The sequence below is a fragment of the Blennius ocellaris genome (genome assembly GCF_963422515.1).
Source record: "Blennius ocellaris genome assembly, chromosome: 17".
NCBI lineage: Eukaryota > Metazoa > Chordata > Actinopteri > Blenniiformes > Blenniidae > Blennius > Blennius ocellaris.
Genome location: NC_137666.1, coordinates 13,519,505 through 13,591,593, shown reverse-complemented (window position 1 = coordinate 13,591,593; position 72,089 = coordinate 13,519,505). Strand labels below are relative to the sequence as shown.

The 72,089-nt window shown below is 42.1% G+C and overlaps 3 protein-coding genes across 6 annotated transcripts in view; 2 read left to right on the top strand and 1 right to left on the bottom strand.

The window, feature by feature from the left end:
- Positions 1-163, top strand: part of ldlrap1b (low density lipoprotein receptor adaptor protein 1b) — a 35,737-nt gene extending 35,574 nt beyond the window's left edge. For all 4 annotated transcript variants that reach the window (XM_080512873.1, XM_080512872.1, XM_080512871.1 and 1 more), the window contains one exon: positions 1-163. This exon is cut by the window's left edge and continues 1,227 nt beyond it. The gene's annotated coding sequence lies outside the window, so the exon portion shown is untranslated.
- A 1,529-nt stretch (positions 164-1,692) lies between these two features.
- Positions 1,693-5,776, top strand: LOC308142298 (uncharacterized protein; the record flags this gene model as incomplete). The annotated part of the gene is made up of 7 exons (XM_080512646.1): positions 1,693-1,729; positions 2,622-2,767; positions 2,918-3,037; positions 3,170-3,197; positions 4,135-4,173; positions 4,518-4,644; positions 4,740-5,776. The coding sequence occupies 7 exons, from the start codon at positions 1,693-1,695 to the stop codon at positions 4,813-4,815; spliced, it is 573 nt and encodes a 190-aa protein (XP_080368772.1). The 3' UTR covers positions 4,816-5,776.
- A 14,309-nt stretch (positions 5,777-20,085) lies between these two features.
- fndc5a (fibronectin type III domain containing 5a) lies at positions 20,086-49,998 on the bottom strand (the record flags this gene model as incomplete). Its single annotated transcript, XM_080512300.1, has 6 exons — positions 49,884-49,998; positions 30,479-30,594; positions 27,997-28,195; positions 20,999-21,088; positions 20,625-20,758; positions 20,086-20,145 (listed from the first exon to the last, which is right to left on the bottom strand). Exons 1-6 carry the CDS (start codon positions 49,939-49,941, stop codon positions 20,086-20,088), a joined length of 657 nt encoding a protein of 218 aa, XP_080368426.1. The 5' UTR covers positions 49,942-49,998.
- Positions 49,999-72,089: the final 22,091 nt, after the last annotated feature.

Sequence of the window (72,089 nt, the reverse complement as noted above, 5' to 3'; positions counted from 1 at the left end):
TATGTTAAATTATGTACCATTGACTCCTATTTCACCTTTTCTTTTTTCCAGGGATGGATCCCAGTGTTATTTTTGGCATTTGTTTATACATATATATATATATATATATGAGTAATTTAAAGCATTAATTTACATAAATTTCAATTAAAAAAAATCTAATTTGCGTTTGTGATTTATTTAATTTTTCCTCAATCTCAAAAGTCAAAGACTCAACACATTTTGCAAACTTGACTTCAAGGAGTAAAAGATTCTTTTAGCAACCACCTGGACTCTGCTGCCCCCTGCTGCTGAAACACTGACGCACTGGCTCGCTCCTGTGACGTCATTGGACGGTTTCACTGCTTCTCACTCAACTCACTTTTCAATTCAGGCTTCACTTTTGACTCGGTTCTGTTCAAATCTCGTTTTATAAAAGAAAGCACAAAAAACCTTTTGAAAACATTTGTAAAAGAGGTCTTGCTTTTATAGAACTGTCTCTCCTTGCAATATGAGCATTAATGTTTTAATGTATATCAACTTAAGTATCACACTTCCCACATTTTTTCAGAACTTCTTTTTCAGAAATCCTCTTAAATACTGGAGACTTTAAACAAATCTGGTGAGTAAAACCATCTACTTGTGTGTAGAACGCTAAAGCATCTATACGTTACTTGTTTTCCCCAAAATATCTTTTGTTCCTAAAGATTTATATTAAAATATAAATTAAACAACCTTTAGTACAACAGGTACGACAATTGAACCAATAGTTTGGTTCAGGAAGACAATAATTGTCCCAACACAAAATACAATGGTTGCATAAAACAAGACTTACAAAAGGTGTTTTATATTAGATACCTGAACCTGATTTTGTACATTTATAACGGTAGATCTTACAGGGTTAAGGATTTGTGCGAATTCTTTAAAGTTCAGACTTTAATGATGCCCTTATTGTCACACTTTTGTAACCTTAAGAGCTGTAAGTGGCACTTTATCCTTCCTGTCTCTGTATAAACTTGTTCCCTATATAAACACGTTATACTACTGTGATGCAATAGTGTTATGAGTTGACATGGAGCCACCGGAGGGCAGCATCTACTGTATACTCCACCTTCCATTGTTCTCTACTAGTCACTGTGAACTCAGTTTTACAAATTCCCCCTCAAGCATTGGTGTTGCAAAATGTCCTGCCAGTGCACGTGTGTCTTGAAGGAGCTCTTCTAAATCTCACTGAGCCTTTCAGGACGTGTTTTCATCAAGTATTGAATGAATGACATACAATAAGAATAAGCTTGAATAAAATTAAATACACCCTTGTTTGTTCCACATGGAGAAATTCAGTCAGGACTGTAGCTCTACATTGCACAAAGCATTAAACTTTTTGTTTATTATTGTCAATATTTAATATAAGTAGACAATGAGGATTCGCAATAAAACAAAACCACGTATATAAATACATGGTTAATCAAAAACAAACAAACAAGTAAGTAAAACAAAACTACTTATTAAATACTCGTGTCTATTCAGTGAAAATGCTCCAGATTAAACTTGTTGCCCGGGAACTCTTGCATGCAGGTCGTCTCTTTTCGTCACCATCGTACGATGTTCAAGCAATTTCTTGCACCTTGCGTCAGCTCCGAGAGAATGGCCGTAATGCGCATGCGCAGCCCTCTCATTTCCAGGCGTCCTGTCCCTCTTCCTTCAGTCTCTGTCAGAATGGCGTATCTCCGGACGTGCCGGGTTCTCCTCCTTGGTGAGTGCGTTTTTCCCCCTCCTCTTTTCTTTTTATTCGCTGTGATTGAACTGCAAACTTGCTCGGCTTCGTGGGGAAATCGAGAGGAGCGCACGGTGGTGGTCGTTTCTCACCGCACAAGTTGTGAATCAAAGTTTGTCTCGTGCGTGTGAAGAGAGTGTGTTGAAGCAGCATCAACTGTGATGATCTCGTCGCAAAAGACTAATCATTTTATTTTACGTTCATAGCATTTATACATCTTTTATAATTACTATGGTTTCACTAATGTGGGACTCGAATGTCAGCCAATTGAAAGAAAAAGAATCCATTAACTTTTTTTAATTATTAAAAAAAACAAAAAACATTTGATAATCGAGTAATTCGTGCAGCCCTTAAGGTAACTACTGTTGAAAGTGTTCCTTTAAAAGTGAATGGCAATGTTTTCCACTTTTAAGGAAAGCATTAAACGGGAAAACTCGCTTGTTAACTGTAACACCAGCAGTGAGTCACAGTAATGGGAAGTTGTACAGGAAGTCCTCTGCCAAGTTTGACCATATTAGGGTTGGATAAAGCAACATAACACCTGTAGATGATCTATCAGATCCATGTAAGTGACCAGAAATAAAGACATTGCAAAAAAATTCACAATAATGAAAAAAAAAAAAAAATAAAATAAATCTTAATACCATTGCAACAACTGTGGACCTTCTCGTAAACATTACATGTGAATGTGGGTACATTTGGGGCTTCCCGCAGGGAATGTGGGGGAATTCCATGCAACATTGGCAGCCATGTTGGTTCAAAATTGAGAAATAGATAAAAGTTTTTTTTTTCCTTCCTACCGGTACTTTGTGCTGACTTGAGCATGATGGAAACGGCGGCGTTTAACAAGAGTTTCTTTGTCCACTCACAGTTGGAATCCTGAAGCTCTGCTGTGCCGACAAACCGAAATGCACCGCTATTTTCAATGGAACGACAACAAATTACGTAATCCACAAGGACCACGCATATGTAAACAACAGTGATGACTATTGCGACTTTTCCTGGTGTAACATCAGAGTAAGTTTGACCCCCCCTCCCCCTCAATAATAATAATAATAATAAAAAAAATCAATACTTTACTGGTGTGATGAAATGTGAGGCTCTTTTTTCCCCCCAAAAATCCCTTTCATGTGACTGATCTTTGACGTTTGCACGTGTCGATTTTAGAACATCGTATTTGCTAACCAGCAAGCCAAATTGTCCCTGGTGGAGAACTGGAGCATCAACAACCTGACCACCAAGGGCTGCTATTCTGTCCTTGTCTTGAAACGTTACTGCATCTCTGAGGTATTACACATTTCACACATTCACACCTTTTGATACTTCATGTGAAACCAGGAGGCGTCTGTCATTAAGAAAATCAAAAACCAGGTTAGTAGAACCTTCAACATAACTTTTGTGTTCGTTTCTGTGTCACAGGGGAAGGCGTTCACCGCCAGCTGTAACGGTGAGTGTCCTTTCCTCTCAGACTCTATTGACTCGTATCTGATGATCTTTTTCCTCATTTCCTTCACTCTGAAGTGAAAGACGACTAAAATATTTGTATTCAAGCACTTGAATTGTACTCGGTTCTTAATTTTCTCAAAAACTACTTGTTACTTGTTTGTTTGTTTTTATTATTTGCATTGTCAGTGGAGGCATTTGGTTTAATTTCCTGTTACAATATCTACTTCTCAGGCACTTTTCTCACAAAAAAAACATACAATATTTAGAAAATCACACTCTGATAAATAACTATCACCTTAAGTTTTTAAACGTTTCATTACCTTACTAATACTTACAGTACTTGGGTACTTTTAGTTTTCTTTCAGGTGTGGAACTTTACTCTTCAGTCCATTTTTCACCCTGTAACATGAATCTCCGTTCAAAATCACCAGCGCATCTACAGTTTCAATTAATATTCAAACCCTTTAAATATACAAATGCCATGATTACAGCATTTATCTACTAAACTGCAAGTGTATAACACAGTAAATGACAAAACTTAAACTCCAGGTCAAACAACCACTTAGAAAAGAGAAAACATTCATCAGTTTCATGTGGTTTTATGTCACCAGATAAAGAAAAGACCTGTGGTATTCACTATCTCTCCTCCACAGGTTTTCTATATTGTTGAAAATGTTACTTGACTCGTAATTAAATGCAACTCTACACATCTCATCTACTTAAAAATTGAGTACTGAAGTGAGTAATAAGCCAGAAACGTATTATTTTTACTGAGAAAATTTCTGTTTTGAATCTACATTTATAAAATACAGAGTAATGTTTACATAAAGTCTAAGAACTTTAACGGAGTTGTATTTTAACACAGTTGAAGAGGTGTAACTCTTCACAGCTCTGCTGAAAGGTACGTTGCTGAATTCATATCTTTCTTTTCTCCACAGCCTCCTGTGATGATTTTCCTAAAGCCACCACAGACAACGGTAAGAATGAGATACAAGTGAGCCACACACTGCTACTGCTGCTGCTACTGCTACTGCTGCTGCTGCTGCTACTGCTACTGCTACTGCTACTGCTACTGCATGTTTTCCCCAAGAACTCTTTAGACACACAGTGGCTCCAAACTTGGAAATGAGTATTTGACTGATGCAGAACTCGGCACAACCGTGTGAAATACTGCTTTTTAATAAGAAATATATTCACACTGAGCAGAAGATTATCTGAACAGTGACGAGAGCGACCACGTATATTGCGAACAGATCCAAATGAAAACCAAAGAGAAGTGCAGTCTGTTGGTAGTGTGACTCTCCCGAAACTCTTCTTTCAGACAATCCCAGGAACTCCACTTCTTCATTTGATCCAAACCACGCCGTTGTCCCCGTCGTTGTCGTCTTCCTCATCCTGTCCATTTTCATCGGTGTGATTTTATACAGGAAAAGAAAGACCATTTTCAGGTATTTTCTTCTTTATGTTTCATGAAATTGTAAAATCGTCACGCACACAATTCCTAACCGTCCCACTCTAATTCATACTCTCTCTCTCTTAATAGAAATCAATCTTGTAGCCAAATTGGAGGGATGTACTCTGCAGGGAAGCCTATCACCACCAACTCCAACATGGTCTAGAGTCACGGATTTCGTTATCTTACACATTCCGTTGACCGAGTATTTTTATCTCTATCTACAGTGTAACGTGCTTCCATTTTTATCCGGACCATTCGGAGCATTACTGTCACAGTTTATTTTATGTTTGCTAAAGAAAGCACGTTGAAATAACTGTTGCCATATCACCGGCCACTTTATAAATATTAGTACAACCCGCAGTCGACTGCACCCTCCACTAAATCACTCCCGTTGGCATGTTTCTACTACGAGGAACGAGTCACTTCTTAAGCGTATTCTGCTCCATGAATCACAGTGATTTGTGCGCTATATAGTTTATTACCCTCCTTTGTGGATGTATGCAAGTGTGAATGTATTGTATTTCGGAATAAAATATATGTATTTATATCTAATAGAATATACCAGGAGCACTTTTAAGGACCATTTAAGCAAATCAGAGCTGTGGAAGCTGTGCTCAGTATGCTTAACTGTACCTTTCAGTGACCTGCTGCCTTTATAGCCTCATGTAATGTATAGAATGATATATATATTATATAGAACTTGATGTGAAATCTTGTTTAAAAAAAAAAAAGAAGAAGAGAGAGACGAACTCAAGCCAATACAACCAAACAGGTTTGGTTTATTGGTTTGATTCAACTGGTTGGGCTTATCTTTAAATGTAAAGATGTATAAAATGGCCTCGGTGTTCAGTTAAACTGATCAAAATGACGAACTTACTGGCAACGTGCCTCTTTATGCATTTTTTGTTATGCTAATGCTAACTAAACTTTTTTACTGGTGAAGGGGCTTTTATGTACCATATATACATATATTTTATTTTCATAAATATGTGCTATTGTCTGTTACTTTGATATATATATTTGGGATGTGGGGTTTGAATGTTTTTATATGACTTGTCTGCCTTATGAAATTACAACTTTATAGCAATCATGCAAATCATGTCTGTATTACTGCTCCTTTACTAATCAGCATTAAAATGATTCAACACTTGAGAACAAGAGTTGTTTATTTTGTAGAATGGCCAGGGAGGGCTTCTTTTTCTGGCGACTCTTGTGAACCAGTAAAAGGAGGGGGAGATCAGGTGATGGCAGCACAACAGGAAGTGACTCACACACTTTTACAGTGGTGCAGAAGCATGTGGCAAAACGAAAACATAATCTGCAACGTTAACAAGACCCAGACTCTGCAGCACGTTACAATCATTCCCATTGCTGTTTCAGGGGGAAAAGTTCCAATGAGGCCTTCAGGCTGCACAGTGCAGTCGCGGGAGAAATATCTATATTGAGTCGGTTGGAAGTCTTGAGTGGAGTTTGTTCTTTGCATGTATGTTTGTTCTTCGGGGGGGGGGGGGGGGGGTTTCCAGGTCCAGCTGTAATCTGAGCTATTTATAAGTTTATATCTTGTAAGTATAGAATACGAATGGAAATGAGGTTTTATTGCTCAACATGGTTGTGGAAACATGGACTGCATTTATATTTGTATCTAGTTCTGAAAAAAAAAGTTCTGAGATATGTCTGACGTAAAAACACACTCAAACAACATGGAGTTTGGCATCGAAACAATAACTGAGTCAGATTATGTCCTCACAATATCTGCAGTCAGTGCCAAAAGGTATTTGGTTCAAAGAGTTCAACAAGTGGATGTTAATGTGAATTTCTGCACGTGTTCTACTTGTTCTTCAAGAACAGGATGATGTCACTCCATAATGAGTGACCTGCATCATTACATATTTAAGTAGGTGGGTCGATTCGCTTCAGCCAATAATAAACACATCTACATCGTGCCATGCTATGACAACCTGACTGCAGATCTGTGACGATTGATTACGCAATATGGGATTTCCCCTGGACGCCTGACTTCTGTGCCTCAAGGTTTACTTGAGTTCACCGGGGAACCACGCATTGTTATTATAATTATCTCATGTGAGTTCTATTTGACTGTTACAAACACGCACACACACACGCACACACACTTTCACTGAAACATTTTCCAGTGTGCTTTGACTTAATCTGGTTTGTCTTTGCTCTGGAATGATTCAGGTTCCTGCAGGTCAGAGCTCGAGGCAAAGAAAAGACTGAAATCCAAAAGCAATTTGTCATCCAGTGATTTAGTTTATCTTATTTGAAACGGCTTCTGTTGTGATTGTTTGAGCAGGAATTGAAAATCATCCTAATTCAACACAAGAGGCAAGCAAATTGTTAACACTTGAAGTTGTTTGAGGATATTCATTGTTTAGAAGCTTGTGTTTTGTAGGAGCATCCTGCTACACGCTGTGATAAAAGTACGTGAAATGAAACTCTACACACACTACACACACTGTAGGCTCAGATTACACACTTCATCGTAGATCAAGACATTAAGACGTGGTTGTTGGGTTTTTGCTGTTTAAACAAATTGTTACAACCTGTGTAGTCTGACGCCTTTGTAGTAGAACCAGTTTAAATGTCGGTCACAGACTGACCTGCAATAACCTGTCCTGAAGTCAAATCAGGGAAACCACAGAGAGGAATGCCGGCTTTAACATCCAAGAACAATTCAGGGAGCAGCAGGCAGCAGGACAGAGGACGAGAGGGTTTAAATAATCACCTGAGCAGAGTCAGAGTGTCAAAGGAGGTCAGGCCAGTACAACATGAATGAACTTCACTTGGAGTCATAGAGGCTGATGTGTGTTTTAATCACAGATGCATTAATACCTTTGCCTCTCGAATAACATAATCAAACCCCTCAAACCAGTTCTGAAAGGAAGGATGAACTCAAACTTTAAACGTGGATCTCTTTTCGTTAACTGAGACTATGCTTCCATCTGCTGGTGGTGATGAGAGTCAACATGATGCACACGTTTTATTATCTATAATTTGGAAAAGTATCACTATCCGTTAACTACTTTTAACAGACAAGATTTTACTCTTTTTGAAGCAAAACTGGATTACCCATCTACCCACCTTCTATTCAAAGCAAGCTCAGATCTAGTTTCATTGTTAGTGCAATGATTTTTCAAGTTGATCATCACTTCGTCTTCTGTCTTGATACCCCCCCCCCCCCCATCCACCCCTCCTTCACAGAGATAATTTTTGACATGTCCAAGGCTGAATAATATAAATAAATGTTTTATCTCCTTATCAATATATTCATATTGAAAACATTTGAAGAGTTACAACGGCGTCTTTGGTGACTTAAGAGGGTAGTAAATCATAAATCTGATGTTATACATAAACTCGTTTTTGTTCAATATTATGGCAAATCTCAGACCTTTCCCTGATTCATTGTTAACCCCTGGACCTAACGTGACTGATTTGTCCCCTTTGCTTACACAGATTGGTGGGAAATAAAGAAAGATCCTTCTCCTTAAAATAACGGCATGAAAGAACACGCCATTTTTTTTAACCTACGGATTTATGCAAATGTATTTGCAGCTTGACTCGGTTGCAGTGATCAACAGCAGCTTTAAATTACCATCATAACTCCTCCCATGTAGCTAATCTATTTAAAATTCTTTTGAGCTTATTTTCTCTGACCACTGTATTGCTCAATTTAACATTTATTTATATATCTTTTTTTTTTTTTTTAGCACAGATTACGATTACCTGGATATTACTTACTTCTTGCTGGAAGACAAACTTCATAAGATTATGTTTATTGACATTTATAAGACAAGTAGAGCAGTTTTATCTTTATGTTTGGACTCTAATCTGACTTTTTCAGACCTGTGGAAAATAAAAAAACAACTAACAAACAACCAAAAACTTCGGACCAATAATGAATTTATAATTAAAAAAAGTTACATTTAATTTGAAAACTGAAAGTTCAAAACAGAGCAATAATACTTTTGAAGTAATAAACGACGCATTTTGTTAATTTACATTAACGTCCCTGATAAAAGTGGGGCTGTTGATTGGCTCGCGTACGTAACTGACGTCACTCCAAGTTTGACTGCCACGCGCCACGGCGCTCCTTTTCATCCCTACGTGCGCGTTCATGTCTCAATCACTGGAACGGCTACGAGCAACGGTTAGCTCGCTCTCAAAAACCGGTAAGTTAAGTTCGACACTTATTCCTCATAAATCAAAGTCATTTGATTTGACGCACGTTCCTGGGATTACAGGTTCTAGTTTTAAAACGCACCAAATGATCAATGGCGTCGAATTTGTTCAACACAAAGAAAGTGATGCTAACATGCTAACATGAGGTTCCCGCTAAAGTTTCGAATTGGTGAAAGTTTTCCAGATTAAACTTGCATCACCGACCCTTAACTTGGATTTAAGTCGTGGTTTCACAAACTTTATTGCCATGTGAGTGCAGGTTTTGGCGGGTTTGTGGTCGGTGTATGTTTTTTTTTCTAAATGCACCATGCAAATTAACTAAAATTGAGAAATTAATAAAAATGTGGCATGGAAGCAACTTATCATCAAATCTGCAGAAAACAAAGATGCTGTTTGGACCTAATGATGCACAATACACTGAACAAGACAAATACATTGGTGAGTCACAAAATATGCAGGATAACACTTTTAACGCTATTTTTTTTGAAAATCAAGATGCATACTATTCTCAAAATATGTGTTTTACAGCTTTGAGGTCTGGAGAATAACCCCTGCAGCCAATAAGTGAATAATAAGGAAAATGGAGTACTGTGAAATGTGTGGGATTAGTTAAATTGAGGCAAGGATAATTTATTTATAGAGCACCATTCAAACACGGGGCAATTCAGTGCTTTACAAAGAAATAAAATACATTAAGGAAATACAGAAAAGCTTTACAAATACATAAGAATTATGTTAATAAGAGAAATGCATCATAAAAGGTTTTAAAAGCTCTAAAGATGTTTCCCCCTCATAGGTTCTTCACCTTGAGAATTTTACAGATTTCATAATATTTTTTTATCACCTCGATGCAAAACAATCAAAATGTGCCGTTTCTTTGATGGTTTGTTTTCTGATTGTTGTTTATTAATGGGAACTTGTTGTCCCCCCCTCCAAACAGAGATGGATAAAACGACAGGCTCCAGAAAGATGCTGAATCGGCACCGATTCAGACCACATCTTGTAAACTCCAGAATAACTGATATCAGCCATCAGCCTGTCCATCTGGAGACAAACGCTTCCCGAGTTGGTTTGCAGATCAAGATTTTTAACAGTTCTGCATCGTCGCCTCAGACCGAACATGTCGGCGGTAAAACTAAGGAAAGTGTGGCGTCTCGGCTTGACTTGGCCGGCGGGGAGGCCAACCACCGGCCCAAAGACCCGCAGTTCTTCAGGTGCGTGGACGAGGGTTATTTCTCTCGGTCTATGGCAAACTTCAGCGCCGTCCCCAGGTCCGGCGAGGGCGAGGTGCTGGCGGACCCCAAGAGTCCGCCGGAGCCAGAGCTTCCCGGAGAAGCAAAATGTGTACCGCGGTTCTCCTTCGCGGACGACGACTCGTGCACAGCTCAGAGCGGGCTGCCGCCCGAGCCGGTGAGCATTCCCGACTGTTGGGAGGAAGAGGCGGAGGGAGTGTGGAACATCGGTCACCCCATATTTGAGTCGTCGGCGTGTCACAGCTTCGTGATCTTTGATGACACCGGCGAGCAGAAGGGAGGGGGGGAGTCCCGCGAGGCGCACAAAGGTGCTCTGGAGGCCACGTGCTCAAGCCCGTCCCCGGACAGCGGCGTCGGCACGAGCTGGGAATCGACAATACTGCCACATGTACAGGTAGGTTGTTGTTCATGGAGTTCTCCTCCTCCTCCTCCCCCTCCCTTCTTTATTTCCTTCTTCTTTTGTTGTCAGGTCCGGTCCAAAGTCGTCGTCCCTGATCCGGTCACCTCGCAGGCCAAACCAGTAGCACCTGTCGACACAAGTCCGAGGTACTGTAATGCCCAAGCTCACCTGTAGGTGGAGCACTGTGACCATGCCTGAGTAGGTGTGTGTGTGTGTGTGTGTGTGTGTGTGTGTGTGTGTGTGTGTGTGTGTGTGTGTGTGTGTGTGTGTGTGTGTGTGTGTGTGTGTGTGTGTGTGTGTGTGTGTGTGTGTGTGTGTGTGTGTGTGTGTGTGTGTGTGTGTGTGTGTGTGTGTGTGTGTGTGTGTGTGTGTGTGTGTGCACCCTTCATAGTGTTTTCCTCATAAATCACCGACTGAACGCCGGAGCCCCAGTGTGGCTAAATATTGTAAAAGTGTGTTTAGATATTGTCTTATTGTTTTCACAGGTCCATCAATTTCAACGAGGCTCACTGGAAGCAGAAGAAAGACCAATACGTCAACTTAGTGAGACGACACGTCATGTTTGAGAACCCGAGGACACAACGAGGTAGGAGGCCTGTCGTTCTCACTTGTGGTGAGTGATTTTTCACGTCGCAATCGCTGACGTGGGGGAAAACGAGGCGAGGATGTCGACGTGGACCATGTCGACGTTTGTTTCACCATGTGCCGTGTGCCCATTTCCTCAGACGCCATGTCGGACCTGGTGGACCTGATGGACAAGCAGTCGGCGGGTCCCCGCAGAGACGACTGGCAGCATCCGTCAGACCTCACACACCGGTATGACGCTCTCCTGTGGAAACGTCTCTCCAGTCCCCCCCTAAACAATTTTCACAGACTCTTTAACGTCTCCCACCAGAAACTATCGGGCGCAGTTTGGAAACGCCAACGCCAACATGAGCCTCCAAGAATGGCAGGACAAGAACGGCAAAACGGGCAAATGCTTTGCCAACGTCCCCAAGATCTTTAAAAGGAGCCCGTGTCTCTGAATCAACTCTCATTGGTTGTGTGTCGTCACCGGGCAACGCTTTAAAGTCACCTTTATGCACCTTTTCAGTGTTTCAGGTCCTTTTTCCTACTTTTCTAGATGTGTTCTTTTTTTGTTTTTTTCATGTTGTTTGTGATTTTGTTTTAACTATGCATGCCGCTTTTATCAAAGCACTTTTGAAGTTGTTTGGAAAACATGCAACGAGCACTGAAAGGCTGATATTTATGCTGAAAGAAACCAGTCGGATGTTTCTGTCATGATGAGGAGTTTGCATTAAGTGTGATTCTTAATTTTTTTTTCCAGTCATGTTTGGCCTCGGAGAGCATCCCTCCTGCTGTGGCAGTAATGTGAGGGTAAACTAACAAGAAAAAAAAAAACAACCATAGAAGTTGAGATTTAATGTTCGTAATTGCAGGTTTTGTGACGAAGGTGTCGTCGTTTGGTCATCGTGTCGAGAGAATCGCAAACTGGAGGAGGCGTTGAGAGACAAAAATGTCAGTGACGTCTTTACTGCAGCGTCTCAGTGCTGCCGTCTCATCAAACATCGTTTTTTTAAATGGAAAAACAGATTATTTGCGAACCACAAAACTGTAATAAATTCACTAGTTTTACAGTCTTGTATGAACTATAACCCTTGACCCTCGGACCTCTGACCCTTTTTGTAAAGTTAAAAGCCCCAAAAACTGAGGACACAGAAACTTTTAAGACGGATGTCAGTCATTGCAGATGTTCTCAAACAGACTTTCAGTCCGCTCGTGTCCCACTTCTTCATGTCGGGTGTTTCATTTGCACTCTTGTTTGTTTTGCAAGTTGTACGTTTAAGAATTGTTGATCTTTCACCTTCCGCTGCTGCGTCTGCACGGCCGGCCGGAGCTGAGCGAACACTGTGGATGTGCCGGATGCTTGTTGATGCCGATTTCCCCCCCCGGCTGTCCTCCAGGTCGTCGATTCTCCATATTGAGTTCGTCCTTCAGCGTCTGTACTTCTTCTCAAGTTCCTTCGTCAGAACTCGTCCGCTCACGCTTCGTTCCGTCTCCAAAAGCGCAGAGCAGGAGAGTTTCTTCGTTGTGTGGAGCCTCCCCCATCGCCGTCGGCCGCCATGACAGTTCAGGCTGCTGACGGAAGTGCCCGCAGTAACGGTCACCTTATTGCAGTTCCGCCTCGGTCGTTAGCCTGTGTTCGGTTGAATAACGCCGTGCGCTTGTCCGCTTCGTTCCGCACAGGTACGGGCGAAACCGAGTTGAAGCAAGCGTCGCAACGGCGCCTGCTGTGCAGCAGATAACGAGATTCGCTGGGTTGTTTCCTTGCAAACTGTTAACCACTGGTTTTTATAAATTGATGCCTTACCTAACAACGTCTACTAGATTTTATTTCCATGATCACTGCACACAGTTTACCCGTTTGTGTAAAACCTGCTCATTAAAAATAAAATCCTGTCAGATTTACAGATTATTTCATATATATTGGCTTTCTATTGAAATTATTTGAGCACGGTTTGAGTTTACATTGTCTGCAGAGGTATACACTGCAAAAAAAATGAGCTTTATTTAGATATAAACACTCAATCTGAGAAGAAAATTGAAACTAGTTTCACTTTTGTCTGCAAAAGTCAGGTTTACTTCCAAGATTTCTTGAATTCCGTTTTTTAAAATCCAGATTGAAGGTCTACTATAAAATCATGGACTAAAAAATAAGTAAATACATTTAAAACTTGCCAAATGGTATAAAAAGTAAGATTTTAATCCTTGGAAGTGCCTAATAATTTGCAGTGTAAAATATGCAGAACATTGCTACTCAAACAAACTAGTGTTGAAATGTTGACATTTGAACTCAAACTAATTTTTGCTGCATTTAATCCATCTATATCTATATATAGTTACTGTTAGATGATATAAAGTCCTGTTCAAAAGGTTTGAATAGTCAAATTGTAGACGTGTCCACCATGTAGCTCATGCTATATGGTGAAAATGCACAATAAAAAGTTCCATACTTGGGGAAACGTACGCAAAAAACTACAAGAACACTGATTTTAGTCCAATTTATTTGGTTGTGTCCAACCCTGAGGGAAAAAAAAAAAATCATTTTTGAATCAGGGAAGCAAGACAGTGATTTTATACCTTTTCCCCTTTTCTGGTAAAATAAACCACATAAAACATTGATGTTCACTCCAGGTTTCACTGTCATCCGTATTTGAGGTCAGCAGACAAAAGGCCACAGGTGATTTTCACCTTCACAACAATAAGGCGAGCGAGGCGTGTGTTTGTGTTGCGAGGGGGTTTCACTTAAGAGTTTATTGATCTGAGAAGTCTGAGGCCTTCGCTCGGCGGCGCGTCGACTCTGCTGCGAACCGTCAAAACAGACGCGAAGACAGCTTGAAGCCATGCATAGAGAAACGACTGCTTTTATATTGATGCGAAGCCAAACAAGCACAACGTAAAGCCAGAATTGGAGTACGCTGCCTGTGATTTGTTGGGTTTGCTGGGTAAGTCTCATTGATCTCTTAGTCATTGCGAATTCATGCACGTTTTTTTGTTCCCCCCTCCCCCCCCCCCCCCCCCCCCCCCCCCCCACTGCATGGGCTGCTGACTCCACAGAAAAAAAAAAAAAAAAGCATTTGCCCTGAACCATGTTATGTGAATTTCCAGGAGATTCTCTCTCTCTCTCTCTCTCTCTCTCTCTCTCTCTCTCTCTCTCTCGCTCTCTCTCTCTCTCTCTCTCTCTCTCTCTCTCTCTCTCTCTCTCTCTCTCTCTCTCTCTCTTTCTCTCTCTCTCTCTCTCTCCAGCTCCTTGCTAACACTGAGTTGTGAGTCTCTTTTGTTATGAGGGAGGAAAAGTCTTGACAGTTGAAGCTTGGTGAAGTTTGAGCTTCACATGTATTATTCAGCAAAGAAAAAAAGCCTTTCTTCTTGGGTTTTGTAAAACCGCTTTTTCTTGAAAATATATCCTTCCACCACTCCCCCCCCCCACCACCACCACCACCACACCTCGTATACTTGAGACCATCTAATATCTGAAATTCATGATTTACGCTTGCTCATTGGTGGAAATCACAGGAGGGGTCGTGCCCCCCCCCCCCTCCACATTGTATAAATTCATTCTTCACGATAATATTAGAGTGTCTGGTGAGGACTGTTGAGGACTGCGGTGCTCTCGGTTGCGGTCTTGGCCTGGATCTTCCCTTGAGCCTGATCCGGGGGAGTTTGGCATCGACACCAGGCCCCCCCGGTGACAGGTTCCCATGCACGTCTGATGAATATTCACATCACTGCTTCAGCAGACTTAACGGCTTCAAGTGGGAGACATTGTGAAGAGCTGATAAATCCCACCAGAAGGAGCTGTGTCGTTCTTCTATCTCTCCTCAGAACTGACGACAGTTTTATGATCTTGATTACTTCCCACGGCAACAGACGCGTCAAACACACTTCGGTTCAGGTCCCACATACAGTTATGTAACCTCTACATTTAAACTTTTTCTTTGTTGTGGTGCAGAGAATACCTGGAGATGTCCACAATTCCTACAGGAAATAATGACAATCTTGATATAAAACCCAATACCAATGATAACTTTGAGTGCCAACTACAGTGAAATGTTCAAAACACTTTGCCTTATATACCAAACAATATATAAATACGCTGCTTAATATTGTCCTTTGAACAAATGGATACAAAGATGACCGAAATTGGAATATTTCAAAAGAAATGCCGACATACCCAGATTCCATATGATAACGACATGCAATTCTTTGCACTCGCCTCACTGAGCCAATAACATAAAAAAGGGACTATATTTTGGAAAATGTTAGACATTTTATTTCATTGAAGCATACACAAGAAAGCATACACCATGATCTTCAGAATCAAAGTTGTGTAACCTTGTGCATAATAGTTAAACCATGCTAGCCCTCATTAAGCAATGACTGCTGTACACTCCATACGATGAGTAGAAATGATAAATAGCACGAATAAAGCAGTACGTTTTTCTAAACCATGCTTTTGTTTGTGGAGCTCATTCGTATACATTTCTCGGACGCCATGATTAAATAAGTCAGACCTCTCTGTGTTAACATGATGTTGCAATTCCAGGCAAAACTGAATACAAAATACACATCGTGTACACTTGATCCGAAAACTCTTTACTGACCTGGTTATAAAACTGCATCACGGCAACCCAATATACTGTTCAGGCATCATATTGTACATACAATAACACAAGGAGGAAAGAAAAAGAAGTCACGCTGAAGCAGAGTTCTCGGCGTGATAAGAAGCGGTTTGACACCAAAAAGGCTCAAGTGGAATGTTGAGTTCTTACAGTCCTCACCATTTGTCGAGTGCGATTAAGGAAAAAGACTTTCTATGTGATCTCTGAGGAGCATGTAACCTCACCTCATCTAAACAGGAGCCTGAACCCAAAATATGTAGCTACTGTGGCAGCAGGAACAGTCAGCCTATGGCTGCCCTGAACCAGGTCTCCCACTCAGAGACTCTAATTAGACCCGCATGTGTTCTCATTGTGTTTAAAGATGGTGGTTTCTCTTTTTCCTCTTACACTCAGCTCACTCAAACACTTTGCTGGCGTATGGAGGCGCTCAGCCCTTCAACTGAATAGGTTGACATTTTTGAAAATCCACTAAATGGCTTCCTTTGCTAATAGAGTTGAATGACAAGACTGATATTGATCTTCACGGAACCGCGGATGAGGGTTGGGCGATGTGAATTTTTTGAAAATGTCAAAACCTGTACCTGCCACAAAGGTGAATGCGCACAGCAGCACTAGGTTTAAGTCACTAATAGGAACTAGAATATTTAGTGGTGGCGTACGGTATATATCGTAGTGTGTCTTCATCTAAAGGTGGTAGTTGTATTTGAGAGTTGGACTTTGAGAACTCTGAGGAACCTCTGGCTCGGCTTCGGTTTTACAAATAGTCGTTTGTCTTATACAACCATTTCCATTGAATAGGTTTCTCAATGTACCTTTCAGGGAACATTTTCTGCAACCCTGGCCCTTTGTTGGAAGCACCTCAGTTTAATCCTCAGATTTCCTTTAACAATCCAAATGTTTTTTTTTTGTTGTTGTTTTTTTTAAGTTGTAGCAAACAAGATGCAACAGGTTGGATCCGACTGCATGAGACTGTGTAGGTCCCCATTATGATAATGATAAAATAAGAAATAAAAATAAGAAAATAAATGTTGATTGATTGATATCCTTCAATGCACTATGCATAATGACACTTTTCTACGACAACCAGGATTAATCTCTGCAGAAATTTAAGCCATAGTAGCTTGTCTGTTGGCTCGTCAACCCACAGGCATCAGTGACCGTGTCGCCTGTTCACCACTTTTCCTTACCTGGCAAATATCAGTATGTAGCCCATCACAGTCGTCTCGCCATCAAAAAACTGATACAACTTTATTAAAACTCACTGAAATCCTAACAATTGCTCATATTTCTATTTCTAACACTTCAACTGTGAGGACAAAATGTTCACTTGCCTCGTAATATATTCCATTAAATAATGATGTGAGATGATAAAGAGACGACGAGTGTAAATTCATCTGTTGCACTTGGACCGTCATTGGTTTTGGACGTTTAAAATAACTCTACACCTTTAAAAGTCTCGGGGGTTTATTATTTGCTGGGTTTGGACAAGCTCAATCTGCTGTTTAACCCTTTCCAAAACCGGGATTAAGAAACTAAAAGTGGTCTGCTACCTCAAGCTACTGTTATAATAGTCATCAGGTTGTTTGTGTGAACGAAACGCCTTGAAATGACATCAAGCCTCGGAATAGTTCCGCTCCGTGTGTGTATACACACTAAATCTAGTGAAGGGAGGTAATAAACGGCTACAAGGGCGTGCCACCGACAGATATATTTGTGGCAAACTTAAGTCAGTTCAGAGAATTCGTCGGGAGACAATCATCATTATCCGTCACTCTGTGGATGAACGCCTATCGATCGTGGCGCTCGCTCCCGGGGCGGCGCTCCTTAAGGGGAAAAATGGATTCAACCTTCAGCCACAGAAGTTTTCTGTGAAGTGCCAGTCGCTCTGCAGCACAGGATTCATAGAGTTTGTGGACGGCAACAGCGGAATGCCGGGCGTTAATCAGTCAGAGGGGCCTCTGACGGGATTCGGCGCTTATTGGCGGAGTAGCAATCTTGAGCGTTTCGCTCTCTCTCGTGAGGAGAGGAAGCAGACAGAGGAAGAGGCGGCGAGCGGGGAGTGATGAAAGCCCGCCGATGTATCAGTCATCATTCTCTCCACTTTTCTCGACCGTAACCTTCAACGCTCAGTTTTACCTGCTTTTATTGCCTCTTCCTCTCCACCGCACTCGAGCCGAACGGAGCTCTGACCGCTCATCTTTGTTTGCACACAGATTCATCTGTACATCCGAGAATCAAGTCGGTGTCGCCAGCAGCTGAACGACCCCCCATTCATTACCATCTGATGGTTCTTTTAAAAACATCCAGGCCATTCTTTATTCTTCGAAACCAATCCCCCGGCTAAAGAAAGAGAGTATTTTCTTCGAGCACATAAACAGCACGATGGCATAATATAATAGTACATAACACAGAGGAGCGCTATGAAAAAGCTCTTCAAGAACAAGACTTTAACTGCATTGTATTAACAAAAACCAGAAGAAGTTCCCTCTTCAGTTAGGACGCTATACATTTTCCACATTAAAAGGTGCTCTAGTTTCACACCACCAAACAAAGGTGAACTATAAAATGTATATACACAATCAATAACAGCCACTTCTCACTCACCTCAGCTGGGACCACATGGCGTCAGTCAGTTTTTCCTTTTACATTGAAATACTCGGTGGAAGGTAAATAATATGACACAGACGTGAGATACAGGGTCTTCCGTCTTATGAATCGTAAGGTACAATTATTTTTAAGGCAGTACTACTGAGTTAGAATCAGCCCTCGAATGCATCGTTTGTCCCCGTGTGCCACGCAGCTACAGGTGATCCCTTTTATGTCGCCTCCTGAACGAGGAATCGCAACACAAACTTTGACGTTTGAAAAAAAAAAAAGAAGTCTTAGAAGCCCTTCTGTCTTGGCGACATCTGCTCAGGATGTCATGAAGAAGTCTCAAGGTTGCAAGGTGGGCTGATTTAAAAAAAAAAAAAAAAGTTCATTTTTTTCCCATGCTAGCCATTTGAAAGTTTGTTTTATTTATTTATTCATTAATTTTTTACAACAGCGCTTGGAGACATTTCCAGATCACCTCGGGGGTCGACTCCCCCGTCATACTGGATGTGCAGTTTGTTCATGGCGACATGCTGAGAGATAAGATTCTTCGAAAAAGAGGCTACAGAGTTCCAGTTCCTTGCTTCCTCGACCGAGGGCCGTTATTGCTGATAGAAAAGATCTCTTCAGTGTGTCTTCAGAAGTCCACTTCTCCACTGACAACAGTCGACTCCGGCCCCTCGCAAAAAACGTCACCCTCCAGTCAAACACTCTCCAATATGGCAGTTCTGCTTCCCTCCCAAAACTCTCCTCATTTCACCCCCCCCTCCGGAAGAAAGACACGAGGAAATACTAAAGGGCTCATACTGTATGTGGAATGTAAAATTTCAGAAATCTATGAAAGAAGACTCAAGAAAAGTGCGGACCAGCCCAAAACCTGGCCCGGTATTAACTCTGCTGTTGTCAGATCAGAGACGTGAGTTAATGTGTTTCTGATGAGTTTAGGTGATTCGGCTCTGACGGTGAGCCTGACTGATCCCTCCAAAGCTGCTCTGGCGTCATCGCAGCACATCTTGGAAATTGGCTAAGACTTGCCAGGTGGAGTCTGGATTCCCTGAGGGGTGGGAAAAAAAGGAGTGGGGGGGGGGGGACAAGCTGGCCAGAATGAAAACACCTCCCGCAGGAGTGTAAAGAGTTTCTGCCCGAGGGAGGACAAAAAAAAAAAAACAAGAACAAGAAGCTCAAAAAAACCAAACCCAGAACAACAAAATTGTACTGGTGGCACCTTGTTAAAAGTAAAAAAAAAAAGAAAAAAAGACACCAACCAAGAGCAAAAAGATGTGTTGTAGATGAGATTAAAGCAGAACGGAGGATCGTGACATGCGTCTCAGAGCCACCCGGAAGAAGAGTCCAGATGTTGTGGTCGCTGATAACGCACCGAGAAGAAAGACGGCATGAGGTGGGAGGGAGAGAATGAAAAAGGTTTCTGGCTCTGTTTATCTGCGTTGGTCCCTGGGGTTGTTTTTTTTAAATTTTTTATCTGCAGTCTCTCCACCGCCTGAGCCATTTGGCACCAGTCCCTGCTGCCGCCCCCACGGTACAGTGGTCATTGAACAACGGAGCCTCCGCCGCAGTCCCTCCACCTCCGACTCTGCTCTGTCAGGCCGGGCGGCGTTTGACCGCCGGGGTCCCGCAGCGGCACTTTATCGGCGCCCGGCCCAGCGCCAAAGGAGAAGAGGCTTTTGCCTTCGGGAGGAGCGGCCAGAGTCCCAGCATCACCCTGGCAAGCAGATGGGCTTCAAAGGGGGCCTGCCTGTTTTGTGAGAACACAAAGTCTTTTGGAGAAAGACGAGACGTCCTGGCAGTCACACCTCGATGATGTTGACGGATGGCATCCTGTTGTTGTTGTTGTTGTTCTTGGGGAACTGTGGGAAAGAAAAGGAGAGGGTGTCAGGCACGAGACGGCCGAAGGACTCGCAGGAATTACACGGCAAACTTCTCCAATGAGCATGAGGATGCCTTCGTTCCACAATGTTTCATTGATATTTGTAACGGGAGTGAAAATAGCCATGGTTGCTTTTTTTTGGTTTATTTTTTTTAAAGTTTTGCTTTGTGCACGCAAGAAATGGACATGATATGGGGCTCTGTGCGCTGACCAAATACAGGACGTGCTGGAAGCCATGACTGAAGCGCCTTTGCAGTTGGATGCTCAATGCTGCATTGGTCATGCACGTGTTGAGCTTCAGCCTGAAGCTCGGATGACGCTATGGGAGCTCATGGAGTGTCGGTGGAAAAAAAAGTCCAGAAGTGGCCAGCACGATTCACCTGCCCAGCGCCGCTGAGGGGGGGAGAGGCACCCTGGGAGAAGAGGAGGAGGAGGAGGAAGGGGGGGAGTATGTTATACCTTACTGCGCAACAGCCCCCCCGTTGGGTGCTCAGGAGTGCTGCACTCTGAGGAGTTTTTGGCTTTGTCCTTGTTGTTGTTGGGCTCGTTGTCTTTGATTATGTCGTACTGACGACAGAAGAGAGCGATCACACCTGAAAGGTGGGAGAGAGAGAGAGAGAGAGAGAGAGAGAGAGAGAGAGAGAGAGAGAGAGAGAGAGAGAGAGACAGATGACACACAGAACACATTCGTGACTCGGCAGCTCCGGTTATCGTCTGAAGCCAAACAAACAAACAAACAGCCACGGCAGGGATTTCTGCTCCTCGCCGTGAGATCAGGACAGAAACAATGCATCTGAAGCGCTTGTGATCCCACTGAAACGGTTTGTCCTTACCTGCCCACATGATAAGTACCACCACGATGATGATGAGCTCCCCTGCCCTCAGCTGGGTGGCCTGGCCAAATTCCTCCATTGTCACCTCGTCTGAAGAAGGCAAGACGCAACAGTCAGTCGTTAAAAGTAGACGAGGAAAAACCTCAAAGTGATTTTGGATTTATATTTCTGGTTAAAATCACAAATTATTTGAAATCGTGATGGCATTTCATTTGCTCTCCCTCTCAAAATGTGTACATGTTTGTAGGATTTGCACCACTAAAAACCTCTTAATGTTATTTAGCCAAATGGGTCAATGAGTTAAATGGCTGGCGCCAAAATTTCACCAGACGTCTTGTTACACTCCTAACATGCTAAATACCAATTCCCTGTCGTTTCAATGGAAAATTGCTCCTCATTTCATATGCTTTGTAGAATTGTTGCTATTAATTCACGCATTCAGGAGTATAATGGTTTAAACGGTTAAGTGTGTCTGTGTGACATGTTGATATTCTGTCTGTATACTATTCATCAAAAAAACCTGGTACTATGTTAATCTAAGAGTTTAGATTATTATGTGCCTACATTCACAGGTAGTTCATAAATCACAGCTGCTCATGTTGCTGGATTCAAATGTTTTACCAGACCGTGATGACCGAATGCATGTTTACTGCTCACAGCTGCGTCAGACAACAGCAGGATTATATATCTGATTGTGTGTGTATGTATATTACCAGAGCCTGTTCTAAGTCCTGAGCTCCATTACTTATCACAATGTTTATGATTAATCGAGAAGGAAAACAAAAGCAAGGTCAAGGCTGCCCCACCAGCTCATATACCCCTTCCTGACCCAAGGTTTGAATTAATTGGCTTTTCAGTAGTGACCCGCTATAAAGTTTTGAAACTTAATATCTTAGCAGCCTGTCTTTGAGTGTTTGAGTCTTGCGGCAAAGACTTTGAACTGTAAAACTGTACAACATATCAGTGGAAAATTTTCACAGCAAAACACTTCACTGCAGCTAATGACTGATGTTCAAAAAAAAAAAAAAAAAAAAGATCGAGCTCGCAGCCAAATAAGAACGCACGCGTGTTTTGAAGCAGAGGAAGACTTGGCGAGGCGAGTCTGTAAAATTCCCGCGTTGTGGTACATTGACTTCACACTGAGTGTTATAGAGGATAAAAAGCTGACAGATGAAAGAAAACTAAAAAAACCCTCATTTTTGGTTTATGTTAATAAAGTAAATCACAGGCTCTGGCTCACGGCAAAAAAATGTTTGGACAGTCCCTGAAAGAGCCTAAAGTGCAGTATGTGTGCTGATTGCTCACATGTGGGACACATTACACAAGCTTGAATTCTAAACTCCCGGATTATTATTGTATAAATCACACAGAGGGCACAAATATTGTTAAGCATCTTGCTTTTGTCTAAAAAAAAAAGTTAGTACGCTTTTAACATTTAGAGTAATAAAGTGAAACATAAAATTTGATCCCCGATCCACTGCTAATACTTTGTGTCGGGTCCCTAAATGAGCCCGAAGTGCAGTTAGAGTGATCATTACACACAACGGGGACGTCACACAAACTTGAACGAGACCCTTCCCAGTTATTTGTCGCAGCACTTTTTCAACCCCCCGATGACCACACCGACAGAACTGCTGTCTTCGGTCTTGACCTACATACTGTGTAAATGAGCAGACATGGCGTTTTCCTCCCGCTTTTCCTTTTTTTTTTCTGCCTTTCTGCTTTCTTTGTCGTGGGCATCCTCTGAGGATTTCTTTAAAGCATTTTGAAGGTGTGCTTTTGTTTCTGGTTCAGTGGCACTTATCACCAGAGGAAGTTAAAGTGGTGGGAGGTTCACTACTGGGCATCATCTCATCTCCTCATAAACAACCTAGAATTTTACATATATTTTACACACACACACACACACACACACACACACACACACACACACACACACACACACACACACACACACACACACACACACACACACACACACATATATATATATATGTGTGTGTGTGTGTGTTTTTTTTGCCATATATATGCACTTGATTGAACTGCGCCACTCAGTCTTTTTTTTTTTTCCTCCTCCTACTCCCTGAATGTTTGCTATTCAGATCTCTTCCTCCGCTTTGTGCTTATCAGGTAGTCTTCTTGTGCCGTTATTATGTCTTAAATTACAGCTGCGGTTCACTAATGGCAGGAAGAAACCGCGGAACAGGTGCCGACGACAAGAGAGGTTGATTTTCAATCCACAGAAGTAAAAGGAGTTGCTGCTTTGCGCCATCAGTAATCGCCAGGTTTCCTGAACGAGCGCCGGCTGGAGTGAAGAGAACATGGAACGGGTGGTTTAAGTCTTCAGGTGGACTGATGGAGACCCTTCACACTGTCTGATGAGAGAAGAAAGTGCCTGATTTGATTCTGTGCTTGAGTGTGTGTAATTTGCATGCTCGCCTTTAGTCGTGTGGGTTTTTTTTTTCTCTGGGTACGTTTTGTTTCCTCAAACAATCCAAATCCATTTGGACCAGTGTCTCTAAAACTGACCCTCAAATGGAGGCCTGCCTTTCACCCAATGTTGGCTGGAACTGAAAACCATACAAGATGGATTTTGGGGTAAACAATACCAGCGTTGCCACAGTTACCTTGAAAAAGTTAGATTACTCATTACTGAAAAAAGTAATATGAGGGTAACACGTTACTAATCAACGCGTTACGGGCATCACTGAACAATACATATATGACACATTTCCCAGTTTGGGACATTTTTTTGCCAGTTTTTTGCCACGACAACTTGGACACAGGGAGACGAGGGATTGAAACATACAGCCTGCGGGGCCCAAAACCCTCATCGACCAAAGCGGCAGCAGAGGAACTTTTTCTCGCTGAGTGTTGGAGAAGCTGCAGGCTGGGTCTAAAGATCATCGTGGCATGGAGAGCATGCATCTGTCCTTTCATTAGATGCAGCGGGTGACATTTGGAGGGCCCCGGTGTGGCAGTAGCCCCACGCTCCAGTGGCTTTCAGCAGCGAGCAGTCCTGCTGATCGATTGGCCTCTGTTGCCTTGTATTAAGTAATCAAAGCACAACAGCCCCGGGCTCGCGGGGGCTAACTGGTCAGCTGTAACACCGCCGATGCTCAGTGAGCGAGCGCCACGCTACGCTAGTGGAATACTACTGAGAAGTTAACTTAAAGCCCCTGAGACCAAAAAAAGAAGAAGAAGAAAAAACTGAGAAGTTGACACAAGAGGAAACTACTCTGCTTGGCTGGGAGGATTTTATTTATTTATTTATTTATTTTTTTAAAGGCATTTGACATTTAGAGTTTGCACTAAAGCCTTTTAGAGATAGATCCAGGGAGATACAACAGATTGCCTCACATGAAACAGAGAATATCATCCACTTGGCCGGAGCAAGCTTTAAAAAACACAACATTTGACTCTTGTTTGAAGTCATTCGATTATAGACTTTTCGTCTTTTTTTTTGCGACATGGATCTGATAACACCAATGATGTTCTTGGAAAGTGATTGATCGCACGTTCACAGTGGAACCTGAAGCTCCTGCTTTAAGATTCTATAATACAAAAAGAAATACTTTAAACATTTCTGAGCATGTTTGAGAAACACCCGGCAGGGTTTTAATGGTGCTCTACTGTCGTACACATCAAACTCCCGTCGATCACAATCATACCAGTAGAACCAGAGAGATCAAGTTTCTGCCTTTATCACATCTCTACGAGATTCCTATGTTTGTGTGTGTGCTTCAAGTAATTTTCCCAGGGTGCATTTGCAGCTTTGGGGGTTCTATCTTTTTTGACAGCAGAATTTAATGATCAGGATTTGAAAATATTACCCTGCTCTGCTGCACCCGCTGTGACTTCTCCCGCTTCATCTTCCCTCTCTCTCTGTCAGTCTCTCTGAGTTCCCCCTCGCCTCTCCTCTCTCCTTCTCATTCATTATCTTTTTCCTCCTGTTTAGAGCACAGGTTGGACTGTGTGTTTTTGTTTCCTCCCTTTCATCTCCTGAAGCTTAAAACCTATCGTGAAAGAGGAAATGAGAAGGAACGTGGAATTATCCAGCATTTCAGGCTCATCCTTCAGCTCCTTCCTCTGAGATCAGATGAGGCGACAGAACAGAAGGGCTTGAACAGTTTGACGGCGAAAAACCTCGCCTCTTTTGTCGGGATGTTCGCCTGTCATATCGAGACAATGGAGTTACAGCCTGAACTCTGCACGCTCTGAACTCTCTGCAGTACACGTCGAGCTCGGTTCTCCAATTGGGATGGAGCAGACAGTAAATGCAGCCACACTGAGTCTTTGACAAAAAGATCCAGATTCAGAGAATTTTTCTTTCAGGAAGCGTCAATAGAGGCACACTGAAAAGTGGTTTAAAAAAAAAGAAAGAAGGCACACTGTGTGATTTCCTCTTATTTACATTCTTCAGTGCAGTATGTGAGCGACTCAACAAAAACCGAAGCACTTCAGGACAACAAGGACAATCCCAGTGTCGTCCAGTCATTCATTTCAGTTTTTTACACCAAGAAAGCCGACATCAAAATTCACATTTTACACCTATTTATTATTTGTACCTATATGCTGCAATCTTAAGTTAAATGTTAAGTCTCTGGAGTAATGTGTTCAAACTTATGCGTTGACTCTGGCAGCAGTTTTCTCCCAGTCGTCTCCTCTGCTACTTTTACAGCAAAACAACTCGGTTTTCGGTCTGTTGCCATAGTGACTCAGGGTATCAGGGCTCCATTGAGGATGGCCTTTTTATGTTCGTTGTTGCACGCGCTTAATTCAAGGTTCAAACACTGAGAACTGATTGAACTCAATGAGATCTGCTGTTGTGGAACCGGAAACTCTGAATGTCCCGTCTCAGAGTCAGTCGATTCAGACTTTAGGGAGAAACTCAGGGATTGTTGAACCTCCTTCCTGGAATAACCCCCCCACTTCTATGTTTCCATAAAAAAACTGAAGACATGCTCAGGTTAAACAAATTGACTTGCAAAGTGATGCAATGGTGAGAATATCCACGGTTCAAGTCCTGGTTCTGCAGTTTGGATGTTCTTCCTGTGCATTGTTTTCCTCTGTGTTTCCTCACACAGTCCAGAAACGTGTGTCTGAGGTTAACCGTGTGACATAAATGTGATTGCGAGTGTGACCTCGAGTTGAATGAAAGGGTATGGAAGATGGATGGAAGACACGCTACTTTTGACAGAATAGGGATGAAGTGAAATCCGAGATCCACTGATTTTCTCACCGAATTACAAACCGTTGAGTTGAGGAACACCTGTTCATATGCAATCAAAACGCTTCCATGTTTCCCGAAGCTAATTAAACAGACTTTTCTATCAGCAGGCTGCAGGAGGGAGACAGAGGAGGATGTGTGAATGTTCCGTGCACAACTGAAGGATGATGAATCGCAGACCTGCTCTCACTTTATTTGCACTGTTAGGATGGATGAGCGGGGAAATCTTCATTCTGCTGTGTTGGACTTGTGTGTGCAGGGTCGGCCAATGTATCTGTGTGAAGTGATGCTTCGACTAATAGCTTTTCATGCAAATCACGCAATTGTATGATGCATTGAAACAAAACACCCATTAAGTCTTCATATACAGTCTGCAACTGTTATCACTGATTCAACTGGTTTTGCACTAAAGTTTGTTTTAATTAAATCTCTATAACAGATAAAAGAAGGATGTTTTAAGAAAAAATTAAGAGCAAATAAAGCAAGAGAGTGCACAGAGAATTAAACCATTACCTGAAAACAAGACCATTACCACTCATTTCCACAAATTTCCAACGAAATCGCCTTAACCAGCGAAGGGCTGAGTCCTCATTCACCCTCCCAGCAAACTCTACCCTGAATGCATCAATAACATTTTATGTGTTGGATATTTAAAGGTGATTTTTGTTGTCTCCATGGACTGATGAGCAGTTTTAACCATCAAAACAGATGCAGGGTATACTTGTGTCCCTCATAAAAAGCAGAATTGCTGCGCTCAGTGAAACCGAGTGTGCGTTTGTTGTTATGAGGCACTTCTGTTTATTTCCGAGCACGTGAGTCGGATATGTCGTTGAGCTTTATACGGCTTTTGAAAACACCAGGAGAGACAATCCAACCAGAACCCTGAAAGAAGCGATCACGTGTGAGCACACAAAAGGATGAACGCCGCACAAAGCTTGTTTATCTGGCTCCCGTGAAACCATTGATTTCTCCAAATACAGAAACAGCCCCGCACACACACACACACACACACACACACACACACACACACACACACACACACACACACACACACACACACACACACACACACACACACACACACACACACACACACACACACACACACACACACACACACACACAACACATCCGGAGCTAATTAGGCCTCACTGGAGCATCCCTTTCGGCGTGAGCATCCCTCCTCTGCCCCGAGATCATTGTGTTTAAATTCCCCGCATCTCTGCCAGCCCTCTGGCCGCCGTAGCACAAGTTCAGACTCCTTCTGGCCGCACACTGCTGCAAAGTGCCCGAGCGTGTCACATGAGAGACGGGTGTGAATGAGAGGAGGAATAGATGGAGCGCCGCTTCCGCCAAAAGTGCATCGATTCGCCAGCCCGCGCTGCTCCGACTGCCTCCTCTCGGTGCCTGATAAATGCCTTCCCCTCATTTCGGTTTACCATGCAGATTGTGAAGGGCGCGGCGCAGTGCGCGGCTCGCAGAGGAACGTCGATACGCGGCGAAGTAAACGTTCCCCTCGGCACTTTTATTCCTGAGCTGCGGGTCGGCGGGGGCAAGCTTCGGGGCCAGTCTGTTGTGAAATTTCATTTCACGGTTTGTGTGTCTATTGATTTTCATTGGTCTTTAGACAAAATCGGTCAAGATATTGTCAAAAGGCCTCGTCCGTCCTCTGAACTCAACAGCTCAAAAACAGGACAGGAGCGGATTGGCTGTGAAGTGTGGATGCAGTGGGTGACCGAGAGCCAGCAGGGTGTGGGGCAGTGCTCACCTTTACTCTTAGAGGCCTGAGTCTCGGCCTCCTTGGGCGTTCGGAAGCGCAGCGGTTCGCTCAGCGGACTCGTCCCAGACATGCTGATGGACTGGACATGCACGATGTAGTCTGTCTCTTCCTCCAGGTCCCATAATGCACAGGAGCGGGTGGTCGTGTTGACTTCCTGGATGAACCGAAGCATGCGCACGTCCTTCTTCTGCAGGAGCAGGACACAGGAAACACGTTATGAACTGCATGTAGACACAAAAATGTTTATTCTTGGTCTCATGGTCATGGATTAATTAATTAATTTACATTGAAGGGATTACATAGGGAACCAACCATGTTTTTACAAATTTAGGCCTCAAAACCAAACTGAAGAGTATAGAAACCCTAACCCTAACCCTATCTATCTATCTATCTATCTATCTATCTATCTATCTATCTATCTATCTATCTATCTATCTATCTATCTATCTATCTATCTATCTATCTATCTATCTATCTATCTATCTATCTATCTATCTATCTATCTATCTATCTATTATTTTCCTGTAAGGTTACTATTGCTCATTTATTTATTGCTGCTTGTTTGTGAACGACCTTCTTAACATTGCAATTATGACAAATTCATGCAAATATTAGATGGTTATTAGGTCTTTCATATTTTACTGCAAAAATTCCTTTTTATTTTACATTATATTCAAAGTGATTTGACTCTTGTAGAGCTTCACTAATGTATTTACAGTAAAAAAGACTCCAAACAGAAGAATATTGTCTCAACATTATGAATTGTGACCAACCATTGTGTTGGAGGTGCAAACAAATATTTGAGCATGGGAATTGAAAAATAAATAGCTTTTAAGCAAAAAAACATTGGCGTGCATTTCAGTTTCATGATACTAATGTACATTTTTTGATGTGACAGTTGCTGATTTAACTGATATATTTTTGGCCATGTGCCTGAGGTGATTAAAGCACGTTCAGCTGTTCACAGCGGAACATTTTTCACTGCGGACTCGCTGAGCCTCGTCTGTTCGAGATAGCGCGCCGACCATCAATAAGCACCTCATACAAACCCACTTCAAACAATCTCAATAATCCCTTTAAGTGGGAATCCTACTTGTTAGCCTTCTTGCCAAGACGTAGATGTGAAGCCCGATGGCACTCGTGCGTCGGCATGAATCTCCCTCGGGATGTTTGAGGCTGGAACCGTGACATTAAGACTGAAGGCTGCTCAGTTTAGTCTGTACAACCGACAGATTATTGCCTGGAACATGCATCTTCTTGCCTGTACATTACTATTAGCTGGTGACATCTTCACAAATACAGTATGTTATATGTTTAGATTTAAAACCTTTGAAAATATAGTGATCAAATCAAATGTCATGATGTAATTCTTGGAACTTAGAAACACATTTGTTAGAGTAAAACTGAAGACAAACTTGCTACTGTGGTGAATCACTACTGCCTACTATTGCACAAAAAATGCATTAGTATAGTTTTGATCGCTGTCAGACAATAAATAAAATAATTGATAAAGATATCCCCTTATGTAAATCTTGAACTATAAGAACTATGTTGATAGTGTTGTACAGGTGTAAGAAAGCCAATTGACATGTTGTCAACTGTAGAGTTTCTATTTGTTGAGGTTACTGCAGTATTTTTGTTGTTGTAAAGCAAATGATGTTATTCGTGTTATTAAACATCTCAATTGTCCAGTGAGCACAACCAGCCGCCGGCTCACACAGGCCCTGCAGATGTCCTCCTCGCTCACGTCACTCGCAGCTCCTGAGACTTTGTGCACGTGGACATGTGTGGATGTGTATTTATTATTGCTGTCGGGGCCAATATCTCTTCAGTATGTAGATTTATTTACCCCATGGGGACACTAGGAGGTGCATTTGTGGGCAGAGACATGGTTTAAGCTTAGGTTTATCCAGCTTTAGGTTTAAAGGGTGACAGTGATTTACAATGTGGAAGTGGGAGTTGTGGAAATCTGCAGGAAGCAAATGTAAGTCAATGCAAATGATTATTGGAAGGTAATGAATACATATTTTGTGTGTCTTTGTGTCTCAGTTTTACTCTTTTTGTACGGCCCTGAACTTAAGATGCCACTATACCTGAGGTCTCACCTGAATTGCGGGGCCCATATATTGTTTTTAAGGCTTGTGTGTGTGTGTGTGTGTGTGTATGTGTGTGTGTGTGACATTCACCACCCTCCTTCCACAGAGCTGTCAGAGGGTGGACAGGCTGTCGGACAGGATGCAGTGTCCTGTCATAATTCCCATAATGCATTCTGACTCAGAGTAACAACACAATAAAGAGGAGCCGGCACGGCAGCAAACAACTTGTGGCAAAACACGACTTGATCCAATTTGCGTGTGTGTGTGTGTGTGTTTGAAGAGCTTATATTGGGACAAGTAAGCATGTCCACCTTACTGTACATTTGCATACACCCCTGGCCCGGCGTCATGTCTGCGCTGCACGTGACACTGACCTGCTGCGTGATGGCAAAGCCGATGACGGGGTCTCCCTCGGGAATGTCCCATGACACCACAGCAGAGTTCGCTTTTACCTCTCTGATCGTCACATTGACAGGAGGCGACAAGCTATCTGCAAACAAACAGGGAGGCAGAGAAAGCTGCTTTTACCTTCTGTGGTACAAAGCGAAGGAGAAGAAGCCCCGATTGTTCTGGCTGCCGACACGGCGACTCGCTTGGCAAAGCGCCAGGCGTCAGCGGCGTGTGGATAAATGGCTCAGCCGAATCCATTATGTAAGGAGGAGATAAGAAACAGGAAGGAGCTCCTCAGAGGTTCAGCACACTCTACAGTATTTACGCTGAGGAAAAGTCGTCCCCCAATTCACCGAATCCAACTGACAACATGTCAGTTTTAATGCTGAACCTGATTTTCAATTTGTTCTGAATTGATTTTTTTTTGAGTCAACTGTGAGTAAATAAATTAAAAACTACAAAAAAGATGCCTGCGATGAAAATGAAAGTTTCACCTGCTCACCCAGCAGCTGCATTTTTTTTTTTTTACATTAGGGGAAACAAATCAACATTGCAAAGGTGGAACACAACTTCTTTAAAACTTCAGTGAACCAAAGATTTTCCAAGAAAAATATCAAGTCATGTTTATTTGTAATTTTTGAGAAAAAAAAATACTGACAAAATCCATTTCAAAAATTAACACAAGGTGAAGAATTCCATTGCTAAATAGAACTTCAAGACTTAGCCCACCCGCCTGAAAAAACGTCTTAAATCTGTAAATTTCAATGCTGGAGTTTCCCTTTTTGATGTTTCTGCTTGCATTAGTTGTGAAGTAATCAACCAGAATTACATTGTATGGTGGAAAATATCGAAGATTAAACTCCAGCTCAGATCACATCAGATGTTCCTTTATTTGACCCATGTGAAATTTGCATCATTACCACCGCAAGTGGAGAGCAAAAGCACACCTACAGCTATATTCTGTGTTTGCAAAGATTAGATGATCAAAGAAAACATCAGTTTGCTTCGCGGTGTGAAACACGGTCGCCGTCTCTGCACATTTTCTCATGAAAACCATTTCAAGTGTAAACAAGGTCAACTCTTGTTAGATATCACAAAGGTGTAAAGACATTCTATGACTGTGTTTGTTTAAAAAAAAAACAACAACAACACACACACAACAATGTTGTGAATAGAGCAAAAGCCTTTCTGTCTGCAGTTTGCCTGCTCTCATTGTGCAGATGAGTTTCCTACTCTTCCTCCTGCATTTGACCATATCGAGATTGAAGTTAACTGGTGAATCGGAATAGTGTGAATGTGTTTGATCTGGGGTGTAATTCACCCCAGAACCACCTTAATTTAATGGGCCAGAAAATCAATCACATTTCAATGGGTCTGTTATCATATTTTTCTATTTTATCATAGATTTTCTATCTATGAAAACGTCACCCAGCAGTTGCAACGATTAGCTTAAAAACCTGCAGAATAGTTGAAGAAGATGGCAGACAAACACAACAATAAATGGATTTCTGTGGTATTTGTTACTATTGGTGAGAGTCAAGCAAGCGGTTCACCTGTTATTAAGTCAGTGTAACTACTTTCTAGGGGCTGCATAGTATTGACGGAGCAGCTCTGTGATGCTTCCCCGGAGCTTTCGACAAATTACATGAAAATGAACCGCTTATTATATTTTCATTTCAAACTTTGTCGCTCAGCAGAAAGACCCTCATCCTGCAGTTTAAGGTGACAAATGTGACAGGGGGAGAAAAAGAATTGTTTTAATATATCGTCGACTAAAATATGGTCACATCCCACTGTGTCACCTGGTCTATGATGTTCTCTGCAGGCTGACTTATCATGGATGAGGGGGAAACTGAATTCTGTTCAGCTTTTAATATATGTGCCCTATTTTCTTATTATTTGTAATTCATTATATTTAAAACAGCAAGTTTTGATGTGTATTTTAAAATAAAGATTACGTGCGTTATCTTTAGAGTTAAATACGTTTTGATGCCGCGCATGCAGTTTAGTTACTGGGAAGTGTGTGGGGGGGGTATATCAATCTTCTTCTTTGGGACGCGTCGATAAATGAAGCTGACGTCAGACGAATAAAGATGAAGAGCGGCCATCACTCTCAACAAAGCCCCACGCCCGCCTTCAATGGACCGCGAATCTCATTCAGCCAATGAAACAGAGTCAAGGACTTATTGAATCGGTTAACACTCACATGCCCTTCAACAGCCAGTGATTACAGGCTCAGCAGCCGCCACCTCTCTTGTATACTATAGGACATAATGTCCATTCAAACTGAACCCGCCGCAGACCTTGGCGTTACATGGCGCCACTCAACCCTGCTGCCGATGCTCTGATGGACGGCCTGTCTAATAGCAGGTGACAGTATAGAGACCTGCCGCGTCTCTTCATCAGGGACGGGTGGTGGTGGTGGTGGTGGTGGTGGGCGGGGCTGGAGTGTTTGAAGTGGATTCGCTTTTGTTTGCTGAGCCCTGTTTGCTTGTCGTCCCTCTGGACGGGCGTCTGGGGGGCCGACGGGGGCCGTTAGGACTGAAGAGGTCACAAATCAAACTCATTTTCTCTCCATTGATACTCTTACTCTCTCACTCACGAGCTCAAGTTTAGCCCTGCACGTCCCCCAGGCAAACGTGTTTATTTATATGACTCCGACACAGACTTTTGCTATATTTAACACAGCGACAAAGTTCTTGAGAATTGTGTCCTGATGACATCCCATATGGCCCATAAAGAAAGCAGCATCCATTAAATAGTCACACGTAGATATGTACAGGCTCGGATGTAATGGATTACAAATCCGCACATTACTGCAAAAAAGTATTTTTTTAATTTAACCATGTGCTTCTGCAGTGTGAAGCACATGGTTAGATTACAGTGATGATTAGATGTAATCAAATGTTAATTACAATAACATTATCTATCTCTGGATTAATGAAATATATTTAGCTCACTCTGACACTTGCCTGCCAATACCTTTTGAGAAGTAACTCGTTGGTGCAATACAATTTGAATTTTAAAATAACCTGCACAGCTCTTATAATAAGTGGACGGGTGAATCACAGTGAATACATATAAGTCTGATTTTGAAGGTTTCACGACTTGAACCTTTCAATTACTCTATTTATCCGTTTATTACATATGTGAAGATTTATGCTTATTCCAATCTTGGTTTTATTTTTCTATTTGTCTGCAAGGCTGCATGAAACCTGTTTTGAATTTAAAACTTCCTGCAGGCTCACAATGATAAATTAAGTCATTGTCACTGTACTGGCAAGTAAAATTCAGGCAGAGATTCACTAAGATGACCTCTCGTTTCAAATTTTTTTGAAACGTGTTGATGACTCCCTCAAATGTTGTGAAAAAATGGAGAAAGAAAGACAAAAAAAAAAAAAAAAAAGAGTGGAAAGAAAATTGAGAAGTGAAGCAGGTTGAATAGAATTCCTCTATTCCTGCAAATAAGATAACAGCTTCAGCCTCTCTCTCCTCTCAATAATCACCTGACGACAGTTTGATCCACGGTATAAAACTATTCTGTGAAGCTCTTTACTTCATGTCTCGTCTGTCTGAAATCCTATAATTTGGCACAAAGCTTGTTAGCTTTTAATAAAGCCTCTAAAAATTGCAATCTTGCTCCGACTACTTTCTCTCTGCTCCTTAAAATGGAGAAGTCTACTGCAAAGCCCTTTGAAATCTGAAATTCCTTTTTCTGCTGGATGAGCTTAAATAATGATATCTCACATTTTCACTGATGTCTCTGACTCACTGGGAGCGTGTGCTTCTTTTATTGTATATAGTACCGACGCCTGTTGCACGGCATAAATGAGTCACTGGGTCTTAAGTTGGCCCTGGAAAACAGACCTTGATCTCTCCGAGGCTTTTTGCATTAAATACGAGACAAAAGAAAAAAGTAAAGTATTACATATAGATTGCAGATGATTGCGTTAAGGTGGAGTTAAAAAAAAGAAAAAAAAAGAAGCCCCTTTTCTCCTTTGCATTCCGCAAAACAAAGTAGCAGCAGGTCCTCATGTTGCAAAACTTCTGTTCACTTTTTTTTTATTTTTAGCCTGTCTTTGTTCCCTTCCTCTTGTCTTTGTGACTGCGTTACGCTGTGGGATGGCAAAGGGTGGACGTGGGTTTGGGGGTGTGGGGGAGTCGGTCGTGACCGCAAGCCTTAAATATCCGCATGACATGAGAGTCAGCTCTAATGAAACACTGGACAGATGTCTTCATAAACTCTCTGTGGCACACAGCCTGAGAGATGGGGGTGACTTTGAGGGATGACGGATGTCCCCTGGTGTGTGTGGTTGTTTATGTGTGTGTGTGTGTGTGCGTGTGTGTGTCTTTGTCCGTCCTGCGATTATCTGAATGACAGCGAGATGTCTAACCCACACTGAGCGGTGTGAAGGGTGAAAAGTCCTGAACGTCCCCCTTCATTAGAGGACTCGCCGGAACTCTGTGTGTGTGTGTGTGTGTGTGTGTGTGTGTGTGTGCGTGTGTGTGTGTGTGTGTGTGTGTGTGTGTGTGTGTGTGTGTGTGTGTGTGTGTGTGTGTGTGTGTGTGAGAGAGAGAGAGAGCCAACACACACTTGTTTGAACGCACACGAACACACAGTGGACAGCTTCAGCTTACGAAGCCCATCACTGTTTAATGACTGCTCTCCTGATTTCTCTGTCAGTCTCACAAAGACCTTCCTGTCAGGCTGGCTGACACCTCCTCCTCTGCACCTCCGCTCCGTCTCCATGGGTACACTTCAAAATCTCCCAAAATCTGACATCTAACTTGAGCCCTTCTGCAGACCCACATCATCTAACTGGAAGGAAGAATTCAGGAAATGCTCAACAGCCCAGTGTTTAATGATATATCGTCTGCATAATGTACGAGGCTTCCACAACTATGGAATTCAAGTTAACAATACATTGTCAGACACAGTTGAAGAAGCGTTCACATTTGGCCCCAAACAAATATGAACCATCACTTGCAGAAAACGTCCAGATCCCACCGCCCCCCAGGTGCTCTTATAAAGTATATTGTATATTAATAAACAGAAACAAGCAGTTCTCTGACAGCCATGATAATATAAACGAGAACTTTTCACCACACTGACACTCAGTCTTTCAGGCGATTCAGACTCAAACAGGTTGTTGGACAGTGGGAGGAAACCAGAGTACCCAGTGAAAACCAATCCAGGATACACACCGAAAGGCTCCCAAGCTCAGACTCAAACCAGTGATTTTCTTACTGTGAGCCATGAGTGCTTACCACTGCACCACAGTGCAAAGAGATGCAATGTCTTTTATAAATATATAATCAACAAAAAGAGTATTAAAGCTTGTTTTGAAGCCGATATAAAATTTTTTTTGTTACTTAAAACAAGCAGGAGGTCATGTTGAGAACAACGTTCTCTAAAATTAAGAAGACAGTAAAAGCAACTTCCTGTTACCATGAATAACTTCTTTAGATGCTTTAGCATGAGGACATCAATGGCTTCGGCGAAAAAAAAAAGTTGAACCCAGTGTGGCGCAGCCATTAAACCCCAGTAAAAAGAGAAGAATCTCGCTAAACTACAAAGCCCTGCGGCGTCCCTCTGAAACCTCAGTGACTCGAGATGAAAAGATAAACAAGTGAATATCAAAGGTGGGGAAGAGGCATTTTAAGACAGACGCAGGATTGGATAATTGTCTGACAAAATGGAAAAAGTACTCAGATGTACCATCTGCACCTTAATGCCTCAAAGACTAAAGAGACAGTTGTGAACGTTAAAGAGGGAGAAAACCTGATCCTTTCACATCTGCAAGCCTCTTCTGTGCACGAGTTACCAGTCGGCTGTGGCCGCTGGGCTCTTTTTGGTCGGTTCTGCCACATATCATATCAATAAACAGGTGAAAATAAGCCAGCTCCATAATAAGTGTAGGAGCTGGCACACTGAAAGAGGATGCTTTCCAACCTAAATTCCATAATTACGAACCCATCACACCCTCTCCATGCACTGAGGGCACTTCAACACGGCATTTTCAGCCAAAAGAGTACGGTTCAGAATTGAGCGCGGCAATAAATCCTTTCCGCCTGCCACCATTACACTGTTTAATGCTTGTATTTGATTAGTGTTTTGGCATATTTTGCACCTTTTTGCACATAATGCAGTTCATCATGTTGCTGTTTGAGTTCGATATTCATGTCTTCGCTAAGGCGATATTCTGTGTAGGAATTTTAAGCCAGTGCCAAGTCAGCAAATGTGGAACCACAGATCGATCAACTAATGAATACAATGGCGGAAATAACAAAAAAGTCCCTGACTTGCAGTGTTGAAATTGTAAAGAAAAGCTCCAGTAGTGGCGTCCTTGGTGAAGCTTTCCATCTCCTACCTCCACTGTAGATCTAAATACAGGTTGCGAGTGTGAAGCGCAACCTGCTCAGCAGCGTTTGGCTCCTGAACCCCCGGTCATCTGAAACACTATGATTCAGTGTGACACCCGAGCAAACGGTGACATTTCGACACTGAGAGAGCTTGAAAGCAGGCAGGGTGGTGCTTCAGCTTCCAGCTCCCTCCTTTGTGTGTGTGTGTGTGTGTGTGTGGGGGGGGGGGGGGGGGGGGGGGGGATCCTACTGGTTTCTACCATCTTATTACTGTTCTGCAATCTTTAGTAATGCTGCTTTCAGAGGCGGACCCCTGGGCTGGTTGTGCTCCCCAGGATGCTAATGAGTCAGTCTGTAGGCTCGTGAGCCAACATGAAAACCGCCTGTTAGCTACATCGTACTCCGCTGTTTTCTGGCATTTCAGAGTCGAGCATGGGCCCCATGATAATTGTCATGCGGTCTTCTTTGTGCATTGCCGCGACGCATCAAAATCCCGTGCAGCAACTTAAACCACCCGATCGCCAATAAGTAAGCAAACAGACGCTTTGTGCGGAAGGTGCCATGAGCAGCAGATGGCAGATAATATCAAAGCAGTGTGCATTTGAAGAAACACTCTGGCAAGGGGTGGGAAATAAAACTTTTCCCCGCGGCCATTACGGCTCAAAAGTGCGATCCCGCGAGGGAAATCGCGGCTATAAATTAGCACATGTTGATTAACCTCGCGGCGTCTCACAGCGAAGCCGAGGGCATTATATGGGGGAATCGCATTTGCTCGTCGCCCTTTTCCCTCTCACTTAGCATGTTTCTGAAAGTAAGAGCTGCGGCGGCGCCGCTTTCTCCGGGGTCAGCCTGCGTACAGCTGGCAGGGACACCAGCTCCCCCTCATTCATAGTTAATGTGCCATGATAGAGCCATCAGGACTTTGTGCTGATTTAAAATTTGCCCTTGCATGTGTCGGAGGAGACCTTGGCGTGTGGTCTCGTCTCTGCACACGTGTGCGCAGCATCCACGTGCACTCACACAAGCAAAGTTGCAGCCATGGCAGCGGGGAAAGGATGGAAGGGGGGTGGGGGGGTGGGGGTGAACGCGAGGTCTGAATCAGTCGGATGCGTCTGATTTGGAAGCTGCCGCTGTTGCATCTGGTGAATACATTTACAAGGGGTTCGGGCTGGTATTGCAATGCTGTGTCATGTTTTATAATTGATCGCCCATGATGGGTTTTTCATGAGGCGCTGCCGACCGTTCCACAGCCGCGCCACCTCTTTTCCATACGACTGCTGCAAAACATTACGTAAACCACAAAAGGAAACTTCTCTATGGATTTATGCTGTTCTTTTCTTCTTTGTCATCTTTTCAGTACAGCTGCTGCTGAACCCCTCCCTGTCAGAGGAAATCCACCTCCTACATTTCCAGTATTTCTTACAATTTTTTTTTTTGTCGCTTTCAACACCTATTTTTCCTATTGTAATGGACACTGGGCAATAATCCTCCCCACTGTCTGTTTTTGTCTTCTTTTTCTTTCCCTCTGTCTGTCTCTCCAACGCTCCTTGCGATAAATCCTTGCACATCTACAGCACAGAGGAGGATTTTTTTAATTTTTTTGGCAGCTCCTCCATTGCCTGTTCTCTGAAGCTCTCTGGCTCTAAGTGACACTTCAATAGGAATCTGCATGCAGGGAGGAGATCGTGGGTGAAAAGGAGAGACAGTAGCCCAGCAGTGACTCACTAAGGTACTATTTTATTGATTAGACTCACACTACTCACACAGAGGATGCTGATCAGCTGGTGTACAGTGTGGGGGGGCAAGCTGCTTATAAATGAGACACAGTTTTCAGCGAGGAATTTAAGACAACGGATTTTATTGAATCGTCGAGGTACAGTATGTTAGATTGAAAACATTTGAATGGTAGTGATTGAATGCCACGTGAAGAAAATGTATAATTAAGGACCTTGACCAATCATAAAAATACTTATTCTCAAAATCAAGGAAAAATGAGCATTATGCTGCTCTGAAATAACCAGGTTATATAAGAATAATTACAACTGAATCAATGAAAATAAAAAACTGTATGTCTTTTTTTTTTTTTGTATATTTCTTTTCTAAATCAAACACTCGATGACCTTTTCAAAATGCTTTCAGTAAAACAATAAGAACAGATTTTAAAATGACCTTCTAACTCCTGTGAAACCAATACGTTATGACACTCATCCACTCAGGCGTTGTAGGACACACACTGACAGGATGATCCCACCCCCAAAAAAATGTCAAACGACTTTATTCACTGGCATTTTATGACTCCATAGGTATGATTTAATTTAATCTATTGTGAGTAGCTTTAATATGGAGTGTTCTCCTTTGAATCCAGTGTGTGTTGTAAAGTCATGCTACTGCAAGATTGCAAATTCTTTTGACGCATTAATACAATGTCTTGAATAAATCATTGTTTTTCCAACTGCTGGGGCCCAAAGAATGGGGACATTGGTCAGCAGTTGTTCATGTCTCAGCGAGACTGTCTGGACACAATAGATACTGGAGTGACTCTACACACCGTTTTGTGGTGCTGATTGGTGTCACCAGACTGAGCAGCCTGCAGCCCAATAATGAGGCACTGATGAGACATCATGACTGATGTGTCTGTATATTCTGTTGGTTATTTTAGTGTTTGGGATTTCTTTTAATGAGAAGATTTATTTTTTCCCCACTTCTGGATGTGTCCATGATGTGACACTTTTTGGACAGTTCTCTCTTAACACAAGAACGCCATGCGGGCGAGGGCGCCGTTCATGTTTAGTTTCATCTCTGTGGATAAATGGCGCTCATTTATGATGTTTTATTCTCACATAATCACATAGACTCACGTATACTGTACGCTGCAATTCAGTTTGCATTTTCGTCGTGCAATCTACATACAGCAGACGTCATGTTAATTAGATTCACGTCGTGTGGAGCGGCCATAACTTGGGAAATGAAACATTTCTTACTGGTAACTTCCCGGTTAGAAACTTGTTTGCTCGCCGACATGGCACGTTCTTATCTTCAACCAATTATCTTGATCAGATACTGTTAGAAATACATGAAGGAACTTGATGAAGGAATAAATAGAGGGAAATGATCACGATGTTTAATACAGTACCGACTGAGCCTGACAGTGATGTTGATGGAATCTTAGCCAGTGTCGCTCGGTTCAAGCACCTCTTCTCACGACTCTGCTTTGTGTGGAGACTTTGCTCGTTTGAATAAAGAAGGGATTACTTACTGTACCTTTAAAGTTCCTGTTTTTCCCTGCACGAGACCCCACTGTGTGTTTTCTGCACATGGTCCTGTGCTTCCATGCACGGTGCACTTGGCCATCATTCACAGCGGCTCAGCAAAGTCCAACAATCACACCTAAGGGTCTTTTTGTCCATTTTGTGGAGAAATGAGTTATTTACTCATAGGAAATGAAATTTCCAACGCCGCCGGCCACGGGCACACTAAGGTGGGGATGGGGGGGGGGGGGGGGGGGGGGGAGACTGCAAAACAGCGTCTTTCTCCTCCTCCCTTTCTAATTAAATGTCAAAAGGCAGGCTATGAAAATCAATGCCGTATTGTGTACGCAGGGAATGCTCGCCAGCTAATTCAAAAAAGGCATAGGAGTGCCGCGAGGCTGATTATTTGACAAGCCCACTGCTAATGAAATCTTCTCTCAAATCAAGAGAGGCCGCCTCCCCCACAGGCTGGGAAACAGCAGTAATATGGGACTGGGCTGATAAAGCTAATACAGCTCACAGCTTGATAAAAGGTTATGAATGCGATATTAGAGGCTTATAACGTGTCGTCCTCTCCTGTCCCTCTTACACTTCACACTTACTGTAGCTTCTGTCTGCCCGCCCCTCTCTCTGGATTTCCTTCGATGACTGGGACAGAGCGAGGAAAGTAACGCCAACACTATCTGCTCGGGAGGATTGGTGTCACACAGGTGGAGGCGGGTGGAGAACGTGAATAATACTCCCACTCTGATTCATCCATGTTTCACTCTCTCCTCTTGCCTCCAGCGTCCTGTCTCTGCCGGGTTTTTTTTTTTTTTTTTTTTCCTGCCTCTCTCGTGGCTCTACGGCTTCACCGTCTCCCTTTTTGCATGCATATATTTTTTTTCTCCCTCTATCCATTTTCCTCTCCAGCAGCTTATTCCCCTCAGACCAGCACATGCCGGTCCCGGAATGATGACTGAGGCCCCCCTACCTGAGCCAAGCCCACAGCTCCCGGCACAGTGGTCGATCATGGGAATCTGATTGACGTACTCGGTCGAACAAACACACGCAGATGTTTACCCCCCAACATATGTTGGCGTCTGACTGTGTGACTTCATTCAACCCAAGCCCAGAAGAAGAGTGACTTATCTGTGTCAGCCACAACTTCAGAAAAGAAAAAAAACCACACAGAAGTTTTGCAAGAGGAGACAAACCAGCCAAAGTGGCTGTGGGTAGGTAACGGAAGCTCCAGTAATCTCTTGGGGTCCACTTGTGCCTCAGACAGTGAAGATGTAAAAAAAAAAAAAAAACCACAATCTGGGACACCACACAGTCCACACACAGTGCCCAGCATCAAAAATAAACATAAAAATGCCCTGCTGGGCTGCTGAGGAGAGCTGGAGGAAGAATTCAGGGTCCCTCTCACACTTAAACCTTCATTTCTATGCCAGCAGTCTGATTGATCATCCTTTTCTTGTGCTTGAGGATGTGCACATAATTAAAACCACTTGTGCAGGATTGAAACAACTTGTACTGTCAAGCATGAAGACATAATTTGTATTTTCCAAGCTATCATTATATAAAACACTCACCACTTTTATCCGTAAAAGGGCAATCAGCATGCAGTTATTTAATTAACGCTTGATGACAACACTTGTTACTTCATATAGAAGATGTCGGATCTCTTTAGTCGAGGGGTCTTCAAAGTGTGGAAGGTTAAATCCGACTCATGGAGCCTTAACCACATTGAACTAACCCCACTTTTCACTCCACCATCACATCAAATTGGTTGAATACCTTCCTGATGTTTACGCAATAAAGTTTGGTTGAAATAATAGTTTCACCCTCTAATTGTTTATTTCATGTCCCCTGAACCCCAGGTTGTTCATGATGTCGTACCACTCAGAAGCTCACCCCAGACTCTGAAAAACAAACAAACAAGGCTCTTATCCTAATCAACTGTACTTGATTCATTTAACCACTGCTTATAAAGAAAACATGAGAAGTCTTTAAATATAAATCTCAGAGAATCAGTCATAACATGCCAGCGACACAAACCTCTTCACAGCAGAGACCCATTTTAATTGCGCACACTAAATCACCTGACATGTACGTTGTAAAATGACTTTCCTCGTGAATTAAGATTGAACCCAACGTTGAACGGTGCTTCAAAACCTTTTTGTCCTCTGTAGTCACACAGCTTGCTCCTGGAAAAGATTGAAGGCTTCCTTTGCTCCTGCCATAATTACTACAGCCATTAGATTACCCAACAGACATTATTCCACACTAATTGCACTGAAACAATATAAAATTCAGTTTGAGATGAGAAAGATCTGACTTAACTGTAACGTGTAACTTGTTTAAAAGCAATTTGATTATTTGAGGTGTTTTATACGACTATTAGTCTAATGGTTTGATATATTCTGCATGAATGCGAAGTGAATCTTTGGGATGAGCATGTTTGTGTAATGTAATGCATTTCATAATTATATGTTAATAAGATGTTTGGTCTGATTTTACATCAAACCACAATGAAAAAGCAGGAGCTCATTGCAAGCCAGTGTGCTGGGTGCATTGGGTTTTCCGCAATAATATGAAGCTGAGGTTATATAAATGAAAAATACTATTAACACTCTGGAGTTCCCATGGATCCATCCATGTTATATACCACTTCATCTAGCTCAGGATCTTTGGGGAATGAATCGGTGAATGCAGGGTACATACATAAAGATATTGAAAAATATGAATAAAAAAAAGAAAAGAGCCTTTCCTTCTCGCCGGCAACAAACATCACTGCTCGTCTCTGAAGCAAAGCAAGTGAAATTAATAATGGCATCAAGAGAAAAATATACACTTCTACAACCATGCCACTAATTCTCTGCAAATGGCAGCTCAGACCCTCGTTCTTCTTCTCCTCTTCCTCTTCCTCCTCGTGACACTTGGACAGACAACTGGCTGCTTCAGAGACCTGCTGCCGCCACGTCAGTCTTTTTGGCATTACCACGTCTTCCTCCCACAGGCCAAGTGTCCACATGATTGTGCAAATTTGTTCTCTAAATGCCTGTTTCATTTACATTTTCCAGCAACGAAATATCAGTGAAATGCCCGCAGAACACCCTTAAACGAATGAAAATGTAAACAAGTACATAATAAACTATGTTTGGTGAAGCAGAAAGAAATAAAATACCTGCCATCTATTCTCTCGTCACCGCTTTGGCCCTTATCGTCCTGTCGCCAGCATGTCTGAAGGCAAAAGTGCACATGAGCCCGCACTATTAACCACGAGGCCATCGCTCCTTTCATGTGCGTCTCACTGAGCCATTGGCGAGCTCTCAAAGAAGTACTCAGAGAGGCTTTTTGAAACGGAGGAGAGGGGTTCCGCGAGGTGCCGGAGGAAAGAGCAGCAGCGGCGGCGGCGATGTTGATACAAACGCTGCGCTGCCACTCTGAGACGACCCGGTGAAAGAATTTTCCAGAGCTTTACTTCATCTTGTCAGGTGACAATTAAAATGTGACAGCATGCGAGGGGGATTAGGAAAGATTACGAGAACAGCACTGACAGTTACAGAAGCAAAGCTACGGGGCTGAGCTTTCTTTCTTTTCTGTCGCAATTCTCTGTCTCTGTATTCTTGAAGCTATCACACTTACTGTTTACATACAGGCGGCCATAAAAATGGAAGCAGGCACACATCCAATGAGAAGAAGAGAAAAAAAACACACAAAAAAGGCCAGCTGAAATAGCTGCATGTGGTTAAAAAGAGCGAGAGCACTCATGTACAGATGCTAAAAGAAGATGTTGATGAATATCAACTTTGTGATCATAAACTGTTATAAAAATGTATTGAAGAATGATCTTAAATCATTTGTGTTCCTTCTGAGGTTTACTGCATCAGAGAACAGTGATTCTCAAGGCCTGCAGACCCTCTTCAGTCTGTGCCAGAAATCAGAGAGGGCTTTAAACTGTATTCTGATGCTGTTAGAATTAAATTTGCACGTATACAAGGAAGAGATAATAGAACATTTTCTACAATCGGAAACAAACCTGGAAAATCTTCATTTTTTCACCAGAGCTTTCACTGAAACTCTCAAATCACAGCTTGGACAGGAGTCCAAAGATTTTTCCAAATGGTGATCTGTGAAAAAAAAAAGTACTCCTTCATGATGTCGCCACATCCCAACTCCTGCTACATTATTTTTTTTTTTTATCATAACGTAAAGCTACTCAACATGTAGAATGAATAACATCAATTTAATGCCTTATTAAAGTTCTTATTATTTTCACTAGACTAGACAAGAATAGAATAGAATAGAATAGAATAGAATAGAACATGAGTAACTTCCTCACAGCATTTCTCTACACAAAATCAAATATTAATAGAATATTAAAATATTGAATAAGTAATAATATAAATAATTATTTTCAGCTGTTGTGATGCTCAGGCGACAAATAAGACTGTTGGAAACATATCTGAGTTTTTCACTGTGAAAAGTTCGATGTGTCTCAATATAAAGTTGCACAATTTTTACACTAGTTTAAAAAAAAAAAAAAATTCTTGACTTAACTTGCATTCAAGCATGCTGTGAAAAGTCTACACTACAAAGTTGGTAACATCCCCTCCTCTGGTTTAGTCTTAAATGGTATATGATTCAATATTTCCTGTATAAAAAGTGACAACTGACACACCAGCTCAATATTACAAAAGGTTTTAGCGTCTCCCACTGCAGACGAATGACATATAAACACGAGCTGCACATCCAGTGACATGCACACTAACTGTTGTTATCATATTGGCGGTACTAGTTGGAAAACATAATAAAATACACAGATTAATGTATTGATGCCAGGAATATTCAATGGTGGCAAACAATCCAAGTTCAGTTTGATTTTATACTGGAAGTAAAGAGCAGAATAAAAGTCAACTGCTTCTATTAAAATGAGGTTTGGAATCCATTTGGGGTAAAATGTTGGTCACCTCAAATAACTGCAAACAAGGCAATAATGTGATATACTAAATGAGAGGGGATACTAAATCACTTACTTGAAACCAGCTATTAGTCACTCAGAACTTAAGAGACCTTTATACTTGAGGATGGATTTATAAGGCGCTGGCACAACTCTGATATCTGGCTCTTAACATTTTATAGCAATTATGTCTGGCAAAGTAGAACTAATTTTATTCACTGAGTGTATATTTTAAAGAAGTAAAGCTCTGATTCCATTCAATTGGAGCAACACACATATGCAATCACTTGCTTTCAAGATTTCAATACCGTGTGAAATAAAAAGACAGTGAATTTCAGTGAGTTCTGCAGCGTCTTAAAGCTGGTTGACATTACAGTGCTGAGCAGTGTCCATGAGTGTCCTGCAGTCAAAGTTGTGGTGGAAAAAAGAGTTGGAAATAGCAGCAAATTCCAGCACGCCATGTCCCAAAACATACTGAGGTTTTTGAATAGTTGCCTGTTACTACACTTCAGTTCAGAAGTGCAACAACGAAAGAGAAATTAGTGTGACAACCTCCACAACGTGTTTAAACAACACGAAGACAGACTTCTGACAGATAATTACAAATAGCTCATTGTGTTAACAAAATTAGCAAGAGAGAAATAAATGAACAACAGATCTCATACGCATCTCCCTTACGTCTCCTGCATTTGAAGACATACGCGCGTCCAAACAGATTTACTCGTAAGAATGCAATCCAAAGATATGCTAAACCTTCACTGTCACTTAACTGTCGAATACCAACCCTGGAAATAGGGAACATTTATAAAAATACAAGAATACTACAAGTATAGTTGGGTACCACAGGGACATATGAAACATAATGACGCCCAAATGTATATATCTTTAAGCCTTTCTGGGAGATTTAATGCATTGTAATTTACACTGCGGGTGTATTATCAACTCTAATGTTCACAATAATGTTTACAATACTTGACAACTCCGAACAATCATCTTAACAAACAAAGTTGGGGAACTATGATAATCATCGGTTGGACCTCATAACTTTATTGTGCTTTTAAAGTCATATGCACGCGTGCATGCACGCTCCTCCCATCTGTCTGTGACCTGTTCACAAGACAGCAGTGATTCAGCCTTTGCATCAAGAGGCTTCCCCAGATACCCCAGCAGGTTGAAAAGACTAAAAAGTTGACTGAAACGAGGGCAGCAGTATTCAAGGCGCCCCAAAATATCAAACAGGACACTTTTAATTGGTACACGATGCTGATGACAGACTTGACCATGAGCATGAGGTCCTCAAATCCTCTGCCACCAACAGGGCGTCTGTTCATCGCCAGTTGCTCATCTGATTCCACGCATGTGACAAAAATCTGCAAATAATAACATCACGGCCCCCGAAGGTTGTTTTATTTAAATGAATAATGCAGCAAGATGTGTCTGCCGAACAACCCTTACAGCATAAACAACTATTTGTAATTTGTGCCTGAGGAACCACAGTGTTGGCACAGAAAATCTTCCAAATCACATCTGTGGCGATTTTCACTTTCTCTGCATTTTTCTGACTGATTGTGGACACGTGCTCATAAATATTCACAGTCCGAGTCTGTTCCTCGTTTGATGTTAATTTAGTGTGAGGCTGGCGAGGATGGATTGCTTTTATAAACTTTGGCTTTCAGAGGTATGGCCTCTAGCTCCTCCTTTTAGATGCGAGATGGCTTGGCCCTTGACACATAATAAACTGGACTGAGAGGATTTATCATCTTGCAGGCGGCTGCCAAAAAGATTCAACAATTTTTGGTGTGTACAGCACACACAAAAAAAATATAATCTCTGATCCATGAAAATATCAGATTTCTTCACTTATTATTGATGAGATCTCCTAAACAAAGAGAGTGGCCTGGAGCCTTTCAACAGCTCGCATCAGTATTCAATTTGTTGATGGATTCATTGAGTTTTCTTTTTTTTCCCTCAGTCTGTGAACTCGGAACTGTTGGGGAGTGAGGGAAAATTGCCTGTAAAGATTTATGGCCTCATTTGGATGAATGTGTTGAAGCATTGATTTACATTTTAAATGGATACATTAGCTTTTCTTTTCTGGGATCAACTGACGGTTTATGAGTCACCATAAACACAGACGCAGTAAATACGTCACTGCGGTGTAAATTTTGCGGCGCTGTGGTGCGAACCCGCTCAATCGGGTCCACCTGTTGGCCTCAGCACTGATTCCTCAGGAAGGACGTTCAGCTCCAAGTCCAAAAATAAAGTTGGAGACGGAGCTTGCATCACGACCATAAGGGCCCGAGTAACTAGGGTTCTGCATAAAGCAAGCTGGATTACACTTTGAATTAGACTGAGTTTTGGTTTGTGAGTGTTTTGCAGACAATTTACCGAGTTTGCATCACCTTTTCACACTTAAAAACAGATGCAATAAACAATGCTTGTTTTTTCTTTCACAAGTAATGCTCAGTGCATGCCGTTAGTAGATCAGTGCTCAGGTTTAGATGTAGAACTGTTTAGTAGCGGAGACCTTGAATGCCTGAGCGAATTGCATCTTTTTAACACTTGTTTCAACTGAGGCTCAGAACTGATTCTCACTCTTGAAAACAAGAGGTCAGACCATAAAGTCTCTTTTCAATATGATCTATTTTTCAGCTGCTCTGAAGTTTGTAGGATTTTTTTTTTTTTTAAGATCTTGAGCAGCAGATACGTGTTTTCTAGTTGCTAATCAATTTGTATACATGTCAGACTAATTCTAAGACAGCAGACACTTTCTGTATGACCTCCTGGTGATGTGGCTTGAATTGATCTAACTTTTATCCATCCTTCCATCCATCTTCTACCAACAATTCAGCGTCATGTGGATGATGATGTGTGAAGACAAACTACTCCACGAACGGGTCATCAGTCCATGACAGGGCAAGGAGACAGTCAATCATACACATACTCATACCCACAGTGAATTACAGGCTCCAGTTCTCCTCAGACGTGTGTTTTCGACTTTGGGTGGGAAAACAGAGCATCATATATATCATATATATATATATTTAATACTAAAACGTCACACCTTTAACAGCCACACTTTCTGAGAAACACATTCATGATAAATGGTTGCCACACACTGATGTAGCTATTTGAAGATAAACTATATTTTTATAGTTTGCGTCTCCTCGTGACTGACCTGTAATGAAGCTCCAGTGCTTGATACTATAATACAACAGCAAGGAGGGACACAATAATGAAGTGATTAGCATGGCCAAGCCTGAAAGAAAATCACAGTTTAATTCCAGGCTTTAAGGTCTTTCTGTGTGGAGTTTGCATGTTCTCCACTTGTGTGTTTTTTCAGCGTTTCCAGCAATTCAACTGCATGTATTAAATCAACTAATGACACTAATGTGACTTTACATATGAGTGATTGTTTCTCTCTGTGTCTGTGATATATTGGAGACCTGCCCAGGGTGCATTGGGACATTTCAAACAATGTATAATGTAAGAAATGAACGGATCAGACAGTGTTTTCTATATTGCTCAATCATTGGCTTGTGTACAATCTTATATGATATATTTTATACAAGAGACATTCATAAAAATTGTATTGACAAGATTCAACAAGAAAAGATGCAAATACACTTAAAGGTGTGTAATGAAGCGACTGACATTGTAATTAGATTTGTGTGTGTGCATGAGGGAACACTTATTCAAAATGTCCCAGAACACAGCAAGTGTGTAAATAAAGTGCTACCAGTGTAAAACTGAAACATTCATATATAACAACGATGGTGTAACTCTAAGAATTTGTTGTGATCGCACAACTGGTTTAGTTGAGCTATCCTCCAATGTGCATTTTTGCAAAAGTGTAAAAAATGAAAGTGAAATACAAGGAAGAGAGCTGGAGAATGTGTGTGCGCCTTAATTACATGTTTCAGTAAGCCGCATAGGTGTGTGCACCTATACAGCAGTGATCCATCGACAGAGGAAAGGTTGAGGAGTGGGAGGATGCTGGGCAGAGACCAGAGGTGCATTTTAATGACAGTGAGCATGTCAGGGAGTGAAGTGTGACACTCCATCAAACATGTTGTGCGAGCGGTCAAGTGTGCGTAGTTTGAGCCCTGAAAACCAATGTTTTGCGGGTATGAGCGCTCAAACAGGCACTGCACGCATCACTGGTGTTTCCATGGCTCTGGTGTGCAATGCAAGAGGACCACTGTGCCTCCTCAAACAAGCTGATCATATGTTTTCATGGGCACGGTTACTTTATCACAGTCAGATCTTGGAGGAAAATTGATATTTGTACAGTATTCTGATTTAGACAACCAGACGTGGAGTTAATAGCTGAGGTCAATAATGAGCTTTGAAATGACAGGATGAGTGTGCGTGTGTGCGTGTGCGTGTGTGTGTGTGTGCGTGTGTGTGTGTTTGTGTGTGTGTGCGTGTGTGTGTGTTTGTGTGTGTGTGGTTGACAGTGCCTGCCTGAAATGAGATGGAGAGGTCAGATTGACCCACATGAGACACATTCACGCAGAGACACAAGCGCAAATAAGGCACAATAACATAGTTTTCATTAGGTCAGCTCAGTCCCACAATATTAATAATATATCATCCCTCACACGTGAATTGATCACCAGACGTAACCGTTCATATTTAGACAAAACAGAATACGCAGCGTCTCACAACAATACATGATGAAATGTTAAGAAAAGCCCAACACGACTGAGCTCCGTCCACAGCAGCAGGATTTCCCAGACGCACATGCCGACGCAAAGCCGCCGCACGGTGCGTGTATTTCACTGAAATCACGCAAGCGTCCCTTTCAATCGCACCCCAACGCAAACTTACCCGCTGCGACTCGAGGGACGCCGAGACAGCCGAGGACGAGCAGGAAAAATCTCCCCATGTTTCCGACGCGCGGCCGACGTGCGGTCCCATTGAGTCCGGCCGGAGGCGGCGCGTGGACAGCCGGACCTGAGCTACTGCTGCTGGTCGGCATTCACGTCAGTTCATGCGTACCGTCTCGTCTGGGAAAAAATAAATAAAATAAAAAACAACCAAAAAACCCCCCCAAAACAAAACGGGGGAACGACCGACGGAGCCAGCGACCGCCTGTCTGCCTGCTGCGGTCCAGTGATTTCAGCACCACGGACAGCGCCGCTCCAGCTTCAGCCCCGACGCGCCCCCCCGAGCCACACCGCCGCCGAGCCTCATCACCCGGCTGGTGCACTCGAGCTCCGCGCCGTGTTCCTGTATGAGTCGTCGGTCCTTGAACTGTGCTCCAAAACCCTCCCAGACCTGCTGCTGCTGCTGCTGCTGCTGGTGGTGGTGGTGGTGCTGGAGGTGGTGCACAGCTCAGCTGCTGCAGACACTGTGAGACGTGCTGAGCGCCTGGACTGTCCCTGCTTCACCACACTGACTCCAGGAGGCTGTGCAACACTGCCTCCAAAAAAACAGAAAAACACCTGGCTGCAACGATCATTACACACGAGTCGAAAAGACACACGACTCAAGCGGATTTACAACTATGTTATACTTGTGACCATCTTAATCTTCACCTTCCATCCCACATATTTCACATTCAGGCAGACAACAATAGACTTCTAGTCGGCCTCCGCAACACCCAACGAAAACACCCGATCAAGTGCAACTTGTCATCAGAAAAACAAAAATAACACCCTCTTCCTTCCTCTCTCTCTCTCTCGCTCTCTCATCCCCCCCTCATTTACTTGCCCACGCGTGAGCTTGTACTCTGAATTATTTGCTGCCCACTCGTAGATTAAATATGCACACAGTGGCCCACGCAAACAGTCGCCCGTGCAAAGAGAGAATCTCTCTGTGGAGAACCACTTCAAAACCAAACACGTGCCTCTTGACTTTACCACGAAGTTGACTACCTACCCAGGCGCCCCCCCCCTCCCCCCACCACACACACACACGCTCCACCACCACTACTTCCACCAACTCGCATTGTTTGAGAGCCGAGAGCGCACGGCTGAAGAGGAGTGGATGAAGAAGTCGGCATGCATACTGTACCTGGAGGTTTCCTTCCTTGAGCGCTCTGGATTTCAAGCTCTCCTGGAGTGTTACTTTTGACAGAGTGTGTGTGTGTGTGTGTGTGTGTGTGTGTGTGTGTGTGTGTGTGTGTGTGTGTGTGTGTGTGTGTGTGTGTGTATGGGGGAGTGTCAGTCCCTCGTCTGCAGACCGCGGCACCGTCCCCTAGCTGTTTCCCCAAGAAATGTTTCCTTCACCCCGCTGTGCACCTTCATTCATAGCCCACTGCCTCTGACGTGCTTCACGGGAACACTGATGGTGGAGGGGTTATTGTACAGTTTTCATTTTTAATTTTTTTTTGGCATGCTTCACTGTCCTGTGGGGCTGCAGCCACCCCCCCCCCCCCCCCCCCCCCCATCTGAGACTGTGATTACGCATGAGAATGAGGAAGAGTTTGTTGGAAGACATGAACAGAGGTTGAAGTACTGCAACCACTGTGCAAATTATGGAACTGCCCTTGTTTAAACATCAGTTACTTTTTTAACTGCACTGGCATTCAATTGATTCCAGCTGTATACAATAAAACAAACAAAAAAAAAATCACAATTCTCATACAAAAAACATATGAAACTGTGCACATTCACCAATTATCCTCACATGCATGTTTTAGAAGTGTGGAAGGAAACTGGAGTATACACTAGCACTTAAAAAACAGACAAACTCCATGCACTCACTGCGTTTCCCCGAAAGAAGACATGTAGGATTAAAAAAAAAAAGTTTGAATAATACATAAAATTGCAGGCATACTCAGTAGCAACTCCTAATTTTAAAAGCAGTTCAATAGAACAAGGTGTGAAATTTACTTATGCACACAAAAAGAATCACTTACCAACAAAAAAACCTAAAAATACAATTTTTTAAAGTTAGTTGTTGTTTCGCCAGCCCTTGATCTGTCTTGAAATCTAAATGCCATGAAGGTTTCATCAGCAGATGGAGGAAAGAAAAGTAGGCTATTTAAAATGACGTACCACTGAAACAGTACTAAACCAAAAGAACGAGGCTGGTGTCAAACGACACGCACCCTATGTTTGCCATTTTGTGGTTTGAATATGGTGTAAAGTGAGACATCTTATCCGTTGATCGGGTTAATAAGCACGGAAGCATATGTTTGTTTTGAGTGGAGTCGATCCCGGATGAACCGGAACAACGAGACAGACAACAGTCGAACACAATCACAGTCACACCTGACGCCACTTCAGTGTCGCCAATTAACCCAACAAGCATACTGGAAATAAAAAGTGACTGTGAGCAGTCGTGTAGAGGACAACCGGCTGGGGACCGCAGAAGAACATTTTGTAGCTCAAGAGTCTGTTTTTTTTCTTTTATTGTGGGAACAAAAAGAAAAAGCCAAGAAAACGTCCATTCATCATGTTGGGCTTGTGACCTCTATTAATTCTAGAGCACAGCAGCTCCAAATGAAGAAAAAACACATCTTGAGTATGTCAGTTTCAGTTGTGGTTATGAGATTACAAACATTAAATTATTTTTTATGGGTAATATTTAAATTGTATTATAAAGTTTATTCATGAGGATGACCCTTTTACACCATGTAAAGCACTACTGTCACATAGCAAATTATGATTTAAAAAAAAGTTGACCTGCAGTCTTTGCAAAAGAATCTTATAATTGTGTCAGAAAGAATTCCTGCTTCAATTATTGTGCAAAACGTATTTTCTGTGTGGCCAAATGTGCTTTGAATTTTGATAATTCAACAACGTAAACTAAATATCTTCTATAGACGATGTGATCCATAGTGGTTGAGATGAAACTATCTTGCATTTCTTTCAGAAAAGGGGTTTGCGTTTTGACTTAAGTGATTTGAAACCATTTTCTTTTAATTGACAACAATTAAAATAGTGTAAACGTACTTTTATCCAAAGTTTAAGAGGACTTACCACCTATTTTGAAGTTTGCAGTATGTGTTTACATCAAACTAAAATGTTTTGTCCTGATTGTTCCCCATTGCTGCAGTCATTACTGCAGCCCTACTGATAGAAGTGCATTAATATATAACAAAATAATAATTCTACATAAAAAATATGTGTCCTAATAAACCTTTCCAGTGAAGTAGATTTATCTGGTTCAGTTTTTCTCTCTGTATGAGGTGACAGCAGCAGGCTGCTCCGGTAAAGCTCGTATCTCTTTGTTTGTGTTTGATGGGGTTCGGATTTTCTTTTTAACAGGCTGTGTGCAGGAAAATTTGGCTCTTTGCTCAGGCTTGCACTGTTACAGGCAAACTACCAAGTAATTTCAGGCAGTTTGCTGGAAACAAATCCAGCGTTTCCTCAAACATATTTCACACTGAACGTTTTTCTTTTTTTTTGTTAAACTTCTGGATAAAGGCCAAATCCCCCATGTAGAACTCAACAAGAAAAAAAAAAGAAAACAGGAATCTGTTTCCACTGGCGGCTTTAACTTGATTTTACAGAGCAACATTTCAATCTAACAGAGGTTTTCTTTATTTTCCTCTCATATCAGCCAGACGAGAGCGGAATTACAGACAATGTGTCAGGTGTTTGCCGTCTAGGTTTAAGTCACAGACGTTCAAAGTTGTAAAAAGTGACACTTTTTTGGATTCGACCTCGTCACTGTCGTATTTAGAAGTTAAATAATAGATATGCTCATGTTATCTTAAATAAGTAATGCTGGCTATTGGGTGCTGAAGTAGTATTGTTAGGTCCTTCATGAATACTTTTACAATCATAAGTTGGTCATGAATGCATCAGATATTTACACTTATTTGTAGTCACTTCGTTTATTATTTTAACGGAGTAAATCACTGAATTAGAGCCACATGTGTTCCTGCTCATGTAATCGTTTTATACTTGTTTCTCTGAAAAATGTGCTTTGAATATTTGTAAAATATTGATGCGAATGCTATTTTATACAGTTGAGTTAAAACTGACATCTTGTATTTTTAGTGTGATTAAAAGTACGATGTGATGACGATTGTTTGATTCAGCACCAGTGTCAACGACATCAGTTTGGACAGAATGACGCAATTTGAATACAAATCTTCAGAACTCCTTTGTTAACACAGTGTCATAAATGTATCTGAACTCGGCTTAGATTTCCAATGTTGTGCAGATTTCTCACTTGAGCATAATTTTCTTTTTAGCGTGTTTATCATCAAGAACTGCAAAGAGGACAAAAAGCAATAAGCGAACAACTAAAATGTTTTGGGTGGAGTATTGTACAACTTTTTCCTCATATTTCCCTGAGCCCCTTTGTTGAAACCAAAAGAATGGCCATGAGCACGCGAACTGCACATGAAGCATACCAACATCGTTTGCTTTCTGATAGCTGCGGACGATGTGCTGCGGATTAAAGCAGCACACATTGCGAAAGCAAATTTACTTGATACATTTTAAGCGCGGGCAGCACAAAGACGGCCCACTGAGCTGCCAACGGTTTCCACCGCGGTGTGAAGCCTCAGAGATCGCTCACAGTCCTGGGCCAACAGGATGTTAATAGTCTTTAAATTCAGAACTCAGCAAACACATAAAGGACTCAGCCCAAGCGAGTAATTTGCTCCTGGAAATTGGCCTCACTGATACCTTACAGTCTTTAACATTAAACGCAGATCAAGCAGAAAATCAGCAATAAATCTGATGTCTTTATGGACACTGGAGTTCGGCTGTATTCCTCTGAGCTTGAACCCGGTGGAGGGAGACATTGTTTATCTCAATGTGTGTGTGTTTGGTCAGGGAAAATAATTTGTACAGTCTCTGTAATCATTTTCCAGGAAGGGGAGCGGGGGCCCCATGAAGTGGAACATTAGTCTCAAGTTACAGAGGTTACGCTCAGCTTATCCAGCTCTTTGAAGTGTCCCATCTGCCAATACTGAATGTAGGACACCCTGACTGCGTGGCTGACTGCTGCCTCGCCGCCTTACACAATGAAGGAAAAGACGGGTGACACACCAAAGGTGTTAGCTGAGAGGAGGCAGTGAGGCACTTGTGATCATTCGCAGCTTCAAATGATCTGTTTTTTTAAGCATTTTCTATTCACCAGTTACAAAACATAATGCGTGAGTTTGCAAGGGTTTATAAAATAGCGTGTCATTTTCGTGAGGCCGCAATATCAGGACTTCATCCATTTCTGCCTCTATAAAGAGGCATCAAAGGTGAAAGGGTCGAAAAGGATTTTCACACGCAGCTGTGAATGTGCAGCAAAAAAGACGAAGATAAAATATGCTGACAAAATAAATAAATATAATCTGAAATCATTCTATGCATGTTTGATGTCTACTTCACTAAAACTGAAGCATTTCTACTTTTGTATTTGTTTGGAAAGAATGTAAAATTGCATTTTAAAGCCCACAGACCTGAATGGATAAAGACAATGTGAAAATATTGAAGCGTCACGAAATAGATAGAAGATCCAGATAAAACGCATTTTTGTTTTTATGATTAACCGCAGAGAAAACCAGAGCAGAAGGTGTGATGAAGGAATGAGGAGAAGAAATTGCACAGCGCTGTGGTGATTAGCGCCATTCTGTCACAGTAAGAAGGTTCCTGAAGTCACTTCTTCAGTGTGGAGTTTGCATGTTCTAATTGTGAGTGGGTTTTCACTTAGTTTCCTACGACATGTACATTAGATAAACAGGTGTTTATAAATGGATGACATGACAGTATGTTATCTGATCTCTGCTGTAGCAACGATTTGACCAGATCACACTCACGTCCATTCAATGTTGGAGGAAAGTGGATGTAAAAACATTTTGGGTAACTTCTGGTCTGCAAGCAAATTTAAATCTCAACCTCTTTTACACTATATATATATATATATATATATATATATATATATATATATATATATATATATATATATATATATATATATAATTAAGAAAACATTTTCCAGTGTAATTTCAGACGGGGTGTATTAGTACACGGTTGTTTGAGACAATTCATACATTTTGTTGGGCATTTAATTTGAGACTGCTGAAGCATGACGCTCAGTCATTATCACCGTTGGTCCCAGGGTAAAAACTCCATCTGACCAAGCGTTATGGCCACAGAGGATTATCTTTTTTTTTTTTTTTTTTTTTTTTTTAAAATAAGGACTCCAAAACAGTTGCTAAAATCCACAACCTGATTTCGCATGACTTTTCTGAAAAGCAGAATAAAACAGCAACTAGGACGCTGTGCCATGAATATTTTACACGCACCAATATTTCCTGACGTGACCACAGAGCTTACCATGACTTTCCTGCCTTTCAGAATGAATTTGGATTATGAGCTCCAGCGGGTTGCTCAGAGGTGAGGACGAAGATGGAGGAGATTGGTGTGGGGTGAAAACGGGGATGTTGGGGGGGGGGGGGGGGGGGGCAGGGACAGCATTCTTTGTTCCTGTTTCGGCTTGATAGGATTGGGACTCCGGCCCGTGGAGAGGAGATACAACCAATGCTGAGCTGTGGCAGCAGGGGAAGGTGCGATTAAACCTGGGAAACGAGGAGGAAAAATTAGAATGCGCACATGGACTCGGTTCAGAAAACCCTCTCCGCTTCCTTTCCCCGGCGTTTAGTCTTGACTGGCACGCACCGTCAACACATTAAGGAGGTGCTGGGGCTTTCGGCTGCGCTGACACTTGGAGCAACAGCAACGGCAGATGATTGAGTTCCCTGCTCATAATCCCATTACTGTGCTGCAGATTCAGAGTTCATTTGTAGCTTTGTGGAAAAAGACGTGCTCCGGTATGAAAACGGGGTAAATCTGAACTCGCAGCAGCTCACCGACTCAAAGCTTCTTACAACAGAACACTAAAGCTTTTAAAATGACCACAAATTAAAATAAATGAAATTCCAGGGTTAAACTAAACCACCTGTGATGGGCAGATAAATAAACCATCTCGGTTACTTTCAGTCAGATCCTATAATGGAAAGCAATTTGGCTGTCAGCGTATTACATTATAAGCAGAAGCTGACAGTGTTGAATTGCAAGGCAGTTTTTACATTTCACAGTTTTAACTTGCCAAGTTGTCTCAAGTTGTCTCAAGTTAATTCTCAACATATTAGACTGTGCCTTTAGGTTGTGTGTGGATTCATCGCTCTGTATGTGTGCATGACGGTATGTGTGTGATCTTTTTTCTTGAAGGGTTGCAACTGGCTGGATACTGAAAAGCATGAAGGGACACACGGATCCAGCGGGTTCCATCAATTTGTATAGCTGTATAAATGTTGTGGGTGGATCATTACGTTTAAGTTTTTAGGAGGCTGCAGGTTCTTCCAGCCACTGGCTGTCCATCCATCTATCCAGTGGTCCATGGGATCATTCATCTGTCTATCTATCAAATATGTCTATTAATTCATCACTACTTGAAAAATAATTACATGTTAAAAACAGAACCCCTCCAGTCCCCCCCCACACACATTCACTCAAAAACAATCTACCATACAGTCATCCACACTGCTATGAATCCATCTATACAGCTGAAAGGATGATTCGTGATACTATTTGGCACTATGGCGTACTGCTTGGCATGTGAGGGAAGACGGTGTCGTCGGTGGCTTTGTGATCTGCTCTGGAGCAGCTCTTTTCCCCTCAAGCAGCTGTGACTTTCAACTCTTTTCGATATCCTGTCTCCTCGATTGGGCTTTTGAAGATTTGTTTGCGCTGTCGGGGTGTCGGCTTTGCTGATGTTTTGTTATGTCATTCTTATGTATTGATCAAAGTGTTGTTGTTTTTCAATTTTAATCTAGCTTCTAATTAAATTCAACTTCATCAAGAGATAAATGAATCCTGATTACAGTCATAGGGTGACTTGAAGTAAGCACACCCTGCAGACGGCCAACGTTTGTACTCGTCCGTCAGGTGAAGCAGTGTGCACAGAAAGATAATGAAGGGTGATTCTGTTTTACGTCACACTATGTGTACTTTCCATTAATCGGCGACTTTGTCCGCATCAGTCATTCTGGTGTGTACTATACACGCATTTTTGGTTGCATGCAAATGACTGAATAAAAATCTTTACAAACATTAGTGGTCCATCTGTCAGCCACGGTCACTCATCCCTCTGACTTTCCACATGCAGCACAAACATATACAGTACATGCTCATGCGATATACTGTGCTTTGACAGATATTACAGGCTTGCAAATGGAAAAAAAGGAGCTCTCATTATGGTTTCTGAAAGTGTGCATGCAGTAGCATTCACAGCTTGTACATACAGTATACATAACTTTGTGCTTTCTCTGTGCACTGGGACTGCTGGCTGAATACGAGGGAAGGCCGGGAGACTGTAAATCACCGAAGGCAGCAGGCAGAGCTGACTCCACTCGAAAGGAAGGAGAGCCTATCCAGCTCTCTGTGGGACAGATAAAAGCAGGCAGCTCACAGATACAATTACAACTATCTCCAGCCTCCTTCCCTCCCTGTGTCTCCTGTCTGAATCTCTGCCTCCACTTCCTCGGCATTTGACTGAGTCTGAAGAATTACAGGCTCATTAAATTCTCGCGCTGACCACGAGGACGTCTTATCCCTCAGCCTTCCTGCTTGCCTTCAGTTCAGCCCACTTCCTTTTTTATCATCTTGAGATTTTTGCACTACTTCGACTGGTCATTTCCATTCTATAGTCATTTTACTGCTTTCTTTTTTGTTATTTCCCACTGGCTTCCCGTTAGCATCTCACAGCCTTTAATCATTTGCCCATATGTGATGGCGAGATACGGAGCAGCTCAGTGGATCAAGGCTGTTCAGCCTGTTTGCGGAGGCAGTCACGCTGTCCACCCAAATAATCACCGCCATGAATCAACCTTTGAATAAGGCAGGTTCTGAATTCAGCGCCACGGTCAGCACTTGTGCTTTTAACTAACCCTATGTTTGGACGTTAAAGCTGTAGCAGAAACTGTTTACGCTTGTAATGAGTGTCAGAGGTGTCTGCTCTCACGTTAGCCCGAGCTGATTTGATTTGCTGAAATAGTTAGTGTACAGTAGAGAGGAAGGTCTCCCTCCCCTGGCAGAGGAGTCAATTTAATTGGCCATGTTTTGCATCACAGAGCACAAGTGCAAAGACGTTTTTTTTTTGTTTTTTTTACAACAAGTAGTTACAGGCCTCATTGGAGTAAAGGCTTCTGACTCTGCTGCAGCACCGATTCATCAAGGCTGTAATCTTTACTTTAATGAGGACGAGGTAATGTTTACTTTGTGATGTGAAGGAAATGACCTGACAATTGTGCGTTAGAAGAAGAAAAGAATAGTGAGCTGATGGCCTTTATGTGTTGTCTGGTGGATGTGCTGCGAACCTTCCATTGATTTTAACTGCACTGTAAGCTCAGATGAGTAAAAGTGCTGTCCTGGCACAGAGAGGTGGTTTTATTCACCTTTCATTTTTAAATTATTTCTTTGATCTTTACAACTCCTCGGAGCAGAACTTTGTAGCGCTCCCTCTCAAATTACAGTGATAGATGCTCCCTTAAACGATCAAAAAATGAAAGGAGAGCAGCTGAGGTAATTCTCTCTGGGAGTGAGTGCTGAACTCTCTGATTCATCACCCAATAAGTAAAACCTCTCACTATCTGGGCCCCTCAGTTGTCCAAACAGCATTCTTCTTCAGCTCAGCACTGCTGCTGCTGATCTGCCGTCCTACAAAAGAACAAACATTAAAAAAAAGCTGTGATTTGCGAATACTTCCAGCCCAAGTCTTCTTCAAAGCTGCATTGGAATTCGCAACTTCTAAAACCACAGAGTGGGCACGGATGAAACTGCAGAGATTGATTGGGAGAAACCCCTCTAAGCTGCTTCTGCATCTGGTTTCTGCCACTCTGACTCTTGATCTACAATGTCATTGAAGTTCCAGTCCTCCAAGAAGGCACTCAGAAAAACGACTGTGGCTGCAAGAAAGAAAAAAAAAAAGCAAGAAAGAAAAAAGGCTGACATCATCTTCCACCGTTTGATGAATATTCATAAAGCACAAGATGAAGGAGTGTGGATGTGGAGCTGGACTTAGTGTGTATGTGTGTGTGTGTGTGTGTGTGTGTGTGTGTGTGTGTGTGTGTGTGTGTGTGTGTGTGTGTGTGTGTACGGCACTTAGAGTGCACACAGAAACAAAGAAGACATGGCAAAAACACATTTCACAAGAGTCTCGTTGGCTTGTGACAGTGGCAAGGTCACTGTGCCCTCCATGGTACTGATGGGGCCGTCATACGTCATGGACACCATGAACAAGCACGCATGCATGTACACAGAAAATGTAATGGACAGTTTAATCAAGTGCATGTTTAATTAGTGCCACCGTGAACATATTGCACCTACCAATGCAAATCAGAGTCTCTTAAGAGTGGTCTCTCTACTTAAAATTTTAGTCAAGACATCCAGAATGGGAAGAAATAAATTTATTGAATAGAGACATTTAAAATTAAAAGCACCTGAGTGCCAGAGAACCTCTCTTGCAGAAAAAGGGCCGATCTGATCTCTGTGTCCGTCTCCACTGCAAACCCTACTAATAAAGTAGCTGTAATGTCTGTCTTTGTTAAATTCTTGTGCTCAGAGGGAGGATTTGACATGCTGCTGCTGCTGATGATGATGAAGATGATGAGAGAGACAATAAACATTTTAGGAGGGCAAATTTCCACTTACAATGACAGCAGCTTCTGTCTGCACAAGGGATTTGCTAAAGGAGGGGTTGAGGGTGCAGCTGTTGCTTTGACTTCTTCTGAGATATTCTTCTTCTATCAAACTTGCAGCAGGATCCCCTTGTTTCTAACGTGTGCGTTTATAGCCTCATATATTTCCCAATTAACAACATATTTAGTTGAGATTTCACAGCAAATGAAGCTGCACTTTCTTATGCCTCAATCGGGTGAGTTGTCATTTAGTCACAGTTTATTTTTTTGCACAGCCTGAGCTTCAGTTGTCGGTTTCACTCCTGCTTGACAAAACTTATTTCATAATAGCGGAGCACTGAGCTCTGAGATTTGCTGGTTCTTCGAGAGCACTGGGATTAGGTAAACCGAGGATATACAACTATGTACACTTAAGTATATATTGTGCTTTGCAAGCAGACTGTTATAAATTAACATCTTATTAACATCTGGGTCCTAATCTTCCAAACATATTATTTTGAAGGGAAACAGTCAAAACACTTGGGTGTCAGTGGAGCAGATGGGTGCCGGATAGAGCGCAAAACCTCCACTAAAAACACACGTGAAATGGAAATCTATGCGAGTGGAACGTTGGATGAAACTATTGAAAAGTTCTAATTTTGCCTTTAAGGCTCCTTCAGATCATACATATGCACATTACAAAGCAGGGGAATTCCAGTGAGTCTTGGCGGTGGGGTGAGGAGAAAGACACCGTGCTGCACTGCAGGCAGTCACACTGAGCATGTGGGGGCGGACTCACTGGCTCGAGGAACACAGTTACTGACACACCACAGCGCTCACTTGCTCCTGGAGCAGTGCGCGGGCTGCTGTGTAATGTCGGGCCCCTCTCTAAAAATCTGGCTTTGTCTTTGCTGAGGCTCTGGACACATCCAGAGCAACGTTGCCCTTCCTGTGCGTCTCCTGCTCTCTGTGCCCCTGTCGTTGTAAGACACTGCGAGGATGTTGCTCTTTTCACTCCGGCAGCCTTTTCACTTCATCTCATCCCCTTTGTTTTTTTTTAATTTAAATCAAGCATTAATACTTAAGACAGTTGCATCGTTTGGCGTTCTCTTGCAAACATGCACACAAGGTCAAATGTCAAATGACCAATGACAAATGTCTAATGTTGATGTCGCACAGCCTCTCCTAGCACATTGTGTGTCCACAAACAAACACGTAAAACTCAAATTCAATAGTACTCGTGAGGTTTCATATACATGTCCAATGGCAGTTTTGATGCTAAATTCCCTTCCTCAATCCTGCCTCGGTTGTTTCACTTGTTCTGCTCCAGACATCCCCAATGAGAATTTATTCCACAGAAATCTGAAGAAGCAGCCTCTAACCATCTGAAGGGCATTTCTCTGAGTTGAAGCCATGGCAGGTCAGTAAATTGAGTGCATCTGTGCGATGCGGGATCCACACGCATCCTACCTCACTCCGGCAGCAGCCTCCCCATCATCCTTTTCACCTGCCACTCAGTGCCTCTCTCAATTAAATGGACCACTAAGCACTGGTGCCCGTCTCCGAGGAGAGATTCGCTCCGAGGCGAGAGGCTGTGAATTCGCAAGGCCGAGACACACGACAGAGACATATGCATGTTTGTGTTCGTTGAGCCAATGGGACCATATGTTTTTTTTGTGTTTTCTCCACAACTGTCACGCGGGAGCAGCAGAAACTGACTTACAAGCCAAAGTGACACTGATCTATTCACGGCTGTCTTAATCACGGAAAGACGCGATGCAGTGCAGGATAAACAGACGAGCTGCTAAAGAGGACAGGATAAAAAAGAATCAGACCTGCGCCAATGACTTAAACATCAAAACTTTGAGCTTCTGGGGAATCAAGCAGACGGATGAGCCGAGCACACCGAGTCTGGAACAAAAAAAGCGGGCCTGACGACGCATCCTTCTCACAGTGGCTGAACACGATTTGTCTCTTGATGTTAGCGTTTCTGCCTTTCACACTTTTCTCCCCTGATCGTTCTCGGTTTTGCCACGGGTTTAAGTTGCACGCATCGGCATGCACGTGTCTTTTCTGTCTGTCTGTGGAAACGTAGAAAAACATTTGGGCGCTCAAGGAAGCCAGCCCACCGGGGAGAGGCAGCGAGCAGCGCGCCGACGCTACCTTCAAAGCGCGAGTTGAACGTTGGCCTCTAATCGAAAGGCTCTCTCCCTCCAAACGCCCCCGCAATCCAACTCCTGATATAACAGGTCACTTTCACACACCTACACTGTTTAACACCCTGTTGTTCATCCTTCATTGAACTTGATTTGGCCACAATCTCACAGTAGTACAAGTTGTAGTAGTGGAAGCTATTCCTGGAGAAGTGTTTTGGCAACTGAATTTTACACAGAAGTGGATATTTAATAGGTAAATGCAAATAAAGTAATAGTAATGCTAGACAATTATGAAATGAAGCACAGTTATCATCTCCCATGTGTTGAGAGTGAAGTTCACAATTAACTCAAAGCTCACACTCTGGTTACACAACAACATTTTCAAGTGAAAAAGAAAAACTTTGGTCCAAATTTGTTACGATTGGGCGTCCTTCATATCAGGTAATGCAATTTACTTGAACTTCCCTGTAATGTCAAGAAGAAATATTTCTACTGATGAGTGCCAGTAAAACCCAGTGTCTGAAACCAAATGCAAATAAAAAAAACTGATGCTGTCATTTATACTTACCACTTACCTAATGTATCTTACATCTTTAAATTCATTACCGAGTTGTTTTTTATTTTTTTTTATTTTTTACAAAAATATGTCTTTCTTCTTATTTCGCTAAAAGGCAGCAGATAAATGACAGATTAGAGAAATGGTGATAATATATGGATATAAAAGCAACCAATTCAAAAATAAACCGTAACAAGGGATTTCAATTCTGCTCAAGCAACTAACCAAACCAACAAAACAACAATCTCATCTATTTAAAACTACATCTGGATTCTATTGGAATATGCTGGTTTGGAAAACGTGTCATTGACATTAACAAATGTCCCTTAACTTTTGTAAATGAAGGCAACAGCATACGTAGAGCTTAATTCTTAAAGTTGAACCAGTGTGAGTGGTTAGATTAAAAAAAAGAACCAACAAAAGTCTGGAGAACAGTATCTAAAGTGCAATCCTCTCGGGAACAAAAAACATTTTAAGCAATTCACAAAACAAAGGTTTAGTGAATCTTGTTAAAAAAACATATAGATTAGAACCTGAGGACCAGAATAGAAGATCAGAGCTGGGAGATACGAGCCAAGTTTATTGATTTTATTTCAGTCAGAGGAAGAAAAAAAAAAAAATCCCACTTCTGAACTGAGGATGTGACCATAACTTCAGTTGCAACTTGGTCAGTCAGCAGAAAAGATGCAGCTATTCATCGTACAGTGACAAATGACATTAATCACTCTGAGTCCGACGTTTAATTAACAGGAAACACTTCCAGGGCCGATCGCTCATACATACAATCCCCAAATTATTTGTCATTGTGTCGTATTGTTTTCATATGTCACTTTTACAGCATGTCTTACTTTATTTTCCTTCTCAATGCAGTTTTTTTTTTTTCAAAACAGACTCTGCTCAGATGAATCATGTGTTTTTTTTAAAGTGTAGAAAGATGAGACCTTCTTCTCACAGAAGGTGAACCACATTTGTGTTTCCCCCTGGGGAGGAATAAAGTTCTCTACTCTCTAAACCCCACAATTCTCCAATCACTGGCTAAGCAGCAATTTAACATTAATTGCTTGACTTCATAAAATATATTATTGTTGATAACTATAAGCCATGAAAAGTGTTGCTTGCAAAGTTAAAGTTTTGGACTAAAATTTATCTGATTGAATGTTTGCTATAATTAAATAAATCTTAGTTTTAACCTTTACTTATTTAATATTATCAAAACGAAAGGAAATATTCCGTGAAAAGGTACATATGTCTTTTCCATAACACAGTTTTCCAGTTGTGAAAAGCATTAAACAATTACCATGTTTTTTTTTGTTTTTGTTTTTGTTTTTAACGTTAAAAAGAAAGCCATATAATTATGTTGTTCTGGTTTAATTTGAGCCTAACATGCAAACACCCTCTTGTGCAACAACCACTAGACCGAGCCATGTTTTTTTATTTATCTCTCTCTCTCTCTTCCTTTGTTCATCTCTTTCTATCCTTTTCTTTCACTCTCATTGTTTTTGAGTCCCCAGGTTATTCCTGTTCGACATTATTCAGCACGGTGCTGACAAAAACCTGCCTGTCGTGTGCTGATACAGCCAACAGAGCACGGCTCCATCCTCCTCTCTGATGTTATACGCTGTGCACAATAAAGACCCTTTATATTTAGCACAGCACGACGCCTGTGTGTAAAAACAGAGAAAGGCAAAAATAATGGGAGCATTAATAGCTAAATAATTCTCATTGCCTGGCCCGAGTAAAAAGCCTTTTTACTTTGACAATTCTACAAGCAGAATTTGATTCGCCTCCCCAAAAACAAGAAAGTTGAACTTTCAGACAAAGAGGAAGAGAGAGAGAGAGCGTGATAGAGAGAGATGACAGGCCACAGACAGTGATGGATGTACACAGGCGGTGGGCGACAGTGAAAAATGAGAGGATGGCAATTGTTCTTGAGGTGACACATACTGATGATGACGGCTGCGGAGCGAAGGATGAGCAAAAAGAGGGCTAGAAAAGGATGTGTAAGATGAACCTGAACAGAGGGGCCAGTGGAGATCGGAGTGTGTGTGTGTGTGTGTGTGTGTGTGTGTGTGTGTGTGTGTGTGTGTGTGTGTGTGTGTGTGTGTGTGTGTGTGTGTGTGTGTGTGTGTGTGTGTGTGTGTGCCCACAGAGAACTTCAGAGAACTGACGTACAGGACGTGTTGAAGAGGTCTGCAGAAACATCCCAGCTGAGTAATCACATGCAGTCTGATCGCAGTCTTAAAACCCTTTAATTGATTTTAAGTCACTTCACTTTAATCCGGTGAGAGCGACTCCAAGCTGACGGACCCTTATGTTTTAATTTATCAGAAGAAGAGTCTCCTTAGATATTCTACAGGAATGTGTAGCTTTCATTAGTACGTCTGTTGGAACTCGTCCACTTGTGGTTTTGTTCCAAAGCTTTGAAACGCTTATTGTTCTTTAATACATTTAAACTGCATTTACTTCCATTTTGTGTGTTTGAGGATAAACATACCTGCATACCACCGTCAAGATAAAGTCAAAAACATGTTCAAAGATCACACAACTTAATATAAAATGTAATGCTAAACAATGAACTTGATCAGTCTTTTTCAAGGCAATTGACCCAAATGAACAGCTCTAAAATACAGAATCCTAATATCATAAATAAAAAAAAGAGGTACTCTGTTTTAGTTGTGTGTACGTTAATGCAAAATTTAAAATTTCACAGCAATAAAACAATGAAACTTTCTTAGGAGAGCCTCGTCATCAGCATCTCGAGAAGGGTCTCCAGCAGGATGAGCTTTGGAAGTTGGAAGTGTTGCATGTGGAAACTCAAACTGTGTTCGTCATGCTGGGGTTTGAACTGCTGTGTGAGGGGCTGCAACACACGTTCTCCTTCACTGTGTTGTGAATTTAGGTGTCTAAAATCTCCTTTTTTTTTTTATAAAGAAGCTCAATCATCTCATGATGAAAACACAAATTCTACCCCTCGTCTTTGGGGAGTGGATATTTGATTTAATATCTGTTGCAAAGTTGCTCTGTTGCTGACCAGTAGGGTCAGTATAAAGGAATAATGTCTGGTGCATGTGACGGATGAGCCAAAAGTGACATGATTGTACGGTAGTTGTTTTAGAGAAAAAAAATGCTTATTTTGCCTTCTGATGTCTTGTGGAGTCACAACATGATCATCTATGATCAATTCAGGGTCGTCATAACTCGCTGAAAACCATCTTTAGTAGGAGCTCCTGTGTCTATGTGTTGATCGCTCGTTTTTATTTAATTTTCACTCATTGCTAGTGGCTACATTTCTTTCGACAATGATTGCACATATTATAATGACATTCTGGTGGTTCAATTGAGTGGGATCAATGTTTACTGTTAGTTCACACAGGTGCCAATCAGAATCACAAACCAAAAACAGCCTGAAACGGTAGAAAAGTTTATTATTAATGTGTCACTAGGTCAGTGTATAAACAGCTTTAGAATATATATTTTTTTGTTCATGCCCACACCAGACTTTGGTAGGAAGGGTAATCACCCTTCCTCTGTGGATAAGGTCAACTTTTCTGCTCATTTGGAAGGTTACTGGTTCGATTCCCCACCTCCCCCAGGCCACATGTCAAAATGTCCTTTCGCAAATTGCTTCCAATAGATGGATTGAGCGCCTTGCATGGCAGCCGCCTCGATTGGTGTGTGTGAGTGAGTGGATGTGATTAACAGTGAAACGTGCTGGAAAAGTGCTCGATCAGTGAAATCCATTCACAATCAATAATGCCTTATATTTCTCCAACAGGGCTTATTTGGAAAAATAATAAATAAATAAATCTAGCACAATGACATCAGGAGTTGTGGATACATTGTGGACGATAAAAGTAGATCAAATGAAAAACTCATAATCACATGTGCAACAATGTAAATAACATTTCTAATGTGGAAGCTCTCAAAATCAGTCATGGGCATTCATTGTTACTGTTGTGTCATCAAGCATTTGTTTTCTTCCAGTTCTAAACTAATAGAAAAAAAGTGCTTCACAGACCTTTAAAGAGTTTTCAATGTATTTAGTGTTTTTTGTTGTTGTTGTAAAGAACAAAATCAGTAATGCAGCTCTTAGAGGGAACAACAGAAGAAGTGTAAAAATGTTTTAGTATCAGCAACACCGAAAGCTGAAATTTGGACCAAAGCTCATCTCAGTAGCTTTAATTACTCTTCTATGGTATGTTTGTGCTAGTTTGTATTCGGTCCCACTTTATTGTCAACAACTGAAAACATAGTTTTGTAGTTGAAAATCTAGTTTCAAACATGTTCTATCCTTATCGAAAAATTAAATATGTATGACCACCCAAAAAATTCATTTCATTCCCAATTTACATGTCGACTCATTTGCGACAACGAGCCTATAAATATGTAAGAAAGTGCATTACACCGAAATATATTCATCAACATGCATGTGCAATGGGTTTGCATATGGTTTATGCATGTGTATGTTTACATTAAGACATGAGCATGTATACATATTTGATGTAGACATATAAATGTGATTTCCATACTTTTAAATTAAAAGCATGTACGTAGCCAAGGGGAGAAGAAGAGGTACAGAGAACGGGGCATTGGCATCACCTTCAAACTTCAACATGCTTTTTCACAGGATGAACTCGCTAGGATATCTGAGGTCTGCTCAACATAGAGAAGCATCACATGGAGCTCAGCCCCCTGAGATGAGAGACTCCAAGAGGAAAACCTTCTATATGGGCAGCTATTTAAATTTTTAAACAGGGCGACAGAAAGCAGTCCATCCTGGCAAGTATTGAAATAATTGGACTTCAGCAGCTGTACTTTTTAAATCTAACCCAATACACTTAAATTGTGTTATTGCCATAAATATAAATATGTGCTTGCTCCACCACCATTAGAGGAATATATATAGTGCTCAGAAAAGTGGAAATAAACCAAAGAAGTGCTGAAGCGACAAAGTCAAGAATCCTGGTCGGAACAGATTGGTCAGGGCAAAGATGAAGCACATCGTAGTTAAAGTGTCCAGGCTCATTGAAGTGCTCATTAGCAGGTGATGGATAACAAAGGCTGTTCTTAACCACCTGAGTCACGTTTCAATATATTAGGAAATATAAACAATGTACAGCATGGATATGACGTCCATCAGGCCGGCGATAATTCTTTCATTCATCCCAGCCCACTGAGGAGGACTAAAAGGCACATTGCTGAAATACTGTGGCGGTCTGTCAACTTGTCAGCGTCACTGGGAAGATATACCGGAGCGTACTCCGGACTGCTCCGTGAATGATGAGGAACACAATTGCAAAGTGGAATTTGGCAGCCGAATAAGGTTAGCCCTCCATGAACTGCTTTAGCCGACTCTTTAGCGGAAAGAAAGCACGGTGGAGAGAAGACCAACGACTGTAACTGAACCCAAGCACATCCGAGGAAAGACTCCCTGCAATTTGGATGTTGCGGACGGGGAATTGTCTCCTGAATGACATCAGACTTGCCAGTTCGGATGCACTGGATACCTTTGTCTTTGTTTTTTTTTTAAGCGAGACTTCAATAGCAATGCTGGTGTCATGCGGCGAAGAGACTCAGTGATTTTAATGAGGGTGCCTGTCAAAACACAGGACTTCTTTTGATGTCTGGCAACTCTGTCTCCTGACAGCTATATCAAAGCTGGATTAGACTGTGGTAAGTTTAGGTTGGTTTAGTCCTATTTGATGTGATTCATCTCGCAATAAACCTTTCTCATCAGCTTGATTACAAAACTCAAAAGTGAATCTCTGAGACACAAAACACTGCTCTTGATTTCTGAAAAATAAAGGAAAAAGCCCTTATCGACAATCTTTAGAGTGGGTTTTGATTGGTGATCTGGAAGCCCTTGAGCTACCTTCTCTTTGATGCAACAACCATATGCTTCAATCGTCCTAATGAAGCACGTCGGCCTCTGAGATGCTGGGAGACGCCCGGCCACGGCTCAGCCCAGATCAGCCATCGCAACAACAACCAGCGTATAATGAACTATGGTATAGAGGGCAGCGAGAGGAGAGAAAGGAGGGGCATGAAGTGGAAACTAAGGGCGTACACCCTTTTGCTCTAATAAAGAGACTCTTTCTCTAATGAAAGTGGCTCTTTGTTCCATACCGGGCACACTCAGAGGACAGGGATCAGCGGGCGAGGCTGTCTGACCACTTTAGTGTTCAGCACTGTGATAAATGGTCAAGTGGTAAATTATTTCTCCCTTTTGGGAGGTCTTTCTTCTCGTATGCCAGCTCTGTATTAAGCTCTCATTTTAACTGATTGGTTCCTTTGTGCTTGGAGACCCGCGCGGCACACTTACAATCTCTCGCTGCCCATATGCAAAATGTATATTCCTCTGCAGAGGCAGCTCTCCCGGCGCTATATCAACAGGGAGAGTCACATTTAGCTAATGTAAGAGGCAGGACTGAATCTTAGAGTAGCGTACGTGCAATACAACTTGAGAAAATGATCCCCTACATTTGACTCATCCTATTCATAGTTGCAACATTAAGTAGGAGCAGTGGACTGCAGTGCCCAGTGCCCTGCGGTGGTGAAAATGGGGACAAGCAGTGGCATTCTCTTGCAGGGACTCAAGCAAGCAACCTTCCAGTCATGAGCTCGCTTTACTAAACTCTACATAAGCTCATTTGATTGTTTCATTTGGCTGATGACTTATTCAGGCTTTGATTGGGCAGATAGGACAAACTTCAGTTTGCATAAGGAGGGAAAAATCGGTGGCCTTGAAGAATATTACTTACAGCACGGCTACAATGTTATAATTGACCATATTAATCATTTATATAACCTCCCTCTGCCACACACACGTCCCACCTCATGCCAGATTGTGTGTCTAAATATAGTCCCGAATGTTCTTCTTCTTCTCGCTCTCTCCCTCTCTCTTTCTCTCTCTTTCTCTCTCTCTCTGTCACACACTCACACACACACATGATACAAAGTAACTTGTGAGACTTTCCCTGTAGCCATGTGTTGTCTCTCTGATTGAGCTCCCAGTAGATAACTCACTTTTGTATGGACAGTTGCCAGAGGGAAGCCAGTCAGGATACAACAGTTAAACTTGCTGTCTCCTTCTTTGTGTGTGTGTGTGTGTGTGTGTGATCATTTGCAGGTCTCTGAAGTTTACGGCAGGTTATGACGTCCCAGTTTTTAAACAAACTTGATTTATATGGTTATTCCTGTAAAGTAAACCCCCGCCAACGACGGTGGTGCATTTCCATTTAGAGGAGTTTTATTGAAGCTGGACAAATGATAAAGCAAATGATTTATGAGCAGGAATAAATCCTATCCCACACTGGGAGTCGGGTGGCGTTGGGCGGGACGCACCGATTCCATTCTGAAACAGGCGAGAGGTCGGTCTGGCAAATTGGAGATAGCATAAGAAGATGAGACCAGTGTGCGATGCGAAGAGATTAAAGGTTTGTGTTGAATATTAACACTTTAACATGACAGTGCGATGCATCACGGAACAGAATCTGCTTCAGTAGTATCCCTGTGACTTTCTTTTTCAGTGGTTGAATGTCTGATACTTTCACCAGTTGCACTAAATTGACCCCGAGCACATTATTCATCGGTCTGACAAACTCTTGCTGTCCCCAACTTAAATGCCAACTTTGAGAATAACTGTGCCGCATGAGGAGGTTAAAAAAAAAAAAAAAAAACGTGTGCCCAAAACTGCTATTTCGGAAGTGCCCTCTCAGTGTAGCATCTGCCAGTGTCTTCTGGCTACTCTGCACTCATTAGCAGGCAGACTAGTGCAGGACTTTCTCCATCTGGTAGCCCCGAGCAGCACACAGTGTACCTCACTCAGAACAACACGGAGATCATAGTAAATGCTACGGTGGAGACTGTGCAGCCTGACGTGCACACGATGTATGCAGACTAATGGGGAACATGTAACGCTTTGGTAAATCATTTAGCTGTTGATGGAATTCACGCAGCGTCAGCTTCACGCACGTGATTGAAATATTCTTTTTGAACGCAGACCTGAATATTAAATGTTTTCGGCACTCTGTATTAGTCAAAGTCGTTATCCTCAAGATGAAAAAAGCAACGTAAACAAAAACGGCTACAGCAGATTGTCACGTCATTGTCATTCAAAACTAGAATAGAATAGAACTATATTTATAGAGCACCTTTCACAGACGTGCTAAGATGCTTAGCAGTGCTAAAAACAAAAAACAATCAAGCAAAGAACCAATAAATAAACAAAACAGAGATAAGATCATTAAAGGTATAGAAGCAAGAAAAAACATGCATAGTTATACAAAAAAAGTTAAACTGAGCAGCGACAGATCAAAGGCCTGCCTGAATTAATGTTTTTAACTGCTTCATAAAGGTACCACAGGATTCAACTCATCTCTGCTGAAGTGGAAAAGAACCAGGGGTCAGTTCGGAGCCAGGGCCAGACAAAGCACCAGTTCTTTGTCTTCCCACTGCCAAAGCCCCCACGAAACCGGAGCTACCCCGGTGCTATGCTGGCTCCACTGTTTTTCTGGGCCACAGCGGAACCAGACCGGGGCCAAACACGTCGCCAGGTGTGGGCGGAGTTATCGCTGGAGTTATCGCTACTTACAAGGGGGAAGAGAGGTTGAACCAATTTTCTGAAAACTACAGTGAACATGGAGCCCCAGAGTGGTTATAAAGAAAAAAAGAACACGTGGGAACGATATAAGTCGCTCCCTGAAGTTAATAATACGAGGGAATGAGATAATTTCATACGTGAT